Source organism: Lepisma saccharinum, chromosome 5 (genome assembly GCF_977018435.1).
Source record: "Lepisma saccharinum chromosome 5, izLepSacc3.1, whole genome shotgun sequence".
NCBI classification, from domain to species: domain Eukaryota; kingdom Metazoa; phylum Arthropoda; class Insecta; order Zygentoma; family Lepismatidae; genus Lepisma; species Lepisma saccharinum.
This window is the reverse complement of record NC_139233.1, coordinates 99,983,992-100,056,080: the sequence shown is the minus strand read 5'-3', so window position 1 is coordinate 100,056,080 and position 72,089 is coordinate 99,983,992. Positions and strand designations below refer to the sequence as shown.

At 37.6% G+C, this 72,089-nt stretch overlaps 1 protein-coding gene across 1 annotated transcript; it reads right to left on the bottom strand.

The window, feature by feature from the left end:
* Positions 1-49,202: 49,202 nt before the first annotated feature.
* LOC145988164 (uncharacterized) lies at positions 49,203-50,345 on the bottom strand. The gene has a single exon (XM_083122993.1). The coding sequence runs from the start codon at positions 50,343-50,345 to the stop codon at positions 49,203-49,205; it is 1,143 nt and encodes a 380-aa protein (XP_082979119.1).
* Between the last annotated feature and the right edge of the window lie 21,744 nt (positions 50,346-72,089).

The window sequence follows — 72,089 nt, the reverse complement described above, 5'->3', positions numbered from 1 at the left end:
TCTTGAACGTTTCAACGTTTATATAAGAACGATAAAAAACGTACTGTAATACTCATCTTCACGATTAGTCAAACGTAGTATTCATTCGCTGTACATATTTTCCGTCCTTAAATTCTAATAGTAACAAAAACCTTCCATCTCTCATTTTATATTTAATTCTGTGCAAATCACATGCCTGGAAGCTTGCGTGTATCACCCTCACTGTTTATTCAGATTTTGACCTTAACTATTGATCATGCATTTTTTAATTGCATATTTCCCATGTCAACACAAAATATATATTTTCTCTTGAATTAATTTTAACAATAATGATGAAAATTAGAGAAAAAATAGAGAGAGAGAGAGTCGTCCTCCGTAGCTGAGCGAGTTACGGCGTTCACTCGTCTTGAGATTGTTCGCTGCGAGACGCCATAGGTTCGAATCCGGCTCTGGTCGGAATTGATTCGGCCTACATATAGGGCCGGTGGCAACCCACCATCGTGAGAAAATTGGGGGAGCTATGAGTGACTGGTGTAAGCTGGTTTCAGATATCTTCTATAACAGCTGAGGGTTCGTCGTGCTGACCAAGATCACCTCGTTGCCAGTTAAAGATAACTCTAGGTAGGATTCCCCATCCAAATTTTTGTTTCGTGTTCATGGCGATGGTAGTGCCCAATGCTGCAACTTTTTCTCGCAAAGAAGCATCTTTGCTCATGACCCTCCTGAAAGCGACATGCTCCAATTTCTTGTCTGCTTCGTGACGTGCATCCAAATTCGTGTGCGTGTTGTAAGCAATATCGTAATCTTTGCATGCCGCGTCCAACAGATTCACACCCTTGTCTCCTCTCTCCAATCTTTTCTCGAGTTTGCTACCCGGTCCGCAGTATTGGTAGCCAAGTAAATGCATCTCGAAAAATAACTTGTTGATGATGTCGTTCGCGAGTCCCTTTCCTTCGGCAACGTTCCAGAATCTCGGAGGCAGCGTGTTGATAATTTTGATCAGGTAGCCGATACCTTTGTCGTCGTTCACGATGAAGTTGGAAAGTTTGCCAACATTGTAATTGGAGAGTGATGTTACCCCTACAGATTTTACTTCACAATAGAGGTTGTTGACACTCATCGAGACACACGCCCCAGAAGACGACTGGTGGATGGATAGTTGTGTATGCCAGCCACCAGTTGGGCCTGCGATCAGTTTAGTTGTTTTAAATTGTGAGTGTGTGTGTGAATTGAAACACTACAATTTCTTACCAAGTGGTAATATATCGACGTCTTGTAATCAGTGTGTCCTATTCCGAGTTCCAGTCAGGTCGCATAATCAATATTTCAGATTCCATTTTAAACATATCCCGAGTCGTCATTAGCCTATGTGTGCAAAAGTGATGTTAAAACAAACTCTTGACCTCAATAATACAAGTTGTGTATTTTCTTTCAGCTGTGGTTCCCTCTTTTTTTTTTGCGAGAAATAACAAATTAACCTAATCATTAACTCAACAAATAAAAAATGCATCTCTAAATTAATTAATAAAAACTGTTATTACACCCAAACCTCTATTTTATCGTAAATGTAAATAAAATATCATCTCACGTAGTGAAAACAATATGAAAATTGTTCTAGTAAGTGATATATGATTGTCAAACACATACATGAATACATTATGTTACAGATTCCACCAATGTACGGCCGCGTCCGAATCGGCAGCAGATGTCACCTAGAGCACCGTTCCATCCGGGGACTCAGCTAGCCTCCGTTGTCCGAATTCGCGACAGACATGGAGTCGGAGGGGAGAGCAGAGAGGCGCGACAGATGCACGCTTGAACTCGCTGTGACGCTGCGCTTGGCAGCCATATTCTAACTTTCATTTTGTACAGACATTTACTGATTAAAAAATATAAAACTCAGTTATACTTTAACATTTTATCGATAATACTAAATATAGAAAAAATTGTAAATGATAAAATAGCGTGTTACATTTTTAATATGAGTAGTAAATAGGTTGAAATCATTGTCATGTTTGTTTGGCGTCTGCCTTCTGCTTCCGTGCGATGCGCCTGCGCCCCAGAGCGCAGTGGGTGAAGTTTGGGCTGACACCTGGCGAGAAAAATAACAACCGTACTACAAGAGAACATGTAGATTCGGACGATTTGGACGTGACTTCGACGGCACGTAAGAGCAACAGGAGAAAACAGGACGGAGCGCTTGCCAATCCGGACAGTTTCCGGTGAAATAATTATGATGAAATTACTTTCCGGTTCTCGTCGGTGAAACCTTTGATCGCACACCAGACACGTTTCAATGTTATTGTGAGATTGAAGTTCATCGCTGGATAATAGAAGCATTTGGTTTCGATTCGCGTAAGAGGCTGCCAATAGTCTCAACCTCTTCAACTATCTTTTCAAAAAAAAATATTTGATTACGTCTGGTCCTCGGTAAACATACGGTTCATCTATCCTATCCTGTCGCACAACAACAATATCCGAAACTCGAGACTTCGTGCAGTGTTGTGGAAGAAAATTCGGGGATGAAGAATATACATCACTTGATTTATTTCTTCTCTTGTTTTTTCTGAGGGCATATGCGAGTCTTATTCAAGAACTGGAATAATTGTGCCTTTCGAATCAAATTTATGGAGGGGTAGAAAAAAAAGCCAATATGGACAGGTTAGAAACAAGTGATGTTATGATGATAGTCGTCGCCATTTCAGAGTGGCAAATATTTAACAATAATTGTTGAATTTTATTTTAGGCTAGACATATTGACTTCGTCAATTTTATCAAAACAACCATTATTCATCCTCATCGTTGCCATTAGCCAAAATAGCCTCGCTTCTTTTTTTTTCCTAATTTTTCGTAGTGATCTCTGTTCACACTTGGCTTTTGTAGATTAACAAAAATCGTCTGAAGTTTGAACACATCATACTGGTGCAAGCTGTTTTTGTGATTGTTCTCCTCGATTATTCAAAATATCTAATTTTCACATATTCAAATACACACAAGTGGAGGGGGTTCATGCCATATTAGTGATTTTAAATTGTATTCTCAGAGCCATGCACACATTTCCTAACATTGTTGCCTTGTAGTCGATGAGTTGTGCAGGTACAGCTGTGAAGTTGTTAATAAGACCCAACACAGACAAGTCACCCAACATTGCTTTTCGACATAGATTTTTAACTAGAAAATTGTTATGATTACAGTACACCCATATCAGTATACAATAACAGGGTGCTATTTTTTCTGTTTCTGTTGCCAACAAAAGCAAATCTAGAGACCACAAGTTCGAGAAATAAGACATTAACTATATTTTGCATACATGTAGGTGCGCCCCGCGAGGTGTGTTATTGGAAGACTCAATACATGTGAGCAGTAGAGTAAATTTTTTTTATTTTATTTTGATGTCCATGCATTTATCTGAACCCCCTTGCCCAACCAAAACAAAAACTCCGGTCCTATCTGGAAACTGCAAAAACTGATATGTATGTTTATTCAGAAAAACTAACCATGAACAATACCGTTGCATCCTCCATGTGCATTTTCCTTGTTGGCTGAACGCGAAGATGCCCGAGACTGCTTTCGAAATTGCTTTCAGCCTCGCATCACGATACACCCGTTTTCTACAATTCTATTAGCCTACTATTATTATCTAAAACTATTTCATCACACACAATCACAAAAATAAAAAAAAATAACATTTCTCTCCTTCACTCGCTTTTAGCTATCGTCCAGTGTCCTTTTAGATAGCAGGTGAATCGTGACTAGCAAAAATATTGAAATCGAAATATGAATTATCCGTTATAACCCCTCCTCCTTTTTTTCTCTCCTCTTCTTTACATGCACGCTCGATGACATTGAAATAAGCAAAAACACACCGCTATGCTTAAAAAAAAATATCCATTGTACAACTCTATAGGTCGAGGTTCATAAGCTTCGTACATCTCATGCGAGGGACTGCATATCTTGTTTACAGTTTATAGTGGTATCATATTCCTTCACTCGAGAAACTTGCAAGACAGCTCATTACTAGATCTGTTTTGTCCATATGACAATGCTTGCTATCAGTAATAAAATATTTATGCTGTTTAACCTAACAGCTGAGGGGGCAGGGCATTCCACATTTACCTTTGCTAGTGCAATAAATATCAATATTTTTAAGTTATGCAATAATTTTTGACATTATATTCATGTCCATTTCCAAAACTAGATTTATATACACAAACAACTCGCTCTTGCAATATATTATCTATTGTGAAAAATTCTCGCATGTTCGCGAAACAGGAAATACACGTCATAGCTTCCGTGAATCGAGCGTAAAATTACTGGAGCACGCAAAATACCGTATGCCAAAAATTAAATATTCCAAATGCAGGCATCATGCACAAATAGAATAATCAGGTTGAATTTACAGTCTAAAACCACTATGTTCTGGCAGCAAGTATCAAAAACATGTGGTTAGGAGATTTTGATAGGAAGTGAGTGAAATAGTTGTTGCAAATTACCTTTTAAACCCAGTACATGTGTAGGAATATATTGCGTATAAGCTGTCTCACTCTCTCCGTATGTGTGTCAGGTAGTCGTGTCGATCGTTAGTTGTATGTCACAGCTTAACTGTACTAGGTAATATTTTTACATAAAGTAAGTTGGCATACTCTGCAAAAATATATGTTTCAAGCTTCTAGCTGTAGAGCCTATTTGCAAAATGTAAGTTTGGCTCGTCGAAAACAACTCAAACAGTGTTGCCAGCTGTAGGTTAATTTTCCCCGTTATACAATTGCAAGAGGTGAGTTGCTTATACCCTATCTGGAAAATATGTCCATGGCTTATGTCGTAGGTTAATTTAGTTTGCAATAGATCTTGTGTGTTGGCCCTTACAAGTGATATAGCCGCCTTTTTGCTTTTGAGTCACCTGTAAGGCTATATGTGGGTGGGCGAGTGAGGTTAGTTTAGTTTACAATAGATCGACCTGTCATGCTATATACTACTTTCTGCTTTTTGAGTTACCTGTAAGACTATATGTGGGTGGGCAAATAAGATTAGTTTAGTTTACAATAGATCAACCTGTCATGCTATATACTACTTTCTGCTTTTTGAGTTACCTGTAAGACTATATGTGGGTGGGTGAGTGAGGTTAGTTTAGTTCACAATAGATCACACTTTGAATTTGCTCACACTCTCTCTGTCTGTGTGTCAGGTGGTCGTGTCGATCGCTAGTTGTATGTTACAGCTTAACCCGAACTAGGTAATATTAACTGTACTTCAAAAAATAAAATTGTGTGTATCTCATATCGAACTAGAAATAAAAAAAATCAAACATTAAGCATTCATGCAGATTAATTAAGTCGTAAGTTTCAAAATTTTTGACCCCCCACACAAATCGCATTACATACATACATACATGTGGAAAAACAGAAGTATACAAAAAAAAACCCTGTAAATAAGACTAATCAGGGGTAGACCTACAGTTTCAAAAACCACTTGTGCGAGTAACAAATCCTTAAATACCACTGCACCATAGAGGGAGAAGGCCCGGTGAGAGGGGGTAGAAAACTGGAAACATTAACACCGCTATTGCCAGTTAGCGTCTTCTTCATCTTATTGCATACTTATCATCTTATAGAAAATTACACCGTCAACTTGTAACTTGTAGGTTAGCCTCGCCTGTGAAATATCATATGTTTAAAAAACAAAAAATTTGTGAAGTAACTAGTCAGTGTTGCCAACTTCTATTGGACGAATCTTCGACGACAACACCCTCGCACAATTCGAGCACAAAAACTTCCGCGACAGACCTCGGTGCGAAAAATAAATTTCCCCACTAGTCCAAGCACACCCTTCCACGCATACGAAAACATTTCGACAAGCACATGTACGATTTGGATTTCACCTCAACAGTGCTGCAGAATAACAACAATCCAGCCGATAAGACACCTCTGATCAAATTAACGCTGCACACTACGATCAAAATCCAATATAAGTTAGTTCGATGCACAAATTAAAAAAATAATAACTCACAAAACTCTACAGAGGTGCGATAATCTACAACCGCAGCCGTTAGAACCTTTTACTTTTTTGGTTGGGCACCACGCACCCTGGCGAGGTTATAGAGGCCAGGCATCCTAAAAAACAACAATTATTTATTTGTTTGTTTGCCTCACAATACAAAAATAATAAGAAGCACGCGCGTATGCATGTGCAGCACATCGCCTGCGAGAGAGGTTTACAAAAGCCGTGTCCGGATTGGCAAGCACTCCATCCCGTTCTCTCCCCATTGCTCTCGCATGCCGTCAAAGTCACGTCCAAGTCGTCCGAATCTGCATGTCCCCCTTGTAGTACGCCTGTCACTTTTCCCGCCAGGTGTCAGCCCAAACTTCACCCACCGCGTGGGGCGCAAACAAACAAATAATTTCCACCTAACTACTCATATTAAAAATATAACACGCTATTTCATCATTTACAATTTTTCTGCATTCATTATCGATAAAATATTAAAATATAACTGAGTTTTACATCCTCTAATCAGTAAATATTGCCTGTACAAAATAAAAATTAGAATATGGCTGCCAAGCGCAGCGTCACAGCGCCAGCGTGCATCTGTCGCGCCTCTCTGCTCTTCCCTCCGACTCCACGTCTACCGCAAATTCGGACAACAGAGATTGGCTGAGTCCCGGATGGAACAGCGCTCTAGGTGACATCTGCTGCTGATTCGGACGCAACCCTGGCCACTTCTATTAGTCAGTGTTGCCCATTCGTAGGTTAGCTTCGCCTGTAAAATATCACATGATGAAATATTCTTCAGGTAAGTTGGCAACATTGAACCGCAATTGATGTTACCAGTGTTGTCAACTTCTATTTGTAGGTTAGCTTCGCCTGTAAAATATCACATGGTGAAATATTCTTCAGGTGAGTTGGCAACATTGAACCGCAATTGATGTTACCAGTGTTGTCAACTTCTATTTGTAGGTTAGCTTCGCCTGTAAAATATCACATGGTGAAATATTCTTGAGGTGAGTTGGTAACACTGAACCGTAATTGATGTTGTTAGTGTTGTTAATTCCTATTTGTAGGTTAGCTTCGCCTGTAAAATAACATGTGGTAAAATATTCTTGGGGTGAGTTGGCAACACTGAATCGCAAATAATAGCGCAGAACCCGTGCACCTCCACTAGTCAGTATTGCCAACTCCCATTTGTAGGTTAGCTTCGCCTGTGAAATATCACATGGTGAAATATTCTTGGGGTGAGTTGGCAACACTGAATCGCAAATAATAGCGCAGAACCCGCGCACCTCCACTATTCAGTGTTGGCAACTCCCATTTGTAGGTTAGCTTCGCCTGTGAAATATCACATGGTGAAATTTTCTTGGGGTGAGTTGGCCACACTGCGAGAAAAGCCTCAAGCAGTGTTGCCAGCTCCTTGCTTGAGGTTAGGTTAGACCCAAAAACAAAAACCTTGGTGATTTTTTCGAGTAAGGGGTTGGCAACACTGCGAGCGCCACCGAGCGCCATTTTCGGGCGTGGAACTCTCTAATCTGCTCTACTACTATCTTTATGGAACAGATAATGCTGGTGGCATCTAAAATTTAAAATGAACATACTATATTATTAATCAACTGTATAGCTCGAATTGAAAATATTACATCAGATCTACTAAAATATATATAAATTTTACCAGTATGTTACAAATGTTGCGTATCGCTATTACGATATGTACTACTAACCGATCAATAAATACATATTATAGGATAACAAAATTTATATATCAAGCTATTAGGTGACCAAGTAAATGATAATATTAGTTATTGTCACGTATTGTAATATAAATTAATCTAACTGAAAAGAAAAAAATTCAAAAATGGAGAGTGAGAGAGAGAAAAGATGGAGAGAAGAAAGAGACAGTGAGAAAGAGAGAGAGATAGATAGATATATATGTGGATATGAAAAATATGATATATAGATTTAGAAGGAAAAGGTTAAAAATAAATAAAATATAAAAGAAAGGAAATGAAAGATCGAACGATATATAAAATTATATGGAAGAGAGACAAATAAAATCTATAATACTATATAAAATGTATTAAAATAAAAAAATGTTAAATGCACATTATAGTAATATAAATCAATTCAAGTTATATTGTAATACAACAACTTATTTGGTATAATTCATTTATATGTGGTATACTTTATTCGATAAGCATAGCAGCATGTCTCCACAACGTCAGAAATATGTGTTTCAATTTTTGCATTGGTGGGATGTTTGTAAGTGGGTTTTTTTATGAATTCAAATCATTTATTATTTTTTCTATTTTAACGATTAGCCATAAATAATTGAATAGCGAAGTAAAATTAAGAAATCAATGTATGTGTACAAATCTTAATTTATCTTTTAAAAGAGAAGTGTCATTATTTATTTATCGAAGTTGTTGTGGAGAAATTAGGGGATAACAAGAGCGATATAATATGCTACAAGTTAAACCAAATCATATGATAATAATGAACTCGTATAATATAACTAAACCTAAAAAGATTGTTGGGGAGGAGAGGGGTATATCAAGATTTCCGTTTCACTTTTACAATATAAACTACTAACAGATCAACAAAAAAAAATTGAGACAACAAGATTGATGTATCGCGCAATTAAGGTAACCCATGTTAAATGATGATATTGGGTATTGTAGCGTATTGTAATGTAAAAATATGTACCTCAATGGAAGGAATAAGATAAAATAAAGGAAGAGAGAGAGAGAAAGAGAGAGATTAGAGAGGGAGGGTGAAGGGAAACATACAGAAAGAGATAGAGAGAGATGAAGAGAAGGAGGGAGAAGCGAAGCTCAGAGGCACAGAGAAGAGAGAAAGGTAGAAAGTGCAGATTTGGTTTCGAGAGTTATAGAGAAATATATTGCCATAATAGCAAATATATTCAATGTTTAAATAGTCACAGAGACAAAAATGCAAATATGATAAGAAATAATAAAATAAAACACAATATAATCAACAAAAATTAGACTGGCCAACAAGGTTTGGTAACATGGATGAAAGTAGCCGATTCTGATTGTATTTTTTGAGCTGAATTCTGAAAAATAGGATACAATTTTCCACCATGTACCAGTTGTCTGTTATTTTGTCTTAAGAGGTTCCGAACGAGTGATGTTTGTGGCTTATGGAGAATATTTTGCATGCACGTTTGCAATAATCGAAACTTTCCACAATGCTTTGACCACAGTAGTTTTGGCGGTAAACAGTTGGTGCTTTGTTGGGGCTTAACAATGAACAAATCATCGCACTGTTAATTTCCCTTATATATTCTGTTACGTGTGTGGACAGTTTGTTGCTAAGTCTCAGCGCCGTTCAATGACAAAAACATTCAAAACTACATATTATTATTACTGTCAAATGGGAGATCAGGACAAGAAGTGGGCCCCACAAGTAAGCTGTATCACATGCTACGTTAACTTAATTGAATGGCTAAAAGGAAAGAACAAACATTTGTCGTTTGATAGTTCCAGCCATTTTGCGTGAACGTAAAAGTCATTTCGTGGACTGCTATTTTTGTCAAACCAAAATTGAAGGTGTTTCTAACAAGAAAAAATGTAAAATAAAATATCCAAATGTTCCATCAGCTCTGCGACCGGTTCCGCATAGTGAAGATCTACCAGTTCCTACACCGCCACGTGAATGGACAACATTTCCAACCGGAGAGGAGCATTCTGACCACAGTGAAAGTGCTGAATCGGTTTTCTGTGATCCTACTTATGACACTGGAATGAACAGTGTGCCACATCTCATTGACCATCAGGAACTAAATTATATTCGAGACGTCCAAAGCAAAAGCTAAACTTTTAGCGTCACGTTTACAAGAATGGCATCTACTTGCTGCAAACACTAAAGTGTCAGTTTTTAGGAAGAGAAATGAAATGTTGTCGTCGCACTTTAGCATGGAAAAATCTCTATGCTATTAAAATGATATTAATGTTCTTAAGAAAGACTTGGTACTCACTTATTATCCAAATGAATGGCGTCTATTTATCGATTCGTCGTAGTTAATTTTGAAGGCCGTACTATTACACAATGGGAAAAAAAATTCAATTCCAGTAGCACATTCTGTAGGCCTACGTGACTCTTATGAAAGTATGTAAAGAATTTTCACAAGAATAGAAACACAAATGGCAGATATGTGCAGATTTTAAGGTAATAACATTGTTACTTGGTCTCCAAGGGGGATTCACGAAATACTGCTGATTTCTCTGTATGTGGGACAGCAGAGCAAGAGAGAGGCACTTCGAAATGAAAGATTGGCCAAAGGGGACAGAATTCATTCCAGGTGAAGCTAATATCAAATCGAAGCCATTGGTTGACACTCTAAAAATTATGTTGCCCCCACTTCACATTAAACTGGGACTAATGAGAAATGTCGTCAAGGCAATGGACAAGGAAGGAGAAGGATTCAAATATCTGAGGGGAATTTTTCCGAAACTTAGTGATGCTAAGTTAAAAGAAGGATTTTTCGGCCTGAAATCCGAAAACTGTTGAACAATACACATTTTGAAACCAGACTTGGAAGTATTTTGTATCTTTGGTGAAAGGTTTCCTTGGAAAGCATAAGGTTGACAACTGGCAGTTATTAGTGTAGAACCTTCTGCAAAATTACAGACATTTTCTCCCTTCGCATTTGAACTTCTTCCCAGAAAACTTGGGCGACGTTAGTGATGAAGAAGGAGAGAGATTTCACCAGGACATTCGAGAGATGGAAGAACGCTACCAGGAACGATGGGATCCAGGGATGATGGGAGATTACTGTTGGTTTCTGCAGAAGGATGACCTAACACCACACAAAATAAATAATTAAAATCTGAAAAAAGATATCTGGGCTTCTCTTGTTATTTCATGTGTGACTATTCACATTTATGTTAACTTAAAAAATCACAATTATATTTATTATTTCACATTAGTGTATAACTGTGTTTGTGTATTATAGTGAATAGTGTTTGTAACAAGTAAAATCTACACAAAAAGTATATGGCAAAGAGAAAAATACATATTACCATAACAAAAAAGAACCTTAAAGTCCTGGGTGTTTTTCTATTTCATATATGCATACCGAAAATTGTTTAAAATTTTTGGCCAGTGTTATTAGTAAATACAAAAATGACCCGAAAGCATTAGAAAAATTTAGCAAAATTAATTATTGTTGCTGTTATGGAGTAAATAGGTTGCAATAAAGAGGATAGATGTATAGCTGGAGGACAAGCAGGGATAGAGGGGATATGCAATGAAATATTCGAAGTAGTAGGAGAATTCATTGAAAAGATTGGGAATTCTGAGGGAGAATCTAATAAAACTGGTTGAGAATGAAAATAATAGTTGTTGGCGTCGGCTGTGATTTGGAAGAATCAAGATACAGAACCCAACTGAGAGTTTTTGTTACAATTAATTCATGTGTTTCAAAGTGAGCTATTAGAAATAATGTTACCATGCTCTTGTTTAATAGAAGGGGAAATATGTTTATTTATAAAAAGAAAGAACACCTAGTATGGAGGAACAAACCTGCCACCGCAATCAATGCTTTCAAGAACTCTAACCAATACACTACGCCTTTCGTTTCTTTTGGAGCAACAATTCTTAATCATTCTGACGCCTCAATATTGTAAACGTTATCCTGCAGGAATAAAGGTTCAATACTCTCATATAGCTCTCTACTTCTAGAATTACTTTATACACATGCATTTAAAATTTAACTCTGATTGTCTTTCTTAGTATTAGTATATCTAAGCTTGTGGATATTTTGTTTGTAATATTATAAAGGTTACTTCAACATCTACGAGATAGTTCTTTATAACTTGGAATCTAGTAAATAGATACGTTCGTCTACAAATGAATTTTATACCACTAGATTTTGGCATATTACTGTATATGGGATTTTTATTCTGAGAAAAGATTCTTTACTTGCTACATGTATGCGAACCACACTCTGTCGCACTTATCTCTGGAGCAGGTGAATGAAAACAAGTATCTGAGCAGCGATGAACACGTGAGATAAACGGGATTGCGTGGAGGGAGGAAAGCCACTGCAGTTAACCAGCCTTCCCAGCAGCGTGCACTGCTTCGCTCTGTTCTCTCGATTCCCCTTCCCTACTCCCCCTTCTCTTCCGCTATGCGCGGCTTTGCTCAAGATATTCTGGGACAGGGTACAGTTAATTGTTTTCTCAAAACGTATCTCTGTGCCACACACATTAATTCTTACATGAAAGAAAATGTCAATTTGCATTCAGGGGTAGTTTCACAGTTACAAACTATTTTGTCCTTGATGAGAAGTTTAGTGTAAATAGGCATTTTGTTTATAATTTTGAAATATAGGTCTAAGATTGAAATCCTCATATTTAGGGCTTAAACTCGTAATCAAAGAGGTTGAAGATTCGTTCTCTTCTTTGTAGCATGACGTTCTCTATTTTTTTCCTATTCATTATTCATCCTCGTGGTCGTGATTAACCAAAATTAAAATAAGAAAAGTCCTCCTCCTTGACCATGCGGTCTAAGGCGCTGTGCCTTGGACTCCAACTGCGATATGCTATGGGTTTGAGTACGCCTGTGTTAAGTCTCTGGATTCTTGGCCTGGGTAGAGGACTGGTTGCATGGTGGAAAGACTAAGGAGGTGGATGTAAGCCTATCCTGAAAACTCTCCCTTCCGGCGCATGACGTCATCATTGTTGCCGGAGAGGATTACGGGGCGCCCGCTTGCTCTACATTGCAGCGTTCTCGTTCTTCGGGAATCAAATTTCAACTCCAGACTCAATATAACTTGAAAACAAGCGGAATAACCATATAATGGTGTACTGAGCGAAGGGCGTGATGGGGTTGCACCCCTAAAGGCACGAGCCAAAATATTGAGAAAAAAATTAAGGGAATAGTTAAGAATGTTGGTATCTTGCAAATATCAAATACAATGTTGCGAGAAAGCGTCGCTTAGTAATAAATCTCTCTTCAGCCTTACTGGTCAGCATGAGCCTAGTGCATAGCTATCTTCTGTGTTTTCTATTAGTCTTACACACACAGGAACTTTCGTGTCCAACATGTTTAGTGTCAGACTTAGCGAAGGCTTCGACATCCAGTCCAGACTTGGGCACTCATTTCAGAGTGTTCTCTCATGGATTTCATGTCTCATAATTAATTCTCGTCGTCATGATACTATTACCTTTATTTCTTTTCCTTCTTCTTTGTTCTTGGAAAATGCAAATTCAAATTTTAACCATTCTGACTACTCTCTTACATTTGAAAAGTAGTTTTAATTATTTCATATTAGCGTATTGAATACCATTACAGTTGTATTCTGATTTTCTAAGGGCTACAATACACACAGAAAGAGGCAGATAGAGAGAGGATGGGGAACTTTATTCCTACTTGGTAATTTTATAAGCGTTTCCTACAGATAAAATAGTCTCCAGCTTCAGCTTCCCCCAAAATATTCAGTACGCTATTGCAACCACATGAGTAGAATCGAAGGAGAAAGTATTAGAAATTACAATGGAAAAGCAATATGTAAATGGAAAATTAAGCTTTTAAATGTATTTTTCTGAATAATTTGTTACTGTTACATTTGCTGCTTGTTTGAACAAATGTAGTGCAGGAACGTTTGGAAAATTGAGAAACTTTTACAAATCTTAAACAGTACAAAATAACATTAGAGCAATTTAACGTTATTTACATAGCAAGAAAATATGTACAGTATTAAAGAAGTTTTTTTCATATTCTTCATAAATTTGCACCTCCGTGGCGGAGTGATTAGCACAGCGCGCTGTGGCGCCAAAAGTCACGGGTTCGAATTCCGGCCTGGGGATGGGTGTTCTTTATGAGCTATCCTTCATCAACTTCATCCAATTATCACTCATCCATGTCATTGCGATTAGCCAAAAGTAACAGATAAGCGACGCTAAATAACAACTATAAAGAACACATTTGTATCTAAACAGAAATCAAGCACTGAAAATCTATTTTCGTGTAGTGTTACTCTCATTACAGCTGCACAAGCTGGTTGTCGACAGTAAAGTATGTAAAGAAAAGGCGAAAAAATATATTATAGTCTTCACTTCACAGCCAAGAAACAGCCATAATTCGGATGGTCAAGTTGGTAGTTTCCATACGGAAAGTGGATTCGATCCTGTTGTTACATTCTTGAACCTATAATGGTGATCCAGTCGCTGCACCAAGATATGAAATAGTAGAGTCTGAGGATTTCTATGTGCATAATGTGCAGAACCAGTTTTTCATTTGGGGGAATGGAAGTTGTTGCGTATCTTCGTGAACCTTATTTTCTCCATGGGGAACACAGAGTATGCAATATGTTTTAATAGTTGGTATGGAATCTGACTGGTTCGTGGGAGACCCGGGTTCGATTCCCGGAGTGAGTGATCTAAGTTGAAAATATTTCAGGTCTTGTACCCGCATAAAGCTGTTCTGGAGCTCAGCCAGCCTTAAGTAATGGGTACTTGGGGACAACATGGGGGGTAAAGGCAGCCGGATAGTGGTACTGATTACATCACCTCCTAAATGGCCGAGATCGAGAATGTGTGAGTCCCTACACCTAAAACCTCTTTAATGTCCCTTCATGGTACGGTACTATATGCACGGGGAACTTGAGGCACACATAAACATTAACCTTGTCACTCTAAAGGACTTTTCATTTAATGGAAGCATCACACTGTAATTGTTCGCAACAACCATTCATAATGCACAGCTCTTCATGAATGTATCCGATTAAAATCTTGTGCAATGGCATGCGAACTTCTCTCCCTAGACATCACTTTGATCTCGATGCATTACCAACGCGCTAAACAAATTTTAAGGCATTTTTCTAACACCTCCAAAAGGAGAAAATTGGTTCAAGAATTCAGTGATAACTTTTTCGTGGTTAAAGATACATCAAAAACACCTTCACCATTGCATTTCTCGTGAAATTCTAACCTGATTTGACATATCATATAACCCCCCTTCCCATTTAAAATTCTGAAGTTGAATTCAAGATGGCGGACATCAAGATGGCCGCTGACCGTGCGGATGGCGTCAATGTGGTTCCCCCTTGGCCTGGCAACGATTGGTCATCACCATTTCCTTGTTGCGCGCTGCAATGGCCTTGTACCCGGGGGTGTTAAGTGACTCTTTGAGCCACCCTGTATAAAGAGAGAGATAAAATTGTTTATTTTGTCCTTCCGCCTGGAAACCAATACCAATTTGTAACAAAATTCTTCTTCTTTAACAGGAAATCCAAAATACTTGATATTCATTCCTTTCGTCTTTTTGTAATAATTGCTACAGCCGTACATAGCACAGTTAGGCAGGCATATTTTCTTTCGTAATGCATTTAGATTCTTCTCACTAGAAGTGAAACGAAGACAACAAAAAAAGAAGCACTCAGTTCAATTGTCTACAGAAAAGAACAAAACCGGAAACTCCACCTGTCACCCTCTGAAAAGCACCCCCTCTCCTGGCTGTGTCCACTATGTTGTCGTCAGAGCTCTGACGTATGGCTGAGAGCCATGCGCGTGCATCCACCTGTTTGTCATTCCACCATGGAACGGTAGCAACCCACCATCATGCAGAAGTTGGGAAGCTACGAGTGAGTAGCCTAATCCGCTCTGGGAAATCCCCTATAACAACTGCAGGTTCTACGTGCTGACCCCGCGTCACCCCATTACCTGTTGAAGAACTCCACACCTCTAGGTAGGATTGTGGCAGGCAGACTGTAAGTCGGAAGATAGGCCAAGGCCCTTCCGGAGCTGTCGAGCTACGGATTATTATTATTATTATTATTATTATTATTATTATATTATTAGTTATGAAGTGCACATTTTTTTCTCATTAATAAACCCATAGATCATTTTTACATAAACGTATTTTAAGTAGGTTCTAATTTAAGTATGGCCATTTATCATTCTTTATAATTATCATTCCAATTAATCATTAACACGTATAGGCCAGTTGATTTCTAATTTCACGAAATCGAAAAAAGTAGGCACTTCCACACATGCTAGGAAGGAAGTTTGAGTATTCGGCAGTTTGAAATAAAGCTTATATTATTTATAAACAATCAAGTACTTCGAAGCCTCCCCGATGGTGTAGCTGTCGGTGACTGGCAGTCGGAAGATAGGTCAAGGCCCTTGGAAGAATGTCGAGCAGTGGGTTAATATTATTATTATTATTATTATAAAAAATAGAAAAAAACAAGGGAATGAAGAAACATATATTTTTAAATATATTGATCTATAATAAGTCTTCCGCCGTAGCCGAGCGGGTTAAGGCGTTCACTCGTCTTGAGATCGGGCCTCCCCCATGGCGCAGTGGTAGCGTCTTTGCCTTGTAATCAAGGGGTCCCGGGTTCGATACCCGGTGGAGGCATAAGTGGTTCGGATCCCAGTCCCGATTAGCCATACTGTGCATAAAGTGGACTTAAAACACCAACTCAAACTCAAACTCGTCTTGAGATCGTTCGCTGCGGGACGGCGTAGGTTCGAATCCGGCTCTGGTCGGAATTTATTCGGCTTACGTATAGGGCCAGTGGCAACCCACCATCGTGAGGAAATTGGGGAGCTCATAGTGAGTGAGCGTAATCCGGTCGCGAAGTCCTACAACGGCTGGGGGTCGGTCGGGCTGACCACCCGTCCCCCTAGTCTGGCTGCAAATCTCCACGCCCCCTTGGTGGCTCGCGTGGGAGAGAGGCCAGCAGTCGGTAGGTAAGCCTTGGCCCGATATTGGGCTGTTGCGCTATTGGATTATATCTATAATAAAGCAACCATTCAGTTTTATTTTGTTTTTCATGGATCTGTTGCCACTACTACCCTATAATCCCAAGAAGTATGTTACATGTTAAAGGATAAAGCACGTATTACTATTCGAATACTAATTCAAAAACTTTTTGTTTGTCAAGAATTATCATTTAAACTATTGCATGTTGAGTTGAGCTAGTGTCCACCTAGACACCTCTGTTGAAATCTATCATTCTTCAGAACCTCTTTAAACTTCCACTCTGTTGTAGCTTGCTGGGTGCAGACGCTGTGCAACGACGCACTGTGTCTTGCGATAAGAAGCGGCCTTGAATGTTGGGTGAGTCACTTTGAACGCGAGCAAGCTACGCTACCAAGCTTGTCTTCCTTTGAAAACCAAGTCATTTTTTTCACCGTTTCTGAACGTGTTTGCTATTGTAGAAATATATATTATCTCAAAAGAGCAAGAAAGTAATTTCGACCAATGTTCTCCCGTCGTTTAAAACCAAATATTTTCTATTAAACGAAAAGTTCAGGATTGTCAATAAACGGTTAAACCTATCTGAACATAAGGTGCTCGTAAATAATAAAATTCAATAGAAAGATTCTCCATTTTTTTTCATCCACTGTCTGTGTTAGGCCCGAATTATGAAATATTTAAATGTAAACCTGTAAGAGACTACGAAAATAACATCGTCGATTTCTGAAATGTGTACAAATTTCAATTTTGCTTTTGCATAAATGAATCTAATTCTTGCGCAAAAGTCTCCAGGCTGCAATATTGGATGGATTTAGTTTCATAGTCATTGATGCAGGGCTACTAGACTTCCGATTCAACCGATTTAATCAGGACAGTGCGTTACTTTTAATCCCTGTTTCGACTTTTTCGAACTGCAGTAGTGATGCGAAAATGTCTCTCTTTATGTTAACTAAAAATGAAACAACTTCGCTATTGTAATAATAATTCCTAGCACGCAACAATTAATATATAAATATATTATTTGCTATGCTAAACAAATATTTATCATCGCATTTCAATGGTCCTTGCACAATTTGAACTGTTTTGTAAAATACATATATAATTTTGGGTCTGACAATGAAATCCTGGGTACAGGCCTGGCCTACGTCAATGAAAGAAATGCAAGCAATACTTACTTACTTCTACTTACTTCTTCTTCCCCTTGGTGCTGTTAGGCGTCGGGGTCCTTCAGCCATCTGCTAAAACTCTTCCTATCTTGTGCCATTCTCATAACTTCTATTAGTGCCTTTCCTCTTTTAGTAACCATCTCCGACAGGTATTGCTCCCATTCTATCCGAGGTCTTCCTCTTCCTCTCCTTCCATCTGGTCTCGCTTCCATGACTTGTTTCGGTTTTCTTTCTTCTCCCATTCTCATGACATGGCCATACTAACGCAGTGTTCTTCTCTCTATTATCTCGTCAATTGATTCGACTTGTAGCTGTTCCCTGATTTTAGTGTTCCTGATTCTATCTCGTCTGGTTTTTCCTACGACTCTTCTGAGGTATTTCATCTCTGTTGCTCTTAATCTACCTTTATGCTTATTTTGAAGCGTTAAGCTTTTTATGCTATAGAGCATTGTTGGTATAATTATGGTTTTGTTATAACGGCTGGGGATACGTCGTATATCTGTTCACTTGTTCTGGCTGTTCTCCTTGCCATTTTATTTCCAATCTCTCTTCATTTCCATGCTTTGATATATGAATTACTTTACTCTTCTTTGGGTTCACTATCATTTCTCTATCTTGTATTGAGCTGGCCCATTCTATTACTGTATTATGTAGTTCCTGTTTTGTGGATGTTATTAATGCTATGTCATCATCATACAGAAGTGATTGTACATAAACTGGTTTCAGTTTCCTATTTCCAACCTTATATTTTCGTGTTCTTCTTCTACTTGGTTTATTTATTTGATCCATTAGTATTATAAATAGTAAGGGGCTGCGGCTATCTCCTTGTTTAACTCCTTTGTTCATGTTAAATTCTTCTGATTTCTCCCCTCCTATTCTCACTATTCCTTTAACTGTCTTGTAGACAATTTGTATTCTTCTTACTAATTTTTCTGAGGCTCCTATTTTCTGTAACGCTGACCATAGTTTATGTGTGGTATTGTATCAAATGCTGCCTTTAAATTTAGAAAGGCTACAAACAGTTATTTTTCTCTGCTAAGAAATTTATCTATGGCTTGTCGTAGCGTAAAAATGTGATCTTGCGTTTGTCTTTCTCTTCTGAAAGCTGCTTGTTCTTCTTCTAACTCCTCTTCTACTTCATCTCTTAGCCTTCTTTCTAAGATTCTTGTGTATATTTTTAGAGCTACTGAAGAGCTACTATAGTTTTCACATTTTACAGTGCTACCCTTTTTGTGGATTTGTATGATCATGTTTCTTTCCCAATCTTTGGGTATTTTAATTCTCTTCCATGCTTCAATACAAATCTTCCACAACCGTATACTCCGTTTGCTCCTGCAGCTTTTCCTAATTTCACTCTCTTTATTGCATCCTCCACTTCTTGCATTTTTATTTCATCTCTTCCATCGTCTTCTACATTTGCACTCTCTGTTTTTCTCCTTCATTCATCTTCTCATTTTCATCTCTAAATGTGTTTTCGTAATACTTACTCCATGTCTTCAATATATCTTCAGTTTCTGTTTGTATCTTTCCTGATTCATCTTCTATGTTTCTTATTCTCTTCCCATATTTTCCTTTCATTGCTTTTACTGTCTGCCAGAACTTTCGACTATTCCCTTGATAGTTTTTCTCTATTTCTAACCAAAACTCTTCCTATGATTCTTTCTTTGCTTGTCGGACTGCTTCTTTTGCTTCATTTCTTCTCTGAACATATTCATTCCATTTCTCCTCTGTTTTATTTTCCATGCATCTCTTCAATGCTTGTTTTTTCCTTTTAACGATTTCTTTAACCAAGTTATTCCACCATCTTTATATTTTGTTTTGATCTCCTACAGTTGTTAAGCCACAAATTTCTGTAGCTGTTTTAACCAATACCCTTTTTAGAATATTTCATCTTTCTTCTTTATCTTGGTTCTGGATACTTAGCTCTCTCTCTCTCTCTCTCTCTCTTTTGTTCAACTCTTCCTTCACTTGCCTTTTAAATTATTTTTGCTTGCATTCTGTCCTAAGTTCTCCTATTTTAATTTTTGTATACTTTACTTTTTGTATTTGTTTAGGTTCCTGAAATCTTGTCTTCAATATTAGTAATTTATGCTCAGTGCTTAGTTCTGCACTTCTATACACTCTAATATCTTGTATTGCATACCTTGTATTTTCTGTGTAAGTAAAATAATCTATTGCACTTCTTGCTCCTCTCCTTTCTGCTACAAATTTTATTTTATGTATTGTTTATGTGGAAAAAATGTATTTCCTATAAGTTAATTATTGTCTATACAATATTCAATCATTCTCTCTCCATCTAGCAAAGTCCTTAGCCTTATTTATAGCATCCTGTAGGTTGACATAGAAAAGATCTTTTTCACATTCATTTGCATCCTCTGTAGATGCATAGATCTGAATACATGATATTTTCTCCTCCATTTCCATACCTACTCTTATTATTTTTGATGTAATTGGTTCCCAATTTACTATTTTCTTTGTACATTCTTCTTCAAATATTATTATTCTTTTGCTCTTGCTTTCCTATCTACTCCTGAGAATATTAAGGTATATACCTTATTCATCAGCATCTCTCCTGATCCTTTCCTTTTGGTCTCGCTTATGCCTAAAATTTTAATCTTGTATTTTTCCCTTTCTTCTATTATCTCACATTCCTTTCCTGTCAGAGAGGTTATATTCCATGTTCCAATAATCATTTTCCTTTTCTTGCCTTGTCGTTTCCATTTCATCTGTCCGGCATATACCTTATGTTTTCTCTGCATATTCAGAGAAAATGCAAGCAATATTTTTATTTATTTTAAACCCAATTAAAGGAATGTAAGAATTTGAAAGAAATAAGAAAGAGCGGAAGTACTGTTTGTACGCTTTTTCTCACATACTTATTTACGTACTTCTACAATCATCTAGTTCATTCACTGTCTACTAGATGGATCTGCATACGCTATCTCCTTTTCGATAACTTCCGCCTCTGACGGCAACTCCCCCAACTAAATCCTCGACCTCAGTTCGCTATAAATTCAGACTTCCACTTCTTCGCAGGCCGATGTATGAAAGAGAGCACAATTGATCAAGCTCTGGCGCACGCAGCTTACGTCACCTGCACAGACGTCACCAGCTTGTTTCCCGATGTTAACGAGGAAGGAGTAGACATTTGTAAAATTGCTTGACCGCATATAATACGCTTGCAAATGGTAGGATTGCAGATTAAGTGTTCATATTAAAATTGCAACGGGCGAACAGGTGTGTTGGAAATTTTACGTATTTGGTGCTTAGTGAAACAGGAATTTGTGATAACCTCTTAATACTGTTATTCGCAGACATGCTGACCCTCTACGAACTTATTCGGCGTGGAAAGATAAAATTCATTTGTCGTGACTTGTCAAAAAAAACAAAAAAACACGATTCTCTCTCGTCCAATTTAATTATGTATTTTGACAATTTCGGAGCAAGAAAGTCGTAAAATAGACTCCCCATTTTTACCGAACGTAAGTTTATTGTGCAGTGCTTGCTTGCAAAGTACACGCTTACCAAAAACTAGCACAAAAGTCGTGATAACTACAATTTCTGTAAATTAGCGTCAAGAAACGAATCTCTCCTTTTTTGATTGTGGATTAACCATGGATAACGAGCTCGTTAAAATTGAATTCGAACGCTAGGAGCGAAATTCTATTAATTAAAAAGGCAGCAATATAATTTTTGAGAAACAAGGAAAGGCGTTGATACTAACACATCCCCCTACCTTTATGCCAAAGTAATACAGTATGTAACATTGTTATTCGTACACATAGAATTTCTGAGGAAAAAATGTCATATATACTAGTAAATATAATCATTTTCATATGTACCTGGAAATTAATATTAAGGAAGGTTTCACTAACAAATGTTAATACAAATGTATGTTCAAAGTGTATAAACAGAGCATATAATTTGTGTGAAAAGAGAAAAACACGCTTTTTCCTCGCATACAGCGCCACCGCTATTCGGGCGATTTCGTGCAATTTGCAACTTCGTAACAAGTTTGAACATGCAGGCGCGCTCCCCATTAAGCAGAATGCTGCCCTAGGTATTGTAGTAGGCCTATCGTCTATCTATCAGCGTGTTCGAAATGGGCAAGGTGAAGGAACTTAGTTCCGATCTGAAGGATGTTATTATAAATCACACTCCACAGTTCAATACATACGTAGTAAACAAATTTAGAGAGGAAGGTTCAACACAGAATGTGCCGAGAAAACCAAAAGAGAGACGGTTGAATAAACGTGATGAAAGCTTTATTTTAAAGAGAGTGCGAGAAAAACCCCGACTAAGTGTTCCTCAGTTACGACCGTTGGTAGAAAATGTTGCTGAAAAGATGATGTCCAATCAAACTGTCCGCCGTGCCAAGTGGAAGCATTGAAATCATGGAAGAATACCACGAAAGAGGTCGTACGTAAATAAGGTAAATCGCTGGAATAGACTTTCATTCGCAAAACAGCACATCCACTAGGACAAGGAATTTTGGGATAGTGTCATATGGTCAGACGAGTCCAAGATTAATATATACGGGTCAGATGGGATAAATAGGTCTGGAGAAAATCAAATCAAGACAATGATCACATTAACACATTTCCAACAGTTAAACACGGTGGTGGATCATTATTGATTTGGGGCTGAATGTCGTCCAAAGGTGTTGGTACCATCCAGTTTATTGATGGTATCATGGATGCATATGTCTATTTGGACATATTAAAGAACAATGTAAAGCAGAGTGCCCAAAAAATGGACATGCCGCCTATCTACAGATTCCAACAAGACAAGGACAGTAAGCATAAGGGGCGAGTTAACATGAATTGGCTCATATGAAATGTGCCCAAACTACTACAAACACCAGCTCAAAGTCCAGACTTAAATCCCATTGAGCATTTATGGGCAATTTTGAAGAGGCGAGTCCATAAGGCAGGCGTCAAGTCCAAACAAGAGTTGAAAACTGTTGTGAAAGCCGAGTGGAATAAAATAAGCTCTGAAACATGTCGGTAACTGGTTAATTCTATGAAGAACAGGTGTCAAGCAGTAATTAAAGCCAAAGGATACGCATCAAAGTATTAGAACTGTCAGTCAATTTGCTCTGAATATACTTTTTTCTTTTATATTATTAAGTGTACGAATAGAAAAGTTGTACAAAAAATGGCTTGTTTCTCTTTCACGTTAATTTAATTTATTATTGTCATTGGTTATACAGAATTTGGGTAAGATTTTATGTTCCTAATGATATTAGTTATTGAACTGTAAAGAAACAATTTCAAAAGAGTGTATTTCCTTTAAGATATTGAAGCATTTTCCTTGAAAATCCGTGTGTACGAATAAGAATGTTACATACTGTAGCATTAAAATGACGTAGTGAAACTTGGGTTTTTGTTGCATGGTGAATAAGAATACTAACTAACTAACTCTCTAGCCTTCTTAAACCCGAAGGTTCATGGCTGCAGCAACACAGGCCTTCCATCTTTCCCTATCTTGAGCAAGATCTATATACTCTTTTCCATCCCTACCGATTTCCCTTAGGTCCATCTCAACGTTGTCCCTCCATCTTCGTCTTGGCCTTCCTACGGGTCTCTTACCATCAGGTTTCCCAACAAGGATCCTGTAAACTCCTCTTTCTTCTCCCATTCGTGCCACATGGCCTGCCCACCTAAGTCTTCTTGATTTAATTATTCTAATAATATCTGGACATGAATACAAATTATGTAGTTCTAAATTATGTAACCTTCTCCACTCACATGTCTCCTCATCCCTTTTAGGTCCAAATATTTTCCTAAGGATATTATTTTCAAATACTCTCAATTTATGTTCCTCTTTCATTGTAAGGGACCAAGTTTTACATCCATATAATACTACAGACAAAATTACTGTTTTGTATATTTTAACTTTTAGTTTCTTAGATATTAAACGAGAAGACAAACGTTTATGAAGAGAGAAGTAACATGCATTTCCTGAATTAAGCCTACTTTTTATTTCCTCTTTAATATAATTTTCATTTGTTAATATTACTCCTAAGTATTTGAATTTGGAAACTGGTTCAAACGAGTTGTTATCAATAATTAGATTTTGATTATTACCTAACACTTGGTTTCGGCCTGTAAGCATATATTTAGTTTTATCTTTGTTAACTTCCAAACCTATCTCTTTAGCAGTTTTGAAAAATATTTTAGCATTAATCTTAATTGTATTCACATCATCCCCCAGTAAGTCTACATTATCTGCATATGCTAACAACTAAGTCACACCATTTAATTTTAGTCCTTCTTTAGTTTCTTTTACCTTCCTAACAGCAGATTCTAAGGCAAAATTAAAGAGCAATGGAGATAATGCATCTCCTTGTTTTAACCCATCATTAATTCTAAATTTGTCAGACATATTAATACCCACACGAATTTTACTTTCTGTTTCACTGGTGCATATTTTTATCATACTAAGAAGCTTCTTAGGTATTCCAAACTCTACTAATATATTATATAATTTATCTCTTTTGACCGAATCATATGCTTTTTTGAAATCAATGAATAGCTGATGGACATTTTGATTATATTCCCACTTTTTTTCAAGTGTCTGTCTGATGTGAAAAATTTGATCTTTAGTTCATCTGTTACGTTTAAATCCACATTGATAATCACCTATAATTTCATTAGCATATGGGGTTAGGATTGTTAAAAGAATGTTAGACAATATTTTGCATGTTGTTGAGAGTAGAGAAATTCCACGGTAATTATTGCAGTTCATTTTATCACCTTTTTTAAACACAGGAACAATTATGGATTTTTTCCACTGTTGAGGGATTTCTTCTTTAATCCATATTAAACAAATTAATTTATGAATTTGACATATTAATGAATTTCCACCATATTTAATTAACTCAGCTGGTATTAAATCAATGCCAGGGGCTTTGTTATTCTTTAGCCTTTTAATAGCATCTTTAACTTCAGTCAAGTTAGGTTCTGGAACTAAAGGTTCTGCTGTGTGTACTTCATTTACTTCTGATTTATCTCCTACATGAACATTTAAAAGGTCATTAAAGTAGTTCTTCAATCTATTTAGAATATCACTTGGGCCAGCTAGAAAATCACCGTCTTTATCTTTTATCAAGTTTACTTTAGGTTGCAACCCCTTTCTAAACTCATTTACACCTTTATATAAATCTCTGATATTTTTGTTTCTGCTGTTTGTTTCAATTTCGTTAATTTTGCTTTTCAAGTAATCTCTTTTTTTACTTTTAAACGTGCGGTTAACTTCTCGCTTTATTCTATTATAATTGCTTAGATTTGTATCATCAGAGTTATTTAACCACCTAAGTCTAGCCTGATTTCTTATTTCTATTAGATTATGACATTCATTATAAAACCATGGTTTACTTTTTCTCGGTTTATGTTATCTTATACTTTCTTTAGCTGCTGATTCTATTGCATTACGTATGTGCTCCCAATTCTTATTTACGTCTGTTTCATTTATATTTTCATCATCATTTAAATCATGCAAAACATAAATCTATTTGACAGTTTAATTTGGTAATCTTTCTTAATTCTTTCATCAGTAAACTTTCCTGTATCAAATTTTAGAACTTTTAGATTTTGTTGCTTGTGATTTATCACTGAGAGTCTTTCTCTTAATTTAGCAATTACTAAATAATGGTCACTGGCACAGTCAGCACCTCTATGTGTACGAACGTCAATTATAATAGTATGCCTTCTCTTATCAATGAGAATATGATCTATCTGATTATGAGTTTTACCATCTGGAGAAGACCAGGTATATTTATGGATATCTTTATGTTTAAAAGTGGTACTTTTCACAATTAAATTCTTTGAGGTTGCAAAAGTAATCAATCTTATACCATTATCATTACTTAATTCATGAAGACTTTCTTTACCAATCGTCGGTTTAAATGTGTCCTCTTTGCCAATCTGTGCATTACAGTCACCTAACAGAATTTTCATATCATACTGAGAAAATTTATCAAAGACCTGTTCTAACTCTGTATAAAAATCATCTTTAGTATTATCATCTTTATCTTCCGTTGGTGCATGTATGTTTATTAAAATAATTTTACACCACCTACCCTGTAAAACTGCATATGATATCCTATCATTAATAAATTCTACTGTTTTAAGAGACGAGATAATTCTATTATTTATGAAAAAGCCTGTTCCAAAATTATGATTTTCAATACTACCATAGAAAAAAGTATAATTTTTAGTTTTACAATTCCCTTCTCCTGGCCACCTAACTTCCTGGACAGCTACTACATCTAATTTATACTTAACTATCGCATTAACTGTACACTGAAATGCCCCAGGCCTCTAAAGTCTCAGAACATTCCAGGTGCCTAATTTAATATCTTCCTAATGTAGATCTTATCCTTAGTCCAGGGACCTCCCAAAGTAGTCCCCACCCGGAGATCCGAACGGGGGACTATTTTACCTCCGGAATATTTTACCTTGGGAACATCCATGGCCTAATATTGCTATTTCTTGACATGTCTTTTTACAGTACAGAGTTGTCAGCTCTACGCCTAACCCCCAATATGAATGGAGGAACTACTACACGAGACAAACACAAACACATTAGGCAGCACAATTACTACACAAGACGAACACAAACACATTAGACAGCACAACTACTACACAAGACACACAAACACATCACAACTATAACACAATATAAACACAAACACACCACAACTACTACACAATATAAACACAAACACACCACAACTACTACACAAGACAAACACAAACAAATTAGACAGCACAACTACTACGCAAGACAAAACAAACATACTAGACAGCACAACTACTACACAAACATACTAGACAGCACAACTACAACACAAGACACATACATACACACCACCGATACTACACAAGACAAACAAGAATAAGAATATAGCAGGGAAAAATTTTCGTATCCACAAAACATATTTCTTCAATTTTACGGGAGAAAGTATTTACCGAAATGAGTTTCTGTATACTTTACGAAGGCCCCTGAAGTGTTTTTTCCCCTCGCTTAAAATATTTTGCCGGTAAATCATGTATTTTTCAACATTAATGTCTCTCCGATGCACGAAAGTTGTTGCTTCTATGTCCTTCCACTACATGAACCAAATGTTCCGTGCGTCCGATAGATGTAACCCCCGGTCGGTGTTTCCAACCACACCGTTGATTTCCAAGAACATGACAATTTTGAAGATGACAATTTTAACTATATTTGCCTAACCTAACCTTGCCGTGCATGGTTCATGGGGCTATTTATGAATGGTTCTCGAGGCTATCCGTGAATGGATCGTGGAGCTATCCGTGCATGGCTCGTGGAGCTATTTATGAATGGTTCGTGGGGCTATCCGTGAATGGTTCGTGGGGCTATCCGTGAATGGTTTGTGGGTCTATCTGTGCATGGTTCGTGGGTTTTCGAACCTGGAAAAAAATACAAAATCAGTAACATGATAGTAGGTATTTTTCGATGAAGAAGGTTGCAACATTTCATTACCACTGATCATGGACAACGCTAGTCAAGATTTCTCTGCCATATTTGTAACGCAAGCGAAAACGAACAAACAAGAATTACTCGGTATGTCGAAAGTTGAGATTATTTGCGTGAAATAAACGAAATGGCACCTTGAAGAATTTTTAGGAGTGCAGAATACGTAATTACCAATGTGAAAAAGAAGAAAATAAAGGAATTTCAGACGTTTGGTGGATACTGAAATCTTTCCAATTTGTCCATTGGTTAAATGTTGTATAAACCAAGATACGTGTTAATTGTTGATGTGGCAAGTAATGCCGTTGTTAACAAGATTGATTAAAAATTAATAGCTAATCGTTATTGGATCAGTTGACGCAGAATGTGGATTGAACATGATCGATTGTACATATTATTGAATACTCATGAATAAATTCGGCGTCATGTTGTTAACATTTCTTGATCATTGAAGACAAGTTAGGTTAAAACAATTCCTAGCTACGAGGTGATGGTAGTAGTAGAAATGTGCATGAATTTAATTAATGTTTCTAAAATAATTTGGTACGTTGCCATTGCAAGGAACGCACGCCCCCCTCATTGCAAATTGCGCTCCAACTATTGTTTAACATGGTGCCTGCGTCAATTAACAAATGTTTGCGTATGTAATACGTTTTTTGAACGAAGTGAGTGCTCTCTATCTTTTCGGTGTGGCGCCGTGTACATGCGCACCCATTCTTCCTGCATTGAATTAATACTAAAATGAGTTATACCAAATGGTAAATTTTAGATTTGTCAAGATCGGCAAACAAATCCTTCATAGTCGAATCGTGTCTCAGAACATTTATGCACAACTTAACATCTTATGTCCCGTTAACACGCTTCCTCACAAATTCCTTTGCGTACTATCGTGTCTTAACCTCACCGGACGTCACATGTTGCTCTACCTTAAAAATTGTTGTTCTTCGAGGAAAAAAAACAAGAAGCATTTAGTCCAGCACCTTAACACAGTGTCCCACGAGTATCTCATGACAAACACTGTCAAATGCGATCTGATTTCATGAATAATATTTTCCGCCTGTTTACGTATAACGTTTCGCACATACCGAACATACCGAACAACATTTACAATATTGGAGGGACAGAATAATTAAAAATTGTTGTTTCAACGGAAGGTAAGGACGTGGTGTAATGGTTAGTGTTCTTGATTGGGCTGGTAGCTGTCCCAGGTTCGATTATCCTTATGAGATATTTTTTTCAATCTTCATTTTATTAAACAAGAGCATGGTGGCATTAATTTTAATAGCAGAGTATAGTGACTACATTGTTCTGCATTTAAATAAAAAAATAAACCAATAAATGAATTGACACACGTTCAAACGGATATTTTCATGTATAAGATCGTGAGTTATGATACTCTAACGATAATTTTGTACAGCTTCAAAGACATTGACAAATATTAATGATATATTTGTGGCAATTCAGGACATACTGATTTGACCCATTTTCCCATTCGAGTTCAATACAAGGATACCTCCGCAAATATGGAATGAAAAAGTTTTCAACATGTGCAATTCGCCGATTCGTATTACCTTTGTTTTCTTTTTTCACAAACAAGTATTCTTTGCAGATTACATGTAGGAGGAGAGTTGCATCTAACTGATTGTTAGCCTGATGGCCGTAGGTTCAAACCCCTCCGGTGACAGAAAATTTTCGTAAGTTTTAGAGCTATCCCATTGTGTTCATTGTCCACGCCGTGTGAAACGGAATGGTTCAGTTTGAAATTATCGATGTGGGGAAGTGAAATATTAAATTACAAAATCCCCCATTTCAAACGAACCGAGAAAATTTGGATAATCCTTATAAATATTAAAATTATATTCATGTTTTAGTGGTATAATCGCACGTAAAATCAAATATCTTAGGTGAAAGATTTTATTTTGCTCTGAACTAAGCCAAAAGGCATTTGGCACCGATCTAATACATTCTCCAATAAATTTCAAATGTTATTGAGTGTTTCATGTCGATAATTTGATCAATTCATCAATTCTTGACGCCGAGACGATATTTTCTCCAACAGCCTCTTCTCTCCTTTCGTCTCCATTCTCTTCTATTTTTCTCTTCTTCTTCTTCTCTCCCCTCCTTCTCATCTGATTTTATCTCATATAACCTTCCCTACTTATCTCGCATCTTGTCTTCATCGCAATCCTCTTATCTCCTCTCCTGTCTTACTTTTCCGACTCCACTGCACTCTTCTACTTTTCTTTAAGTTCTTTCCTTTTTCCTCTCTTTTACTCTACTCCCCACTCCCCTCTTCTCGTCTCTGCTACTCCTCTCCTCTCCTCAACTCCGCTCCTCTCCTCTCGTTTTCCTCCTCTCTTCTCTTTTTTGCTCCATTTTTCTCATCTCTCCTCGAATCTTTTTTCATTTTTTCTCACTACTTTTCGTCTCCTCGCCTATCCTATCCTTCTTATCACCTCCACTTTTCCATTTCCCCTTCCGTTTCTCTCTCTCCTCTCTTTTTACATCTTTCTTTTCCTCTAACCTATTTTCCTTTCTGTAGGTTCATCAGCAATGAAATATAACGAAGCCCAGTTTTTTTATTCAGAAAGAATTTTGTCATTTGCGATATAATAGTGATATTTTCAATAATTTTATACAATAATACTAGTAGTGGGTCTTGTGCTATGGAGAGCGCAAGAAAGGAAGAGCTCCTCTCAAGCAGATTTACCTACACTTAAACCTAGCTCAACATGCCCATATGAGCTTTTTGCTCAAGTGTGGAACCCCCTCTAATCCAAGAATTTTGTAAAAATGCCCTCGGGAATTTCTCAGAAAGGAAGAGCTCTCCCCAAGCAGATTTGTTTACACTTAAACCTAGCTCAACATGAGCATTGCTCTAGTGTGGAACCCCCTCTAATCCAAGAATTTTGCTCAGAAAGAAAGAGCCTCTTGCCCATACTTACAAAAGTTGCATTAGCCAGATTTTTGTCTATAAACTTGTCAACACCAGAAATTAAACCAATACATACACACATACATACCTATATACACACATATTTACTTCCAATTTAAGTTTAATTGGACCCCAGCCTCAACTTGCATATCCAATATTAAAACAATGTAATATGCAGAGATCCTCTAGAATTGCTCCGTGACTCTCTCATTTCTTACATCATAAACATATGATTTTTCACCTATGAGAATAACACTACATATGGTGTCATCAGGTAATGCCTCATGGAATTCACAGATAATTTTAATATTTGTTCTGTCATTCACCACAACCTGTTTTCTTTTTGAAGCATTGATTACAAACATGGGTCTCTGTGCTTTGAATTCATCTGGTGTGTAATACATATCAGTATTGCCTGTAGTGACACGTTTGAAGGCCGAAAATGCCTCATATAATTTAAGAAAATCATCCTTGGACATGTCTAAATTGTAATTCTCTCTAGGAAATACCTCATTTCTGCCATTTTTAAGATATATGTTTTTGATGTTGCAGCTATCAAATTTACTTGAATTTTTTTCCTGATTGTTGTGTCTTCCAGTTTGAAACAGTACCACTACAAAATCCGGCATGTCATATTGTATGCTGGAGAATGAATTTGTAGCATCAAACTCATAATAGGTACCAGATGCGGGCTTCTGTACGCATTGATATTTATAAAATTGCAGAGGAACCTGTGGATTTTTTAGAATATCTGCTTTGTATCTAAGACCATAACTGGCTTCATATTCAACAACAGGGATTCTTAACTCCATAGTCTGAATAATGCATTTGCCCTCATCAGGTAGGGTATCAGGCAGAGCTTCTCCTGTGGGGTTTATTGCACTGTACCTCATCAAAGCATTATTATCATTTGCAGCTCTTCTAAATGTGATTCTTAAACCACCCTTCCACATAATTTCTTTGTAATCTGAGAAGAATCCTGGCAATAGGCGCATAGGGAACAGTACAGTGTGGTTTTTAGATAATATCTTATCACCAGCCTCGAATCCTCCTATTTTGTAGTATGAAGCCTCGGTTTTGGATAATTTTAATGTAGCCAAAGCTGTGGAGGTAATGCCGGGATAATCCACTCTGTTTATAACAACGCCATGCTTTCTGATCTCAATTTCAGAGAAGAGATGTGGCACAAAATTATCTACCAATCTTATATTTGAATTTGCCGGATAATCGGTACCATCGAGCTTTACAACATCAAATTTGATGTATAGATCTGCTCTGTGAGGGTGTATAAACCCATCCCCTACATCAAGATCAACCTCAATCTCTGTGTTGGGTTGATTTAAATTTGCAAATGTCCTCCTGTTTGGGGGGAATGATTGTAGCTCATAACTCTCAATATTTTCCATTTTTTTCTTGTATGTATTTTTATTTAAATGTTAATCTCTATGATAGCAGTTGTTGTGGCTCCGGCAAAATCAACTAATTCTTCTTTTTCATTAGTGACCATCAATTCAATATAATCTATTCTATTATGACACACAGGAAAATATAATGTTGGGGATGGATTGTAGATGATGGGCTCCATGAATTCAGAATTAGGTTTGAATGTTGCAATGATGCCTGTTTGTTTGTGAGTGCCTATGCCATTTGATTTGGTGATCATACCCTCAGCCACATTACAGTGAATATTCAGAGTCTCTATGGCTAAGAATTTAGGTATATTCATAGCTGTGTGTTTGATGCCTGGTTCAAGTTTTGTGTTGTTCTCAAAGCCTAACAGCTCTCCTATAGTACCCAGATCCACTGTTTCTGTAGCAGATACAATCTCTACTCTGTGAGTGACAGAATTTTGACTTAACACTATACCTCTGGGTAATTGAGCATTTAGAGTGGATAGATTATATTGCCCTGGAGTGATGACAATTTTTTCATCCCCAACTGCAATTTTGTTGTTGTGGTGTGTAATATTAGGGATCAGGTACATGCCATAAAATGCTCTGAGAGCTATTGTTTTGGGATATACTATATCATCATGTAATTTGAGTTTCAATATTGAATTTTGGCTGGTGAGATGGAATACCCCCATGATGTTTCAGATACCACAAGGCCTTTTGAAAATCTTCAATTGATGGTTTATTTATTTGAGACATATATCTAAGAACAGATAAACACAAATGTCCGCAATTAACATCTTTGAAGTTTTGAACACGGGTATTATTGTAATAAAAATTAGATGAATTTAGATATTTTATTAAATTTTCAGGTGGAACACCTCCAAATGAATCAAACACAAAAGCCTCATCTTTTAAATATTTAAGATAGCAGATCCAGTGAGTGCCCTGATTTTTGTACTCATCCAAATTAACAATGCCACACTCTTTGTTGAGTGGTTGTTCTGGTAAAGAATCAGACATGTACACACCTCTAAAATGTTTGATGCCCAGTGGCGTGATTAAAGCTTCAATATCTTGGTTTGTAAGTGCTTCTTGTTTTTTTTAAACTTATTCATGGCTCTCTTAACACCCTTGCCTTTTTTCTCCATGGCCAGGTTATGGCGCCTCTGCTCATCTAATTCTGCCCTATTTTTCTTGGCATCTATTACTGTTTTTGCTATTGCAGCAGATCCCCCAGCCAAGCTCCCAACAGCCCCGAGAGCAGCTAAGATGGCAGGGATGGTAAATATAAATCCCCCCACATGTGATTTTTTTCTTGATTGCTGTAATTTTTTTAATTCGGGGGTGCTAAGCAACAATTTCATACCATGACCCTTGGCAATACAAGAATTCTTCTTCTTGCGCTGTTTTTTGGTCAAAAGACTGTCAATAGTTTTAAGAGATTTGAGACCTGCATAAGGTATTTGATACATAACACCCTTGGCCTTCATTGTAGGTTTATTATATACATATTCACAACCCCCACCCCAATTTTTGTTTGGTGCTCATAGCTATGGTGGTTCCCAATGCTGCTATTTTTTCACTCAAAGATGCATCTTTGCTTACAAATCTACCAAATGCAGCCTCTTCTAATTTCTTATCTGCAACATGTCTCTTGTCAAGATCAGAATGTGTGTTGTATGCAATATCATGGTCTCTACAAGCAGCATCTAGGGGATTAACACCAGGATCCCCTCTGTTTAATCTATGATCCAGTTTTGTGCCTGGACCACAATACTGATAGCCTGGAATGTGTAGTTCAAATGGCAGCTTGTTTATAATGTCATTAACAAGGCCCCGACCCTCAGAAATATTCCAAAATTTGGGGGGTAAAGTATTAATAATTTTTATAAGATATCCAATCCCCTTAGTGTCATTCACTATAAAATTAGACAATTTGGTGCTTATCATGTCCATAATTCCAACCTTTTCATTGTAAAAATTGTGGTTGCCAGCATTTTCCTCCCCAGCTATCACCAATAACCTATCTACAAGTTTCCTGACATCATCAACCCACACAAATTCTTTGGGCAGGGTGTTGTATTGTTTGATTCCACTGCCAGTCTTGATCTGAGACCATATGGGCTTGATTAAATTATTGTATTTTGCCCCACTACTCGACTTGACTCTTTTTTGTGTGGGATCATTGTTCTGGTATAGAGCATCTGATTTTATTAATATTTCTTTGTAATCCTCATAATCTTGATCTGTATAGCTGCCAGGCCTTTTCCTAGTCATCAGTTCCCACAATCCAGGTGTTCCGGTGTACTTAACAAAAGCACCTTTTTCTCCAAGTCGAGATTCTGAATATACAATTATATCATCTCCCATAAATGTTACTCTGAAATTGCCAATTCTATGTATGATGCTGCCATCAAGCTCTGTGTCAGCATATAAGCCAAAAACCTCATCTTTATTGTCTTTAGGTGTGGTTAAATATTTTTGAGCAAGAAGACCCAATTCAATAGGATCCTGACTAGCCTCAATTCTTCTAGGAGCAATAGGACTAGGTGTATGAATACTTGAAAGTGGGGTGAATGGATAATCTAATATGTTCCTAGCAGCTACAGGTACAAGCTCTGTGAGCAAATTTTGATTTTGCTCTGTAACAGTTTTGATATTCTTACCTAAATTATTAATAGCATCAATTACAGGCTGTTCTGTTTGTTTGTGTTTTTCATAAATTCCACGGTTCTCTGATTTCCATCCCTTAAATCTTTTTACAAGATAATCTCTTAACTTAAGATCATCAATAATTGGCCTTTTCATGGTTATTTATTTATGTTTCAATGTCTAGAAAATTGTTGATTTTATTTCTGTATTTGCCACTGTTGGGTGTTCTTGTCATATCAATTGTGACAAACCCATAACTGTCCTGGTTCCAGCACCTGCTGCAAATCTTGGAAAAATTATTGTAGCTCAGGTCCCCACCTACATATTCATCATGTATGTGTTTGAGGTTGGTATGATCCTGATGAAACACACAAATAAAATTGCTGTTGTCTCGGATCAGTTGCTTGGGTATTTTTGAAAAAGTCTGTGCCAGGTAGAAGCAATCAATGTTTTTGTGCCGGCCCTGTGTAAAAAAATTTCTAACCTTGTTTTGATTATCCAATATAATGTCATCAAACACAACAACAGAATTATCGAGACATTCATGAAGTGGCTTAACATCTGGTTCAAAAGTTGCAATATCCAATCCATCATAAAGCTTCATCAGCTGCTGATATTTTAATTGTTCCAAGCTCTTAGAAAAAATATACAAGTGCCTGTTTTTCCAGTCTAACCAGTTGGGTGCCAATAAAAAATTATCAACCATTAGTGTAGTTTTACCACAAGCAGATGGCCCAACAATAAGACACCTAATATTATCAGGTAACAAGTTCCCATTTCTCTTATTCTGCTGTTCAGGTTCTGGCAGCCTCTTTATAACATCCCAGGTGCTCATATTATTATTTTGTTTGCATCGATCCAGCTGTTTTCCGGATGACCCAGCCATTTGACAAGTAACTTGTTGCCTTTTCTGCGGATAATTTTTTCTATGAGATATGTGTCAGGCTGTTTAGTTTTGCTGAGCTCTTGTTCATAGAACCTGCCTTTGAGAATTTCTCCTCTGTGATCCTTTATTATATATGTGTTAAGGGTCCCGGGTTTAACTTGAACCACTGTAAATAATTCTGTGCTCCAGTTTCTTGTAAAGCCTCTCTTGAATAAGTGCTTATATTTGCTGATTCTTACTTGATCACCCACCTTGTATTTGGCCTTTCTTGTTGTTGGCTGATATTTAGGATAATAAACAGTGCTGATCAATTTTTGCTCATCAGATGAAGTTACTTCAGAGGGTTTCATGTTGATTGTGGAATGGACAGAATTGTTATATTTATGTAGAACTTCTGGAAGAATATTAATCCATTTATAATTACCTTGGAGGGTAAATTGTTTATACATAAGATTTTTTAAGGTTCTGTTGAATCTCTCTACAATTGAGGCCTTGAGGTCACTGTAACTCGAATAATGTTTTATTGCCTGGCTTTTAATAAATTGTTGAAACACTGAATTATAAAATTCTTTGCCATTATCTGTTTGCAAATAGCGCGGGGATCTTCCACTCTGATTGATGATTGTCCTGATAGCTTCTGTAACACATGTTCCAGTCTTGGATTTGAGTGGCACAGCCCAGGCAAATTTTGAAAATGTGTCTATTACAGTGAGTAGATACTTGTATCCCTTGTTAATTTTGTCTAAATTTTTCAGGTGTCCACTTGCTATTTCCACCAAGTCACCCTGCCATAAATCATCTATGCCTTTTGTAACTACTGGCAGTCTCTTAAAATTATGTCTGGCCTGTCTGTGTAATTCATCAACAATAATTTTTCTAGACATAATATGTAAACAAGAATATTGCAACTATAGGGTGTTCAGCAGCTGAGACTGCAGGATTTTCTAAATATAATTTATCCCCTATTTGTATTTTAAATTCCAGAGTGCCATCATCTTCAGTATAGGCTGTTTCTAATGTATTGGGATCTGTAAAATCCTCCAATTCTACACTGGTGATTTTCACTTTGTTATCAGCATTTGTTATTGATAAGGTAGGGTAGTGGTGTGCCTGTGGCTGTAGCCAATATTTGATCTTGATTGGTCTCAATGTGCCCCCAACAAAAAACTGGTAATAAAATTGTGCAGGGGACAGCATATATATTTTGCCACCTGGTGTAAATGGAGAATCATATTCTTTGTTGGGGATGCTGTACAATTCAAGAATTACTGTATGTTTAGGATTTTCGATTATGCCTGTTATTTCTTTTTCTGCTGTGAGCAATCTGCTTGTTACAGATTCAAGGTGCTCATTGATGGTCCTAACAACATCATCATGGCCTGGCTTTATTTTTATGTCCACAGCAAGTCTCTTGTATTGTTGCACAATTTCTTGTAGCTGGGTGGCAAAAACAGACAGAGCATTTGCTTGATTGGATTCCATGGTCCCTAGCTGCTGCTTGATATTAGCTACAATTTGTTGCAAATTTTCAACAACTGCCAATTTTGAATTTTGAGCTGTAAGATCATGGACCTGTCTTCTGATATCCTCAAACAGGGCATGCAATTCATTAATATGTTGATTGGTTGGTAGAGTGGCTACTGTCTGAGTGAGATGTTTGATCTCTGCCTGGATATTCTTGATATCTTCTGATTTCAATATCCTATTCACTGCTCTCTTAATATTTTTAAGTTCCTGTGATGTGGGCAGATTTGATACTGTATTTTGCAAAGATTCAAGTGCCAATTTCACATTGTGTAATTCAGAAGCATCAGCCACATTTTGCATAGCATTTTGGAGCAGGGCTATATCTGCCTGAGAGGGTGTGGATTGTTGTAAAATTTCAAGTTTTGTTTGGATATCATCTATCAATTGATGAAAATGAGACAGTTCAGATTCAGTGTTGAGGTTTTCAAGCTTTGTGATTTGTTGCTGGACACTGACAAGGGTATCTACAATCCCAGGCAATCGGGATTCAAGTACATTTGCCAAATCACTTTGCACTGCTGCTATTGTACCTTCAAGATGGGTTATGGAACTTTGAATTTTTCCAAAATCTTCATATGTTTCAAGTTGCAGCTTAATATTTGCAACACTCCGAGTTATTGCACTTAAAGCATCAGAAGATGGCAAATTGTTCATAAAATTTTCAAGTGTCTCAATTTTTTCTTTAACCTCGGCTATGGCATTGTTCAGAGGATCCAGATTAGGTATTTGGAGTGACTGAATCTGTTCCTTTAGAGTGGAAATCACTAGATCAAAATCTTCTTGTGATTTTATGCTTTTGACAATTGTTTGGAGCTGTGCCTGGACATTATTTATCTGCTCTTCCAATTGCTGTTTCAATTGCTCAGAGTTGTTAGCCTGGGTCTTAAATTTGGCTTGAAGAGCTGCTACAGCTTCTTCTAAACTTTGAAAATTATTTAATGTGGCCAAATCAGTATATTTCTGAAGCAATAATTTAAGTTCAGAATCAATTTTAAGAAGAGGGTCCATGCATTGTGATTGCAAATTTGTAATTTCTAATTGAAGACTGGCATTGAGTGTAGTTTGTAAAGCTTGTAAATCACTTCTTAATTTCTTGACTCTGACATCAAGCATCAGAATCTCATCACTGTGATCTTCATGTCTTGTATGGCCAAATATATCATTAGGCATTTTGTTTAGTAGTTATTTATTATAGAGTATCTGATTCTTAATTCTATAAAAAAGGGTATAAGCTTATCATAGGATCCAGGGACCTCAATATATAAGCAGTCACCAGCAGAAACAGTATAAACAGTGCCAGAAACCATGTTTGAGTGCTTAATTCTGTAAATATTTCTCCCTACTGAAATCTTGACATCACCCTCAGGGGTTGTAATAAATTGCAAATGCCCACCTACAGGTAATTGGTAATGATTTAAATTATTGTTAAATATGTACAATATTTTGCCTGTTTCTTCATCAATATCTGTAAATATGCTGTTCAGATGAATAATTAACAAGCCACTCAGTTTAGACAGCATATCAGGAGAGGGTTGTGGTGCTGGCAGGTCCATAATACCTTGTTTTTTGAACCCAAATAAGTTCATAGGCATGTTTATTTATTTCAAATCATGCTCTGTGCTTGTGCATTGATTCCCATTTTTCAAATCACAATGCCCCCATGGTAAAGTATGTATTCCACATGATAAAATACATCTCTTATCATCATGTGGGTCCAGAGCCACTTTTCTTACAATATTGCTAGTCAATAAGTGATCCACACTCTGGATTCTGGATTCTGATGTTTTGATTAAATTCTGGGATTTGAGGCAATTTTTATAATCTTCAAATTCAAGCTCTTTTTCCACAGCTACTTTGCCAATACCTTTGGCCTTTTTAGCAGCAACACCACTACATGTTTTAAAACTGTACATCTTGGCACTTAACCCAGCAAATTCCACAATAACATCACCAAGTGTCTCATCTTTTAACTTGCCGGGCACTTTTTTGTTGTGGGGTTGAATATTCAAATGGTCTGGCAATTCACTGGTATCAAAGTATTTGAACAATTCAGGCTGTGACATATCTTGATAAACATCTTCTGTTTGAATATCAAGAATAAAACTATCCGTGTCCATGTACATCAATTTTACATTATCACCATAAAAAGGTTTCAGCACATCATAATACAATGTTAACATATGTAATTTGGACAATTCCAATATTGCAGCCCCTACATAAATAGGTTTATCAAACTTAATCCTTGTTTTTTTCATGTTGAAAAGTGCCATATTTTCATCATAAATTCTTCTGTAATTGAAATTAGGCTTTGCAACCAATTTTTTGCTCAGGCTGGGGTCAGTAATTATTTTAACATCGGTATGTTTTCTGACATTTTCAATTGTTTTGCCATACACAGAATTAACCATCAATTTAAACAAGCCCTTATCAAATTCGCTCTTTGCAGATGTTCGAAGCTCCGTGTTTGTATCAATGTATGGTTTCAACCATTCTGAGTGCCTGAACCTCAAAACTTTTCCAAGTTTGGTCACTTGGACACCATGTTTCATCAGGAACTGGAGGTTCTTGTAATATGTGACATAACCTTGTTTTGCCTCCAGTGTCATCATGAGCTTCTTCTGTTTAGAGCCAGGTGAGCACTGAACCTCGGGAATTGGGGGCAGCTCAGAAAATTTGTTATGTAAATGATGAGGAAATATCAGATCAACCTCTAAGATTAGGCCATGTTCTCTGTCATCATAGTTCTGAAGATCTTCAATATTGAAATCGATCCATTCAAGCCCTGCATATGGCAATTTATCCATCATAGCGTGACCATAGAGGCTATTTGCATCCACATACAATATATAATTTGATGGCCGTGCTGGATCATAATCATCACGCATATATATATTATTTGCTCTGGCATATCTCTGAGAACATTGCACCATGCCTCCTCTTATACATTGCTCCATAAACAGATACATATCTTGATCTTGGATCAGATCCAATTGCTTTTTGGTGTTTAAAAACATTGCATCCCATGCTAGGCCCGGGGCACTGAAAAAATACACTGGGTCCAGTCTATAATTTTGCATGGAAGATTTTCTGAATGCCTGCAATATATCAGCTAAGATGGTCACATCAAGTTTCAAATATGCCATGTGATAATCACCAAATGTCCGGCATTTTAAATTGTTCCACATCAACTGGGCATGGTGATAATCCTCATCAGTGATTCCAGATCCTCTGATTTTGCTGTAAAACTCTTCTTGTGGAGGCAGGGAACACTCATCAAATTTAGAAAAATCTGTAACATAATCATATGGATATACACCCTTTCGCCTAATTAATTTCAGATCCTGATTTGGAAACAATGCACGTGTGATTTTGAATTGATCATCAGATAATTGAGTGGCCAGTGTAGCCAGGCTAGCAGATAAAATTCTGTAAGAATCAAGAAATCTCATGTGAATAGGAACACCATTAACTTTAATTGTTTTGCTAATAGATATATATTTTTCATCATTTTCAGCTAAAATATTTAAATTCTGCTTCTCAAACCCCTCATATCTGATCAGATGATGGAAATCATAATTGGATGCTCCATGGCAAAATATGGGGACAAATCTTGGTCTCTTGATCTTAATATTACAGCTATTACACAGGGCCTGTTTATATCGACCATCTGTATGAGAATGGTGTTTCACCTTGATATTTGTATCTGAAAATTCAGAATCACATACCGGGCATTTTTCTGCATTGTTGAAATCTTCAATCTGTTTCTCTGTTAAAGGCAACATGGGTTTTGATTTTAATAAAATATTAGATGCTATGTCATGGCACTCATTTTCTATTCTATGTGCAAATATTTTGATGGCATCTGGCCCCATGTATGAATATTCTTTACTAACAACACCATCCTGTACAACCACATAACAAAAGCTGGAAGGTTCATGTAGCTGGTATGGTGTAATTGAAGATTCTTCAGGATCTGGATTGCAGGATGCAAGAGATTTGAGGATTGATTCAAAATCATAGACAATATATGCTGGGTGTTCCAACAAGGCTTCAAACTTTTTGAATTTGCAATTCTCACTTGGCATTGGCATCACCATATGAACAGGTTTATGATTGCCACAATATTTTAAATGTTCAATTAATTTGTTTTTGGCAATTTCTGCACTCACTTTACAAACCCCATTCACTGTTTTTCTACCATCAAATACACTTAAACATCTTCTGCACAACTTGAATATTCTATTAGATTTGTCTAGTTGTGTTCTCACTAAAGCTTCAAGATTATGTATCAGAGTATAATGATATTTGCCATCCCCTTCAATTAAGAGCAAATCAATTGGAATACCAGATTCATCATCACTGATTCTGAGAGGTTCTATCGGGTAATTGCCAGTGGAGCAAATGAATACATTAATAGATAATTGTTTGCCATTGATATGCCTGGCCTTTTTTTCAAATTTATCAATATTCTGTACAGACATTGGATATTCTAAACCCTCCATTGCATCGTCAAAATCATGTTCATGTTGTTTGTAATAACTTATTCTCTGAGGATCCCTTGAAACTGGATACAAAACAGCTAAAATACACCACAAAAAGCATTTCTGGTCGGTATTTTGAATATTAACCACGGCTCTTTTGTTTTTAATATTGGCAGGTAATGGCAAATATGTAGAACCTTGTAATGGGCTGAATTCAGAAATATTAACATATAACTTATGTGGAGAGCCGCATAGGCTCCATCCAGACTCTTTTGCCTCAAATTCAGAGTGCTTAATATTCAATTGATCTATTAAACTGCTTATTATTGTGTCTGAATTTGCATTTGAATATACCGGTACAGTTTCTGTTATGTGGGGCTGTGTAAATTTTGTGCCATTTGGTTTCTTATATTGTGTAAACAATTTGAGGGACAGCTTATAAGAGCCATTTTGTGCATTTAGAATTGCCTGCAGATCAGGTTTTACACTGTTCAAGAAATTCTCAATACCACATCTTGGCTCTGATACAAACCGATAATCCCTAAGTTGGGCATTAAAACTGCTATGGATGGGTTCATAGCGTGGCTGCTTTGCAGGTCCGGCATTAAGAGGTGCTTCATGTTTTCTTTTCAGACCAGATGTAGATGCTTGTGGGGGCAATGTTGATGACTGTGCAGAACAGGTATCTTTATGTGTATATGTGAAGTATTGCATGTTATATTTTCTATGGCATTTGGGGCAAATTTTTGTGGGAGCTCTGCATTTGTCTGGGTTACAAATCTTTTGGTGTCTAGCCCAATTAGAGCTAAATATATTTTTATTGCATTGATTACAATATTTTTGATTCGGCATTTTTGTTGTTGGTTTATTATATATATTTCCCGGGCTTCAATTCAAAACTCTATGCTGGATCAGTTGGGTTCAGCACTGTACTTTGTTTGTGTGTGTGTGTGTGTGTGGGGGGGTGTGTGTGTATGTGTATTTGGTATTTATATAAAATTTCCTGGGTTTTAAATCTAATCTCTATGCTTATCTTATGACAGGTTGTAAGGCCAATAGCCCACAAGTGGAAAAATATTCATTCACACTGACCTTCCGCAAATACCTGCACGAACATGCATATCTCGAATGGCAATGACCTTGTTATGTATTGATTTTTGTATAACAAGCTGGGGCAAATATAAGCCTGACCCTAAATAAGAGTGGATTAGAACAAATATCAGATTTTATATTGTTCAATATGAATATTTAAACCAAACAGGTCTGTAAGTATGAGGAGCACTGTTAACAACACATCTGTTCTCCCCTGCCACTCTCACAACACTGACTGATGCAATGCTCGGGAATTTCTGTAAGTACTGGCACTAGTATTGATTTTTGTTTTACATGTTCTCCCCAGCGCCGCTAGTTACAAAAATTCCCGAGTATTGCATCAGTCAGTGTTGTGAGAGTGGCTGGGGTCCAATTAAACTTAAATTGGAAGTAAATATGTGTGTATATAGGTATGTATGTGTGTATGTATTGGTTTAATTTCTGGTGTTGACAAGTTTATAGACAAAAATCTGGCTAATGCAACTTTTGTAAGTATGGGCAAGAGGCTCTTTCTTTCTGAGCAAAATTCTTGGATTAGAGGGGGTTCCACACTAGAGCAATGCTCATGTTGAGCTAGGTTTAAGTGTAAACAAATCTGCTTGGGGAGAGCTCTTCCTTTCTGAGAAATTCCCGAGGGCATTTTTACAAAATTCTTGGATTAGAGGGGGTTCCACACTTGAGCAAAAAGCTCATATGGGCATGTTGAGCTAGGTTTAAGTGTAGGTAAATCTGCTTGAGAGGAGCTCTTCCTTTCTTGCGCTCTCCATAGCACAAGACCCACTACTAATACTTGTTTTCATTTATTTTGTGTATTTCAAAAATATATAATGTGCATGTGACAACCCTGAAATTGAGCCTAACTCAAAATGCAACCCACCAACGCCCTGTGTAATTTGGGTTGCCTAGTTTAAAATGTCGTTGTCCTAAAACTTTCGAGAGACATTGTACAACGACTCGAGGCAAAAGACCCCACACCACACGTTGCTCTCTGTTTTGTTATTTTTCCTCCTTCCCTGGTCATTGCCCTCAAAAACCAGGTGATCAGACCAGGAAGGATTTGTAAATTACTGATGTGACATTCTTTGAATGCCTGAGAGAGCAATGGCTGGCGACAGAGGTAATGAATCCAGGGTAGCTATAAATCTCAATTTAGAGGAGATGGATACGCTTGAGTTTATCCAGAATGTTGCATATGTGGGGTGTGAGTTCATATTTTGGGGGTCTTATGGTAAATTTATATCTAAAAATGACCATAAATTGAGGCATACAAGTTTGTGTGTCTTGATACCAGGGCATCCCCTACAAGATCAATGGCGGACTCCTCTCAACACCGTGGATGCAACCCCACCAAAATCGGCCATCCTATAAGCCCCAAAATAGTTTTGATAAATACGTAGCAACATTTTTTATTGCAATAGCCTGTTCAACTATGATAGTTTCATTTTTTCATTTTTTTCCAATATGGAAAGATAACACGTGGATGGGATAAATACTTAAGTTAATGCAAATTGCAAGATACTAATTATATATATATATATATATATATATATATATATATATATATATATATATATGTTTAAACAGTATTTTCGGGCGGAGAATAAGATTTTAAAAAATCACAAATTGTTCCACGCAATAGAAAATCCAAACAAAGCACTGAATATTCGTGCTGCAGTTATCTGTTAACCTAAACTGGCTTTTCGTGTGGCTGATTCTATTATTGTTTCAACGTGTCCACCGGCATACGCAGAACGGGGGGGGGGATACTGAAGAGGATACAGCACTCTCAGAAATTTTGAGAATATCGAAATTTTAAAAAAATAAGCAGTGAAGAAATAGGGAAAATCCAGAGTGATAAATGTAAATTCGGCTTAAAGTTACCATCTTTGCCATTGTTGAGAGTGGAAGGTTTATAATATAGGCCTACCAAATTTCTTATTGTGTATGCCGCTAACCTGGAAAGCAGCTATGCACTATACACTTTTACAATTATAGCCCCTCCCGAAAAGAGAAATCCTGCGCACACCACTGCACGTGTCTTATATAAAGACGGGGCAAGAATAGGTAAGTTTAATGTTCCGTCAGGATGTCAATTTTATTTGTCGTTTGCAAGGTAATATCCACCACGTAGCATTCGTTACATCTCCATGCACGAATGTTTGTATTAGTATAGGCGTGCGCACGGCGGGGACAAAGGGTGGGGAAGTTCTCCCGCGTAATCATGGACGTCCACCGATATTTTAAACGGAGGGACAAAGAACGTGTTTTTTAATGGGGTATATTACCCCGATAATAGTGTTGCCTCTCAAAAAGAAATATATACTTTTAGCTAGACATTCGATTTCTAAGGGGGGGGGGGGTGGCCATCCTTGCTCCCCCTTCCAGACGTTCATGTCCCTACATTATTATACTGTCACCTAGAAATTTAGTGTAGGGGAATCTTATCGCTGTTCTTAAACGATATTATACTCTTAAAGAAATTAAAGTATTTCAAGCCGATTAAAGTTTAAAGCAACTACGGGGAAGAGGGTAAAGTGGCGTAGCTACAGGGGGTAATGAGCATTGCCCCTCCTCAACCTTGGACGGAAATCGCTTCTAGTGAGGGGCAAACATTGAGGTGAAAGAAAGCAAAACTGGTAGAATCTAAGAGTAGCAGGACAAAAAGATACTCAAGATGAAATTAGTTTTCTTATATTTCTTGCATTATTTCTTCCAGACGGCCAAGAGCACCTGCAGGGTACCACAAAGTGCAATTACCACCTCAATATCAAATTTTATACAAATAAAATTACATTTCGTAGAATTTTCTTGCTCGCTTCGCTCCCAGTCTCTGCTTTTCTTACAATTTTGTCAAGTTCAGAACTGCAGCTACAGGGCGGCAGGAGTTTTTCCTGGGTGGCGAACGATCAATATGAAGAAAAATGTAAAAGAGAATGCCATGGCACCCCATCCATTATTTTCTGCCATATTAAAATCAATATTGTTCTTAGTGTGCAAAAAATTTGGATCTAAAAATGTTCTTGCTCGCTTCGCTCACAATTTTCTTGTTTTCTGTAATGCATTGTAAATTACCAGAGAGAGACGTTATAACTACTAAATACTTTAGACTATTGCTGCTAAACAGTTTTGTCTTAATTGCATGAATATAAAGTTTGGTGGAATAGAAGCGCGGCACATTTCAGAGACAATTTATTCGTTATGGTGCGTCTATGTTGCTGCATTATGCTATATATACACACGCACGCACACCCATCAATGCAATGAAACTAAAACAGTGAGATTAAGTTATGTTTTTTTTAAATCCCAAACTGAACTTTCTTCAAGCTTTTGCCCCCCCCTCCCTAATCAGAGGGTTTGCCCACAGGTCCGTGTACTTAGCTCGCCACTTCTCTAGAAAAATAACGAAATTTTGTCCATCGTTAGTGCTACGTTAGTGCTCGTTTCTGCCGTAAACAGTTTCGTTAGTGCTCCTATAATTCCAAAATTAGGGCAATCCCAAAATGGGGCGGGCTAACTTCACGTAGCCCGCCACTTGTCTAGAAATCTCATGAAACTTTGTCCATTGTTAGTGCTACGTTAGTGCTGTTTTCTGCCGTAAAGAGTTTCGTTAGTGCTGCTATAGTTTTGGAACAAGGGCCGTTCCAAAATGGGGCGGGATAACTTCACGGTTTTCATATTTTCAACAAAACCACCAAAATTTTGCCCATCTTTAGTGCTACGTTAGTGCTGTTTTTCGCCTCAAAAGGTTCTTTAGTGGTGCTATATTTTTGGAACAAAGACCGTTCCAAAATGGGACGAGCTAAATTCACGGTTTTCAAATTTGGCTTAAAACCACCGAAATTCTGCCAATCGTTAGTGCTACGTTAGTGCTGTTTTCTGCCGTAAAGAGTTTCGTTAGTGCTGCTATATTCTTGGAACAAGGGCCGTTCCAAAATGGGGCGGGCTAACTTCACGGTTTTCGAATTTTCCACAAAACCACCGAAATTCCGCCCATCGTTAGTGCTACGTTAGTGCTGTTTTCTGCCGTAAAGAGTTTCGTTAGTGCTGCTATAGTTTTGGAACAATGGCCGTTCCAAAATGGGGCGGGCTAACTTCACGGTTTTCGAATTTTCCACAAAACCACCGAAATTCCGCCCATCGTTAGTGCTACGTTAGTGCTGTTTTCTGCCGTAAAGAGTTTCGTTAGTCCTGCTATAGTTTTGGAACAAGGGCCGTTCCAAAATGGGGCGGGCTAACTTCACGGTTTTCGAATTTTCCACAAAACCACCGAAATTCCGCCCATCGTTAGTGCTACGTTAGTGCTGTTTTCTGCCGTAAAGAGTTTCGTTAGTGCTGCTATAGTTTTGGAACAAGGGCCGTTCCAAAATGCGGCGGGCTAACTTCACGGTTTTCGAATTTTCCACGAAACCACCCAAATTCTGCCCATCGTTAGTGCTACGTTAGTGCTGTTTTCTGCCGTAAAGAGTTTCGTTAGTGCTGCTATAGTTTTGGAACAAGGGCCGTTCCAAAATAGGGCGGGCTAACTTCACGGTTTTCGAATTTTCCACAAAACCACCGAAATTCCGCCCATCGTTAGTGCTACGTTAGTGCTGTTTTCTGCCGTAAAGAGTTTCGTTAGTGCTGCTATAGTTTTGGAACAAGGGCCGTTCCAAAATGGGCGGGCTAACTTCACGGTTTTCGAATTTTCCACAAAACCACCGAAATTCCGCCCATCGTTAGTGCTACGTTAGTGCTGTTTTCTGCCGTAAAGAGTTTCGTTAGTGCTGCTACATTTTTGGAACAAGGGGCGTTCCAAAATGGGGCGGGCTAACTTCACGGTTTTCGAATTTTCCACAAAACCACCGAAATTTTGCCCATCGTTAGTGCTACGTTAGTGCTGTTTTCTGCCGTAAAGAGTTTCGTTAGTGCTGCTATATTTTTGGAACAAGGGCTGTTCCAAAATGGGGCGGGCTAACTTCACGGTTTTCGAATTTTCCACGAAACCACCTAAATTCTGCCCATCGTTAGTGCTATGTTAGTGCTGTTTTCTGCCGTAAAGAGTTTCGTTAGTGCAGCTATATTTTTGGAAGAAGGGCAGTTCCAAAATGGAGCGAGCTAACTTCACGGTTTTCGAATTTTCCACAAAACCACCGAAATTCCGCCCATCGTTAGTGCTACGTTAGTGCTGTTTTCTGCCGTAAAGAGTTTCGTTAGTGCTGCTATAGTTTTGGAACAAGGGCCGTTCCAAAATGGGGCGGGCTAACTTCACGGGTTTCGAATTTTCCACAAAACCACCGAAATTCCGCCCATCGTTAGTGCTACGTCAGTGCTGTTTTCTGCCGTAAAGATATTCGTTAGTGCTGCTATATTTTTGGAACAAGGGGCGTTCCAAAATGGGGCGAACTAACTTCACGGTTTTCGAATTTTCCACAAAACAACCGAAATTCCGCCCATCGTTAGTGCTACGTTAGTGCTGTTTTCTGCCGTAAAGAGTTTCGTTAGTGCTGCTATAGTTTTGGAGCAAGGGCCGTTCCAAAATGGGGCGGGCTAACTTCACGGTTTTCGAATTTTCCACAAAACCACCGAAATTTTGCCCATCGTTAGTGCTACGTTAGTGCTGTTTTCTGCCGTGAAGAGTTTCGTTAGTGCTGCTATATTTTTGGAACAAGGGCCGTTCCAAAATGGGGCGGGATAACTTCACGGTTTTCGAATTTTCCACAAAACCACCAAAATTCTGCCTACCGTTAGTCCTATGTTAGTGCTGTTTTCTGCCGTAAAGAGTTTCGTTAGTGCTGCTATTGTTTTGGAACAAGGGCCGTTCCAAAATGGGGCGGGCTAAGTTCACGGTTTTCGAATTTTCCACAAGACCACCGAAATTTTAACCATTGTTAGTGCTACGTTAGTGCTGGTTTCTGCCGTAAAGAGTTTCGTTAGTGCTGCTATATTTTTGGAACAAGGGGCGTTCCAAAATGGGGAGGGCTAACTTCACGGTTTTCGAATTTTCCACAAAACCACCGAAATTCCGCCCATCGTTATTGCTACGTTAGTGCTGTTTTCTGCCGTAAAAAGTTTCGTTAGTGCTGCTATATTTTTGGAACAAGGGCCGTTCCAAAATGGGGCGGGCTAACTTCACGGTTTTCGAATTTTCCACGGAACCACCCTGATTGAGTCCGGTCACTGGACCAAAATGAATGTTTTGTGTGTGGCCACTGATGAACCAAAATGTGCTTGGCTGTTGGGCCGAGATGGGTCTGTCTAATTTGTACGATGCACGCCAAAGAAAATGATAGTACTTACTGCGTGTCGCTGTCACAAACCCATACCTCTGGAGTGGAGGACCATATTATATTCCATAAGGTGATTCTACTCGGATGCTTGCAAATGACACTCACTGATAATAACGAAGATATATTGACTAAAACAAAAGATTACATGTATATACAAACTTGCTGCAATGCAACGCGATGCACGGAATGAAACTACCACGCACACTCGGCCATATTGTCTCGCGAACTGACTGAGCGTCACTCTCTCTCTTTGTTCGAGATTAAACATAAAACAAAACTGAATTCCCCTGACATCTATTGTTAAAAATATCAATTATGACTTGAGACATATTCCCTCCCTCTTGGTCAAACAACGTTTGACCAACTAAATTCACTCATCTCCGTCCTTATTGCACTGAGGGAGTGGAACTAGTCTGTGAATCGATCTCTTGAAGATCCCTGAAGCTGTATGCACTGCGGCCACTCGCACTAAGCCGTCTCTTCCTGGCTGGACGCTGGTAACTCTTCCCAATTTCCATGATAGGGGAGGCAAGTGGTCGTCTTTGATAAGAACTTTCAAACCTGGTTTGAAGTTTTCTTGTACGCTAGTCCACTTGGTACGTTGCTAAAGACTGTTTAAATACTCCTTGGACCATCGCTGCCAAATGTTTTGATGAAAGCTTTGGAGTCTCTTCCATCTGGACAGTCTATTTCCTGTGAGGTCAGTGAGGTCTGGCTCGGGAAAGGAAGTAAGGGCTGAACCAATGAGAAAATGTCCAGGAGTGAGAGCACTTAAATCTTCAGGATCGTCGGATAAAACAGTCAGAGGCCTTGAATTTAGGCATGCTTCTATTTGTGTGAGCAAAGTTGCAAATTCCTCAAAATTCAATGTTGACTTTCCTACTACTCTGACTAAATGATACTTCATGCAGCGTATTCCACTCTCCCATATTCCTCCGAAATGTGGTGAGTTAGGTGGAATGAAATGCCCCTGGAAGGATTCAGAACTCGCGTACTCATGAATATTTTGTGTGAATTCCTGCGACGAAAATAAGCTATGTAGCTCTTCAAGTTCGTTTCTTGCCCCGACGAAATTCTTGCCATTGTCACTGTAGAGATTGGCACATTTACCTCTACGAGATGTAAATCTTCGCAAGGCTGCGATAAATGCGTCTGTGGTGAGATCGGAGACGAGCTCTAAATGTATAGCCTTGGTGGCTAGACAAATGAATAAAGCCACGTATGATTTACGATGAACTTTGCTGCGTGGCGAATGCGATTTAAATAGAAAAGGTCCGCAATAGTCTACACCAGAGTTGAGAAATGGCCTTGACGGTGTGACTCTAGGTGAAGGAAGTTGACCCATGACTTGCTTGGCCGTGGTTGCCTTCAACTTGTAACAAGCGAGGCAATTGTGAATTACTTGCTTGATTGTACGCCTTGCTCGTACAATCCAGTATTGTTGCCTCAGGGATGACAACAATAACTGTGATCCTGCATGAAGCTGTCTCAAATGTTCCGCTTCTATTATGAGCTGTGTCAGGTGACCTTTCGAAGGTAGAATAATTTGATGTTTTGTTTCATACGTCAAATTGCTATTCTTGAGTCTTCCTCCAACGCGAAGAAGGTTGTTGCTGTCCAAAAATGGGTGCATGGTCTTCAATGTGCTGTTGGCTGAAACTTGTTGGTGCCGTTGAAGATCTTGAATTTCAGACTTGTAGCTTGATAGCTGAACAGTCTTGATGCATGTATGCAATGCTGATTGCATTTCCTTTGTTGAAAGACTTGGGGCCGGCTAACTTTACGGTTTTCGAATTTTCCACAAAACCACCGAAATTTTAACCATCGTTAGTGCTACGTTAGTGCTGGTTTCTGCCGTAAAGAGTTTCGTTAGTGCTGCTATATTTTTGGAACAAGGGCCGTTCCAAAATGGGGCGGGCTAACTTCACGGTTTTCGAATTTTCCACAAAACCACCGAAATTCCGCCCATCGTTAGTACTGTTTTCTGCCGTAAAGAGTTTCGTTAGTGCTGCTATATTCTTGGAACAAGGGCCGTTCCAAAATGGGGCGGGATAACTTCACGGTTTTCATATTTTCAACAAAACCACCAAAATTTTGCCCATCTTTAGTGCTACGTTAGTGCTGTTTTTCGCCTCAAAAGGTTCTTTAGTGGTGCTATATTTTTGGAACAAAGACCGTTCCAAAATGGGACGAGCTAAATTCACGGTTTTCAAATTTTGCTTAAAACCACCGAAATTCTGCCAATCGTTAGTGCTACGTTAGTGCTGTTTTCTGCCGTAAAGAGTTTCGTTAGTACTGCTATAGTTTTGGAACAAGGGCCGTTCCAAAATGGGGCGGGCTAACTTCACGGTTTTCGAATTTTCCACAAAACCACCGAAATTCCGCCCATCGTTAGTGCTACGTTAGTGCTGTTTTCTGCCGTAAAGAGTTTCGTTAGTGCTGCTATATTCTTGGAACAAGGGCCGTTCCAAAATGGGGCGGGATAACTTCACGGTTTTCGAATTTTCCACAAAACCACCGAAATTCCGCCCATCGTTAGTGCTACGTTAGTGCTGTTTTCTGCCGTAAAGAGTTTCGTTAGTGCTTCTATATTCTTGGAACAAGGGCCGTTCCAAAATGGGGCGGGATAACTTCACGGTTTTCATATTTTCAACAAAACCACCAAAATTTTGCCCATCGTTAGTGCTACGTTAGTGCTGTTTTTCGCCTCAAAAGGTTCTTTAGTGGTGCTATATTTTTGGAACAAAGACCGTTCCAAAATGGGACGAGCTAAATTCACGGTTTTCAAATTTTGCTTAAAACCACCGAAATTCCGCCCATCGTTAGTGCTACGTTAGTGCTGTTTTCTGCCGTAAAGAGTTTCGTTAGTGCTGCTATATTTTTGAAACAAGAGCCGTTCCAAGATGGGGCGGGTTAACTTCACGGTTTTCGAATTTTCCACAAAACTACCCATTTTGCCCATCGTTAGTGCTGTTTTCTATCGTAAAGTGTTTCGTTATTGAAGTTTCTGATATATATTTTAAAATACATTATTGTATGTGGTGAAATAGCAGTTATGGCCAATGTACATAGTCTGTGCATAGCAACGATTATGCATCTTGTTTATGTGTCTTAGGGATGTTTAAGTTTCAATCATGTAATCCACCTTGTTACAAGTTTTAATATATTAATTATGAAGTTCCAATTATGAGATAATTATTTCTGTTTATGTCATAAATATTAGGACATAACAAAATGGCGACGAGGATTAAAGAAGATAAATAATTACTACTGTAAGTAGAATTATAATAATTAAGTCCAAGTGAGCCAGTATGGAAAAACACATAAGTTTTATACCTGCATTTGAGGCTTATTACCCAAGCCAGGATATAAATTCGTATATTAAAAGATTCAAGGCTTTTATTGAGGCTAACGATATACAAGAAAGGAAACGAGTGTTTACTCTTATTTCTGTAATCGGTAGTTTACCATATCAAGAGCTGGAACACAGATTAAGTCCAAAGGATCCACAAGATTGCACCTTGGAGGAACTTTTTGCTACATTGAGAAAAATATATGCACCACAAGTTAATAAATGGATTCAACGATTCGCTTTTATGCAAATAAAGCAAGAGCAAGGTGAGACAGCTACATCGTACATAAATCGTTTAAAAGTTGCTGCAATAACTTGTGAGTTTACAACAGATGAATTAGACACTCGTCTTAGAGAAAAACTAGTGTTCGGACTACCCGATAGTATACTAAAAGATAGATTACTGTCAGACATGCCCAACACATTCGAAAAGGTTTGTGATGTAGTACTCCAACATGAGATAATACGCACAAATAAAAATAAAGTCAATCAAAATGCATTTTTGGTAGGTGAAAATAAACAAATACAAGGCTCACGTAGATTCGGTACAAACAATTCGTTTGCTAAAGCTCATTTTTCAAAGAATCAACAAGATACAACAGAATCAAGATTTGGAACAAATAATGCATACAAAGGCATGCCACAATCTAAACCCCATACTACATTGAGCCAAAAATTTGTATCACGGCAAAATCAGGCAAAGGATATTAAATGTAAACGCTGTGCAAGGTTAGGTTGTACATTCAAAGAGAACTGTCCTGCATTCAATGCTATTTGCAGTTTCTGTAAGAAGAAAGGACATTTTTTGGCTTCATGTTTCGAAAAAAATAAACAATGGAAGGAACCTGCAGTCAATTTATCTAGTATGTATAAAGGAAATTGTGAAATGAGGAACAGTAATTTGGATATCAAAGGTAATGTTTATGGAGAAAGCAATTCTCAACATAGATTATTCTCTGTGCAAGAAGATAGTGCATATACTTTTTTAACTACAAACACGCAACAAATGTACAATAAAAAAGCAAACGAATCTATTTCTAATTTGCAACACACAGCTGATTAAATTTCATTGCGAAATGAACGTTTACCTTTGTACATTGATATTATAATACAAGACCAATCGTTAGAAGCTATTGTCGATTCTGGTAGTTTTGCTAATTTCATTTCCAAAGATTTGTTAACTAATCTTATTGGCAACTTCACACTGAGTCCGCTATTAAATTCATATACGTCGATATCAGGTGAAAGATTGTGTTTATTAGGCCAATTAAACTTAAAACTTTACTATCATGGCAAAGGCGAAAAATGGTTGTGGTCTAATCAATGTGTATCGGAATTTAAGGCTGTTAAAGATAAGATTGTTCAGACACCTGCTATAATTCCTTTCGATCCTTCAAAAGAAATAATTCTAGAAACAGATAGTTCTTGCTACGGTGTTGGAGGTCGATTAGGGCACAAGATAGATGGCGAACATCGAACAGTGGCGTGTTTTTCAGCCACACTTTCACCTGCTCAGAGGAATTACTGTCAGGGAGAAAGAGAGGCATTAGCCATTGTTTCGTCTGTGAAACATTTTTATTTATATCTGGCAGGTCAAAAATTTACAATATACACTGATTCAACGACTGCGAAATCATTGCTTGATTCGAATACACCAGTGCCAATGCAACACAATGCACGTTGGCAGAGATGGAAAATATTCATGGCATCTCTGAATTACGAAATAGTGTATTCTAAGAAGGTTCCAATAGCAGACGCTTTGTCAAGATTACCATTACCTGAAGAATTGCAATCAGATTTTGTTTTAACAGCGTATGCAGATCTAGAACAAAAGTTACAACCGTTACGCATATCTGAGATCAAGGAGCATACAAAAAGCGATGAATTGTTGTCTAAAATAACAATTTACGTTAAGAATGGTTGGCCAAGAGGAATTGATCCACATATGAATGAGGAAGCAATAGCTTTATGGAAGAAACGTCTGGAACTGTCAACAGAAGATGGATTGTTGATGTGGGGAAATAGAATTGTATTGCCAGAGACACTGCGATGCAAGTTTCTCACTCAAATTCATGGCCTTCACAGTGGCGTAGTGAGATTAAAACAGATTTGCAGAGATTTAGTTTGGTGGCCTAAAATGACTTCTGACATTGAAAGTTTTGTTGCAAAATGTGATGCTTGTCAGACGAATGCAAGAGCTCCAGCAAAACGACAATTTACATCATGGACACAGACATCACAACCCATGGAACGTGTACATGTCGATCATTTCTATTTCAATGGTTATTTATTCCTGTTGTGTGTTGATGCTCACACGAAATTTTTGAATGTTTGGCAATGTTCTAATTTAACGGCTCAGGAAGCAATTAGACATTTAAAAAGCCAATTTTACATACTTGGTTCTCCAAAAGAGTTAGTCTCAGATAATGGACAACCCTTTGCAAGTGAACAATTTAAGATGTTCTGCCAAAGGTTGGGCATTGAACTAAAGCATTCCTGCCCATATAAACCTTCGGGAAACGGGTTGGCTGAGAGAACAGTCAATACCGTGAAAAGGTATCTAACCATCATAGGAGATTTTCCAAAAGGGGATGTTAGAAAATTGAATACTGAAGTAGAATCACTACTACGTACAGTAATACACTGGCATAACAATACTCCATTGCCATCAACTGGAACATCTCCAAGTTCATTAATGTTTTCTTACAACACTGCAAGTAATATAATCATTAAAGATGACACTAAAAATGTTCATTATGAATGTGAGAAATTTTCAATTGGAAGTAACGTATATTATTACTGCCCTGAAAGAAAGATATATCGGAAAGGAGAGATTATTGGAAGATGCAGTTTTGCTGTGTATAAAGTAAGAGATGTAGAAAGTGGCAGATACAGAAATGTACACTATTCATTTTTAAAGATTCTTCATGAAACAGGAGGAGATTCAAATCAGTCAGAAATACCCAAGGAATATGACGATAGTGCATATCATGCATATTTATATCCTCCGATTAAAAATGAAATGCATCGGCAGGAACTAAGCGACAGTGAAGAACACAATGCTCACAGTTCGTCTCCGAAGCAAGAAAGTAGATCATATTCGAAGGAAGCGAGCAGACTTGGTCCAGGAACAAGTTTGTCTTCGAAGGGAGGAAGTGATTTTGTAAGAAGGAAATCTGAAAGAGTAAAAAGGCCAAGAGTGTTTTACCCATCATAAGTTTGTTTTCTCTAGAAGGGGAGAAGATTGATATATATTATAAAATACATTATTGTATGTGGTGAAATAGCAGTTATGGCCAATGTACATAGTCTGTGCATAGCAACGATTATGCATCTTGTTTATGTGTCTTAGGGATGTTTAAGTTTCAATCATGTAATCCACCTTGTTACAAGTTTTAATATATTAATTATGAAGTTCCAATTATGAGATAATTATTTCTGTTTATGTCATAAATATTAGGACATAACAGTTTCTTAAAGAAACTCAAATATTCAGCTTGTTGCCAACAAGAGACATCGGGCGCTGATATGTTGGCTGCCACTGGTAGAAAGAAATCAATGGTATTTTCTTTCAGATTTGGAATAATGTAGTATACAATAACAGCGATACCACTTCAGTTCCTAATATTCGGTGCTGAATATGTCGACATTACATAAAATGTTTCTGTAAGAATTATTGATGGGGTTGGTGTTTTTAAAATTTGTGTACAGTAAGGTTAATCGGGACTGGAGCTACAGTTTAAAGTAGGAACCACTGTACCTCCACCGGGTATCGAACAGATAATTTAAGAGATAGTGCTTTTGTTTGGACATAGTTTTTTAAAATTTGGTACCGAATGGAATGCACACCCTTCGTACAACCCTCTGGCGGCTCCCCTGTAGCAAAGGATTAAAACATTAACGGTTATATCACAGACACAGCAGTATACACAAGGGCGGCAAGCGTCAATTTGACAGAAGAGCTGGGATGTTAATGACATTGGTTTGAAGACGGGTCTGTACAGTGGGCACGGGCTACAAATCCTTTTGGGGTCATTGTTTCTGTTCCGTAGGCGTCAGGCCACTCAGTCGTACTTTATTGTTTGCAAGTCCAAGGGAAAACAGAAAAGAAAAGATTCATTCACCACTGCTATATCTATGACCGAAGAAAAGGCACCGAATGTGTTTTCCAGAGGGCGTACCGGAATTTCGTCCGGTGTCCTGGTGCGCCAGTCAGACCCTGCTGCCTACCACTTGTTTTCCAACCTCTCGCTTGCATCTTTACCATTCGCACCCACACCCACCCAAAACTCTCCACCCCTTCCTGGCGATCCTATTGTGAGACTGGCCTTCCAAGAGAAATGTTTTATGACAGGGCATTGAGATGTTTGCGACAAAAATTGAACCAGTGTCGCTTTCGTTTGTCGGTCTTTTTGCGCCAGATTTTGTTTTCGGTTAAACTTTGTGCTGGTGTTTTGATTAGACTGCCTTGTTATTTGAGAAGACTTTCTCTCCCAAGGAAACTCTGACGACAATGATAGAGTTTGATATATTTATTACTTCACGTGGTAGCCGGCGGTTGAATAGGCACCACACGTGGCGCCAAGTTGTATGGCCCCGTTGGCTGGTGATTTTCGGATTGCTTAGTGAAATCCCCTCTCCCACCGTTAGTCAGGTGGCTTGTTTTCGAGAAGGCAGACTGACGGCTCAGATAATCTGGGCCTCGAAGCAGTGACGGAGTGAAGAGAGGGCATGGCTGGTCAACCGCTACCCAGTTTCCAACTTTACAAATTCAAGAGATATTAATAAATATTTAGAAAAATGCTAATGCTTCAATAAAAATATATTATTGTCTTGTCTCGGTGTATATTTTCCTTAGGAATATTGTCGATACTAGAAAGTCTCAGAAATCATCATCCTATAAGGATTTACATTTACCGAGTAAGACAGCGAAAATCGTAGCAACGTATGGTGACCAAATAATAACTAATCATACATGATATGAAAAAAATATTTACTTCAGAAAGCGATAGCTTCTATAATGACATCTTCTTTTCGATATTCATTTTGCACAAGTTCCTTTATTTTTACAATTTTTATAGTTATATCGGGTGAAGTTTTAATTTCATCTTGTGTATAATTCACGTTTTTATGCGAGGAAAGATTAATGCATAACGAACGAAAGTGCTTTAAAACTTTCCTCATACAAAAATTTTTAGATACAAAGATTCAGATACACGTATCAATTTGGAACACCCCTTTCAGCCAAGTAATTGGAAATTCACCAACCCTCAACGAAGAAGCAGAACCCTTTTCAGTTAAGAACTCATAACACTATTAAATCAAGATCATTCATTACAATTATGAAGAAAACTAAACAGTGTTTCTTCACTAGTGTTTGTGTTTACGATACTTCCTGTCGACTAATTCCATATCAAAACACCCAGAAGAATTTCAAAATGCAACCCACAGATTCATATTTTTATTAAACTTGGTGTATTTGTTAATTCTAACAAGGTATGAAAACGTGCAAATTTTTTCTCCTCTACACCTCATAGTTACTGAGATACAGGAGGCTAAAGTTTCAGAATTTTGCAAGCATCGGTCATGCCGAAGCCATGGTAGTGGCCTGCAGTGCTTAACATAAGAAGTAATATCTCAGACTCAATTCTATATATCACTTTGATTTTTTTTTCTAAATTTCATACATATTGGTATATTAACAGGTATATTCCATTTTAAAAGTTGTCACCAACATTCCTTAGCACTCAGAGTCAGAAAAATTATTGTATTGTAAATAATGTTGAGTTTTTTGTGTCAACGTCTGACTTTACTAAGATTGCATTATCACTAAAAGGCACTGCAGTTATCATGACATTTTTTTTTCAAATTGATGCTTGAAGTATATTTTAAAATGCTATAAAATAAAATTAGTGGCTTTCTGACTGTTTCTATTAATAAATCTTCATTCAAACAAATTCGATGTATATTCCATGCCAAATCCTAAAAAAATGAACTTTTCAACCCGACCATTTCAGATTTTCATGACATTTGGTAGGGTGTTAGGAGGCATGGAGTAACTTACATATGTAAAATTTTAGCCTTCAGTGATACACGGTATTCATTGCCAACCTTATAACTAGGGAGCGGAAGTTGATGACCTAAAAAATATAGGTATATGACCTATAGAATGTCCTAAAAATGGGGAAAATGACGTAAAAATGCAAAAATGCAAAAAATGACCATTAAATTAGTTAGTTTCGGGTTAAAAATTTCAATGAAAAGGAAATTAAACAAAATGCAATCTCCTTATCTGATCTTAAATTTGAGTTTGCCCCAGACGGACACCTGGTGGTTTCCCCGGACACAACAAAGACTGTCACCAGTTCAGCATTTCTTTTGCTCGTAAATTGCAATCCTGTGAGATATATATTTCACCTTTTTGAATAAACTCAAGAATATCACCAAAACGAAAGAAGCTACAAAATATGATGTAACAATACACCGAATATTGCGAAAAATCACGGGAAAATGCCGAAAATTGGGGAAAATTACCTAAAACCTAAAAATAGGCAAAAAAATGAAAAAATCACTTTGAAATTACCTTTTTTGGGTTCTAGACGAAGTTTAATTTTGTGTATATTAATGGGCATAGTGTACGAGATGTCAGAAAAAAGATGACATTTCATCAACTTCCGCTTCCTACTTATAACCAAGGACGTATTTAGGGGAAGGGGTCCAGGGGCCCGGACCCCCCCGAAATATTTATCAAGTACTAAAATTAAATAATGGAAAATATATTTGTTTAGACTTTGTTGCATAATTTCCTGTGAACTTATTGGAAGACGAGGATTATATTGGGATCATACGGCTTTGAAGGACAGGAAGGACGTATCTAGGTGGTCTGGAACCTCTACCCCTCGAAAGACGCATTAAGTACGAAAATTAAATAATGAAAATATACTCCTTTAGCATTTGTTGTATAATTTCCTCCTTAACTTATTGGAAGACAAGGATTATATTGGGCTCATACGGCTTTGAGGGACAGGAAGGACGTATTTAGGTGGGGTCCGGACCCCACGAAAGGCTTACCAAGTACTAAAATTAAGTAATGAAAATATTAGCATTTGTTGCATAATCGATGGTTATTCATTTCTTGTGAACTTTTTTTAGTCAGGAATTTACTTTTCTCCAATTACATGAATCATCATTTTTGTTATTCGATAAATATTCAATTATTCATCTCTATGACATTAATTGCATTGCCAGAGCACTTGTTTTATGTAAATTATTCCGATCTAAGCTACGTAATGAATATTCGCTGTTATATCTACATTTTTTAGCTATAGTCTTCATAAAAATATCTTTATATGAATATATTGAAATTTTGTGAAATTTTGTCGCATGATGTGACCTTTGACCTTGCATATATAAACATATGTATGTTCAATTTTGTGGGGAATAAAGTATGTTACACAGTTAAATGCAATCTCTGTTTGGTGTAAGTTTCATTTTGGGATGACTTTGGAAATTAAAATAATAATCTGACAGTAGTCTGCCTCATTCAATGAAACACCTTACATACCAGTCAATGAAGGGGAAAAAAACATCGAATGATCGGAATACTCCCGTAACAGCTTAATTTTGGATAAATTACGGCAAAACCATTAATATTTGAAATAATTAAACATAACTTTTTTATAGTCCATCGAATGGGAATCACGACCAAAAATGTATGTTTATGATCATGAGTTACAGGGTTATACGAGGAAACCTCATTTCGTAGATCAGGAACTGAGGTTTCAGAAGGGAAGAAGCATCTGGGAGAGGGAAGGGGATTTGTAAGATATTGCACTTCTCGTAGTCTTCTAACAACACACCAAATTTCAGCTTTCACTGAATTAATCCTGACATTTGATATTTTCCCCCTTCATTGACAGGTATATAAGGTGTGAAATATTGTGATTTTCTTACACACATGTTCATATACGCCAATTGCCCTAATGATTTGGTCTTGAAACTTTGGTTCTTGCTCTGGAAAACCTGGAAAAGTCCGGGAATTTTGTTTTTACAAAAGTTTCGACACCATCATTTTACTGATAAGAAGAAGTGGAGATACGTTGATCTGACTCGGGGTGGAGCTGAAGGGGTTCCTCTGGTTCTCCCACAATGCTTACTATAGGTGATGTGTGCAAGCAGTCTCAGTTAATTACTGAAGGTGGTACCGATGCAAATAGTAGCTATAATGAATATATCAAGTCAGAATAAGAACTACTTGATTCAATTTTTGGAATTATTATACCCATATTAAATGTCAATGTAATGAACAATTAAAACAACATACACAAAAGTAACATACTTCTCATAATTTACAGTATACTGTTTGTTATCCTCAACCCGGGTGGATAAAAATAATGATTTTTATTTTTAAAAAAGTAATTTTTTGATGTTTTTTTACATAAATCGATTTTTTAAAAGGAAAAAACACACTAATAAATTGGTTGTATGGTTTTTTTGTACCGTGCATACAAAGAATTTTTCTGGTAAACGGCCATGTTTCAACCATTTGAGTATAGAATAATATTTAAAAGATATATGTAAATATAAGTTTTTCTGTTTCTGATAGTGTGTATATGAACCTACTATGGAAGTGTTTGTTGAGAGTGTTAATGAAAATATAATAATTTCAGTAACTTTTTTTCCAGTGAAAATAAAACATCCTGGATGAGCTATGTAATTGTAATTGAAAGTATTGTCTTTGTAGCTGAAATTTGGCAATTTCTTAAATATAGTTTGCAAAATATAAGCTGCCATGATTATTTACAGCTTAACGATAATTACATTATTTACGGTTTTACATGATTAGTATTTTATATAGTCTGCACAGAGTTTTTTCCTACATTTGCCTAGTATTGAAACTAGATGAAGACAAATTTTAGTGTCTTTACAGTTTGCTTACAACATTTCCTTTCATATGATCTTCACCCCATCAGTACACATATTTGGATACTTTATTTTCCTTTCTTAGAGTTTAATAAACACAATTCAATGATATCGAGTTTAGAGTACTTTTATTAAAAGGGATTCTCATATCTACAATTCCTTATGTAGATTATTCACTAAATTATTTCCTTAGAGTGCTTTAAATCAGTGATTTAAATAAAAAAAACTCAACCTGTTTTAAATCAAACCACCTTGCACTCAACACATTCTCAGGAGCCAAGGAACTCAGTTGGCCAAAATCATCCTCCCGAATTCCATTTTCTATACGATGCTCTTTAATTGCACACCACCCTGAAGACCCAGGTTCGAGTCCAGACAATATCCTGTTTCTGCGCTGCTCTGAGGCCCATCAGAGTACAAATGGGTAAATGGAGGTAAAGGCGGCCGGACGTGTTGCTGATCCCATCAACCCAGCTATGGCCGATATCACGAATATGCGGAGCTCTATACCTCTACGTTTACACCACCGCATATGCCTTTATGGCATATGTGCAAAAGCACAGGGGTACCTTTACCTGTACCTGTGTGCCAGATTAACTTAATATGGCGCACACACGTAATTGACCTTTATTTAGTACTGTTAAACCTTTGAAAATCTTTTGCCACCTCACAGGCGAACGAGAACAAGTCCCTGCGCAAGGAGTGACGCGAGACGGCTCCACAAACGAACATTGAGAGAAACGAGATTGTGTAATACTGCTCCTTACTGTAAGCGTTGCAAACTTTTGAAAACGATAATACCGAACGCACATTGCAAACGGATTGTATTTTTGTCTCCAGGTTTGTACGAGTGATTTAAGAATTTCTTATGGAGATAGTAGGGATAAAAGAGAAATTTTAACAGGCCGTGCATTTAGCGTACGGACTAAGGTCTGGACCGTACGTCCGTAAATCTACAGTCAGGACCGTACGGTTAGCAACGCTGAGCTTTCACAACTCCATTTTCCTCCTCCTCTTCTGCCGGTATGCGCGGCCCTGTTTTACAGTTAACTGGGACAGGGTATAGAACTTGTGAATAGAATGACCCTCGCGGAGATGGTCACCCTTGTGTTGAGTTGTGTTCCATTCCATATCAAAAATATGCATATCTACCATATAGGTAAAAAAGATAGTTCGTACGAGGTATACATTAATAGAAAACGAAGTTTACGGGGAACTATTAGCAGACATTTATTAGCTTTCTAGCTGATTGCCCGGCGTTACCTGGGTATTTATTTATCCCAATTTTTATCGTGATTCATTGCTATTCGAGCTGTACAGCGAGAATGGCTCAATCGAGGTCTCCTGTTCAGTGTCTTTTGGCTTTGCCCAAGTGTTATTTTGAACATCATCCGAAGGAAAAAGCTCTTCAAAGTTAAACAAGTTGTTTTAAATACATATTCCTCTTTACGGCAACAAGACGAAAATAAAACAGGTCGTGAGGTGATTTGCCGTCGATGAGCGCACGTACTATCTCGGATTTTGAATGATTTGCGGTTGAGTTTAGGAGTAGGAAACGACTGTTTGTTGTTTGACGACAAAAGAATCTCCGCGGTATTAAAAGATATCGCGTGAAAAAAAAAAAAAAACGTTAATTATTTGGACGAGGCATGCGTCAACGCGGGTCGTACATTGATTCAACCGTGGGAGCGTGCAAAACCACCGCCAGGGCTGAAGTAACCGACGACGGGGGAGGGGGAGGCTTATTTGAATACACATGTTTACTGTTCCGTGCAATGAAAGGCAAGGGTGATTATCACCAAGAAATGGACAGATCAACATTTGGCTCCTGGTTTAGTGAAGTGATTCATAAATTGAAACAAAACAGAGAAATAGTAGCAGACAATTCACTACATAGTATATAACAAATCATGCTTTTTTGGTAGTATAAACTTGAATGGCGTGTATCTTATAGTAACGTATGTATTGCGAACGAAGCAACCAAGATTTTCATAAATTTATTTCTTTCTAAACGAGAAACAATAATGTTACTCATTAAATTCAAGAGGGGCCTGTCGTTTACTTTTACCTTTGCTATTTTTCTTTAGCGCGTGCTCGACACATACACACATGCCCTCATGTTTCGAACATATTTCGAGATTTATGTTAAGTAGGGACACATTTATTACATAATCTATGCGCAGAAAGTACTTTAAAAATTATATGGTTCAGGAGACAAAAGAAGCAAAAATGCATTCCGCTTGATATGCATGTACGGGTTTTGATATGTTAAGGGGTTGGTAATACTGCCGATTCTCTCATTGTCTGCGATACGAAAAGAGCTCGGTGGTTCAAGCAAGACTGGCACGGATGATTCTGAGCTCCGTTCTCGCGCGGATTAATACATAAAACCTGCTGCAAACTTAACCTGACGTGGAGCTTAGTGCGTAATATTCCATTGTGGAAAGTATTGTACTATAGATCGCATACCCATTAACTAAAAAATACTGGACACTTACAGTGACAATAAACATGAAGTACATAATACAATAATGGAACATGATTTGTATTGCCATAACGATATTCATATAAAGCTAAACATGCAGAATTATATGGACTTCTGTCGCAAATACTATGAAGTGACATACTCACAAACTGTCAGAACAATCATATTTTGACCCTTAGATACAAATAGTCAAATCAAAGAAACTATTGCAAGCAAGATTCTCTTTTTTTCAATACGGCAAGGATTTTAAAAAAACTCACATAATCCGCTACTCTGGCTACAGGTAAGGGACAAAGGGACATCAAATCATCATATTTGTCCTTTGAAATCTTAGGAGGTTCTGAGTACAATATACATGGTAGTTGTAATTGAGTTTAGCTTGCAGTCGTTCCCACCAGATGACTGGTTTTGAAGAAGACTTTTTCCTTTTCAGTCTTTTGCACCATCACCTCTCGCATTGTAGTCCAGTCAACAGAATCTCCCTGATCATCTTTTCTGATGGATAGTATGTGAAGATCACGTGCCATGGTATTGTAATCCAGGAAGTCAGAAGTCTGGAGTGTGTGCACGATACATGGTTTCTTTCTCCTCGCGAGGCGGTGTTCAAGTTCAGAATATTCAACAAATGCCTGTCTGCTGCATTAAACGGTCATTTGATTAGTTAGCACTCACCACGTGATCATACGCCACATGTACACCGACTCAGAACGTAGTGCAAACGGTGCAGACACCAAATACACTACTTGACACCAGATGACTCGGTGTTGCACCGTGCAACCAACTAGAGGCTTCGGTGCAAAGAGAGTAAAAAAGTGCAGCCAACTAGACGGGGCTAATGTACGATGGATAAAGAGTGCATGGAAGCCAGACAAACTACAGGGCACATTCCGTAAGACACCTAAATATCGTTAAAACAAAAACAACAAGCATTTTAAAGACTAATTTCCTTTTGAATAACGAACCGTATTTATTCTCGCGCTATACAGTGAGCAAAATGTAATAAATAACATTTTGTGATAAAAGGTAAAAAGTGTTCCCCTGTGCATAGCACCACGCCATGAAGGCGTATAGGGGGTGTGGGGGTAACGCCCCACACTTTCTTGATCCGGTCGTGAGTGGGGGTGATGTGATCAGCATCACGCCCCTGACCGCCTTTACCCCCAGGGTTTCCCCCAGGTACCCATGTTATTCGACGCTGGGTGGGCGCCGGGGCCGCTTCCACCGTTAGAAAAGTTCCCGGATTTGAACCGGCCGGGGATCGAACCCGGGACCTTTAGCATGGTAGTCAGACGCGTTACCGACTGAGCCACCGCGGCCAATAACACTACAAAATAACATTTTGTGATGTCTCCCACATTTACATTTTGTGTTTGATATCCTGCTTTTACAGGACTGGGCGAGACATCTCGTCTCGTTTTCGAGACAAGACGAGAACAGACACGAGAAGGGGGAAACGAAAATTTTCTAGACTAGACACCATAAGGGGCAAACTAATAGTTTCGATACGAGTTGTCATTTTCACGAAACGAGACGAAACACACAAAAGTCTAGTCTCGTAGGCAACACTAATGTTGGTTTTGATTTGAAGGAACGCAATTTTAGTTTTTATATATATTTTTATCAATTTACTTAAAGTACTTAAAGTACAGTACTGAAAGACCAATTGATACTTTAACTGTAGCAACAAGAAAAAATGAAAATAACAACACCAAAACAAGACAATTCAAGATGGCAGACGAAAAAATATAAATTGGTAAATGTACATTCTTAGCGATTGTCGGAAACTGTGTTTTGGCAAGAAAATATCAACATTTACAGGCAGGTTATTATATAAGTGGGGGAGCCTATAGTAAGGAGACCACTGTAAGAGAGAGAGACTTGTAGCGTGAATGTGAAAGAGCATTACGTTGCGGGTTGGCCGTGTGGGTACTCATAGATGAAATTGGTTGACTAGAAATTCCGTTTTAATTTAGTCATTAATTATTTTTAGCAAAAATGTCATGTCTGCTAGTTAGTGGCGAGTGTGTGGTGACTGTATCTTCAAAATAGACATAATATCTGTTTTATGGAGGTGTCTGACAGAAGGTATTCTATGGCGAGCAGTGGTGAGGAAAAAGCAGAGGACAGAATCAACCCTGCAAAGATTAGTTTTTGTTATTTTTTCACCAAGAATAAATCTCAACGTAACCTTCTTTTCAACACTTTGTTAAATTTTAACACGTAATTACCAAGTACACAAGCACGATTGGATATAATGAATTGATATCTGTTTGTTTATTACATTAGATGCTTTCACTACAAAATTTCATTGTTCAAAGTAGCTAATGTGCGCGGTAAACGTTTTGGTGAAAGTGTTTTCTAACAAGAAGGGTTTGTGGTTCTGGTAACCAAATCTGCAATTCTAGAACACTAATTTATTCCAATCATATTTATTTATTATTTATTGAGATAATTTCAGATACAGCACAGGTGGCCATTTTACACTGAAATTGTCAACAATGAGAAAGCAATAATTATAATAAGCATAAAAATAAAAAATAAATAAATAAAAAATAAAAAAAATAATTAAGAGTAACAAACAACATAAAAGTGAATAGCAAATGAACAAAAAAATAAGGAAAAGATGGCACTATGTGATTTTAATTACAAGCATTTCTTCTGATGGAAGACCAAATGGCAAACTCGGAGGAAAATATATCAATATTTGAGGGGAGATCATTGTATTGTGCTGCAAGTCTGTAAAAGAGAGATCTTTTTTGAATTTCTAGTCTAGGTTTTTTTTTGTATCGGCCTGGGGCATTTCAGTGTACAGTTAATGAGATAGTTAAGTATAAATTAGATGTAGTAGCTGCCCAGGAAGTTAGGTGGCCAGGAGAAGGGAATTGTAAAACTAAAAATTATACTTTTTCTATGGTGGTTCTGAAAATCATAATTTTGGAACAGGCTTTAGAATTATCTCGGCTCTTAAAACGGTAGAATTTTTTAATGATAGGATATCATATGCAGTTTTACAGGGTAGGTGGTGTAAAATTATTTTAATAAACATACATGCACCAACGGAAGATAAAGATGATGATACTAAAGATGATTTTTATACAGAGTTAGAACAGATCTTTGATAAATTTTCTCAGTATGATATGAAAATTCTGTTAGGTGACTGTAATGCACAGGTTGGCAAAGAAGAGACATTTAAACCCACGATTGGTAAATAAAGTCTTCATGAATTAAGTAATGATAATGGTATAAGATTGATTACTTTTGCAACCTCAAAGAATTTAATTGTGAAAAGTACCCCTTTTAAACATAAAGATATTCATAAATATACCTGGTCTTCTCCAGATGGTAAAACTCGTAATCAGATAGATCATATTCTCATTGATAAGAGAAGGCATACTAGTATAATTGACCAGGGGCGGCGCCAGAAATTTTCGACCAGGTGGGCAGAAGCTGTGTATTGATAGATTAGGGTGGGCAGGTATAAATGAAAGGCCATTATCAGTGCCGGATCTACAACCCGCAAAACCCCGCAGTGCGGGGGGCGGAGACAAATAAGCCTGTAGGGGGGGGGGCTCAGCCATTGACATAGTAGAGGGTTCGTATATGCGCATATAAAAAATAAACGTAGTTACTCTGATGTACAGAAACGAATACAATATACACAGGTAAAGCCGCATTTACACCCCCTCCCTCAATGGGTACCATTTGATTTTATACTGGGTGGACCCTGGATCAGCTTCTTACGGGGACAATGCTGGAAACATTCCGACCTTAGATCAAATCAGGCTACAATTTCACGAGAAATGCTATGGTGAAGGTTTCTTCAACTTATCCTTAATCAGGAAAGTCTTTTGACTGCATAATTGTAACAAATGTATCATTCTACAGGTGTGAGAAAATAGTGTCATATATGTATATATCACTTCACCACAGGAGGGAGGACCAGAGGAACCCGGGCCCATCCAGTTCTCGTTTGACCCCCATATAAGGGGCCCAATGCATATCTTCCAAGATACTACTTAACTTTTGCACACAGAAACTTCGCACACAACAGGTGGGAAATTCCGCAGGATTCTGCTCTGAAATGGGCAGATTCGATAATGTGGGACTATCACTCAGTTTGAGGGTGTTTCTTGTGCTTGTGCGTTTACTATTTCAGTATTTCCATTTTCAAACTGACAATGAATTGACGAAAGCGCATGGCATATTATGAATGAATATGTGCGAGAATAGAGGAAGAAGCATGGGTATACTATAGTCTTCATGCTCTTGAATGAGCCAGTCCATTGCAATAGGCTCCTTTGTTTCCCTTCGGAAATGTCAAAAAACACTCGCCCCGATGAAAATTTTATCTTGGGGCTTCCTTTTTTATGTAAATATGTGTGAAGATATTAAACTCCTATAAATGATTGTAAGAATAAGTATTATAAACAGAATATGATAAAAAATTCTCAGTCAAAAGTTACATGTAAAGTATTATGTTGTATAATTACACAATCACAGTAGTGCAGTGAATTTTTTGCCCAGGTAATAAAGTTCGATGTACCCTGATATACATATATGTTTTGTTGTCAAAGACAGTTATTGCAATTACTATTTTTCAAAAGTTAATTCAAGTGTATTACGTTCCACCTTAAACAAAAGAAAATTTACCCTCTTCCAGCTTTATCCCCCCAGAAATCTCCTAAGAAATCGGCGACTATGCACATCACCCCCTTCCCATTTAAAAAAAATTAGTTGAATTTAATATGGCGGCCACTAATATGGCGGGCGTCCGCTTGGAACACACCAATGTGATGAACACAACATGACATGAAGAATTACAGGCAGACATTATATATATATATATATATATATATATATATAAAATAATGTGTGTGTGTGTGTATGTGTATGAAGGTAGGTAGAGGGGGCCTTTGGTAATATTTTGCGGGGGTCCAAGATTTGTAGATCCGGCACTGGCCATTATATATATATATATATATATATATATATATATATATATATATATATATATATATATATGCATGTGACACACATATATGTACAACATACATGCATATGTATCCCCTTCTCTCTTACACTCCCGATTTTCCTTCACTTGTTTTCCCTTCCTTTTCATCTTCTCCTTTTTATTCCCTAATGCCTTCTTATATCTTTCTTTCTCAGCTTGTTACCTCTTTCTCCCATTCACTTTCTCTCGTTCCATTCTTAACTGCCATGCACAAACACATCACATGTATGTGTGTGTGTGTGTGTGTGTGTGTTTGGTTTCTGTCCTCTTTCGTTTCTAATCTATTCTCGCATCTTGTTCCACTTCTTTGTCTCCGATGGACACAATTATTTCAAGGTGAATGTTTATGTGTGCGCAGCCATACATTCTAATCACATTCTTTCCTTCATGTCAATATAGTGAAATAAATGTGAGTTGGTTGCATCACATTTTGTCCTTCAAGTGCAAACATACAAGGCACGTACCTACTCCACTTTATACGAGGCGACAGTGATAAATTGTGATGGTAGACAATGGTGAAGGATTAAGTTACTTTTGTTAATTTAAATGCATGTTCCTGATCATGTTATTATCATCAAATGAGTTTTTGACTGAAACTTGGAGGTTAATGATCACTTTTATTGGCTTGCAAGGTTATTACAACTGACAAATGTATCTGAATGTTTGTAGTAACGGTTATCGAATGCCAAAACTTGGAGGCAAGGACAGTGTACTTTTTTGGTAGAAAAGTCTTAGCATTAAAATGTCATAGTGCGGGTGCAACAAGTGGCAAAATGTGACAAAACCGTAATTTTGCCTGTAGTATTATATGGATGTGAAACTTGGTCCCTTACATTGAAAGAGGAACATAAATTGAGAGTATTTGAAAATAAGATCCTTAGGAAAATCTTTGGACCTAAAAGGGATGAGGAGACAGGTGAGTGGAGAAGGTTACATAATTTAGAACTACATAATTTGTATTCATGTCCAGATATTATTACAATGATTAAATCAAGAAGACTTAGGTGGGCTGGCCATGTGGCACGAATGGGAGAGGAAAGAGGAGTTTACAGGATTCTTGTTGGGAAACCTGATGGTAAGAGACCTGTAGGAAGGCCAAGACGAAGATGGAGGGACAACGTTGAGATGGACCTAAGGGAAATCGGTAGGGATGGAAAAGAGTATATAGAACTTGCTCAAGATAGGGAAAGATGGAAGGCCTGTGTTGCTGCAGCCATGAACCTTCGGGTTTAAGAAGGCTAGGGAGTTAGTTAGTTAGTTAGTTAGGTTTTTTGTATAAAATAATCTGTGTTGTGTGTTGTGCGCATAGGTAATCGAAAGTGGAATTCCTCAAGAAGTGTGTTGCAGCGGATTTTGCCATTCACAATTTTATATAAATAACTGAAATCATTCTGCAAACTTCGCTGATAAGCAGTTTGTAAGTTTAGAAAAGACAAGAGATTTTTTGGTAGTGCTCCAGATACAAGTAGAATGATAAAATAGCTCTGTCTGTGTTAGAGAACTGTCCTCGATAAGTTCTTTGAATGTGCAGTTTAAGAAAACATTGACAACTACGAAGAAAAATGCCGGCTTTACTTTTCCACATTATACGTGCGTGCATGCATACACACACACACACACACACACAAATACATAATATTTTCACCATCTCATGTTTTACTTCTGGTTTACGAGTATGGTAAGCGTTATCCGAAAACAGAGCTTTGTTTGTTTGATGAAGTGTACTGGAAGTTTACAATACAACGATGTCTTACGAGCTAACCCAGCCTCAAATCAGTGGATACCTGCGGACAAACTGTAGAGGTAAAGGCGACTGGGGAGTAGTAATGATCCATTGTGGTCGAGATCGAAATTGTGCAGAGTACTACCTGAGCGTAGTTGCCTTAATAGAAGTTATTACTTTGTTTATTCTGTGTACAATAAACTGACATACAAACTTTTGAAATGTCTTAAGCAAACATGTAGCTTTCCTATATTGACATTATGAAATACCTTGCATTTATCCCATGTTACTAAAGTTCCGATTAGGATGAGAGTCTCGGTCTCGTCAAGACTGTATCGTGCGCTCGCTGTCTCGTTGTCGTTTCTGTTATCTCTTGTTTAGAAGGTCTGAACTCCTTCTCCCCTAGGCTTCCAACCAATAGCCCAGGTCCCGTATCGGAATTCCAGACGTCACGATAATTTGGATATAATCGCCTTGCATGGTGTTTCATCTTGAGATGAAGAAACTTTAAGGTGAGGTAGAATTGTAATATATTTCATCTGCGTCTTGTGTGGATAAAAGAGAAAAGTTTCGCAAGAGAAGAACATAGGTAAGTACAATTCTTTCTTTCGTCACTGTGTTGTGGAATTGAAATGTTGTTTTAAGTCCACTTTATGCACATTAAGGCTTATCTAGACTGGACCTACAGTTTAAAGTGGGAACCGAACCTCTATGTGCCTCCACCGAGTATCGAACCCGGGACCCTTGATTACAAGGCGACGACGGTACCACTGCGCCATCGGAGAGGCATCACTATGTTGTTTTTGTTGCTATGTACTAGGAAAGTGAAATATACGTCATTTAATTTTATGTGATTGTTACTTTCCCTCCATGATCCTAATATTTGTTATTTTATGTTGCTTTTGGACTAACAGCGATAATGATGATCGCTGATGATTTGATGAAACGAACACTCATGCCCCCACGGGGACTCGAATCTCGAAACTTCGGTGGCGAAATGGAAAGTCGGCCAGTTAACGCGCTCAGCCACTGAACAGACTAGCTTAGTACAAATATAGATAGATGTTCACTGGAAAATACTAAGCATAAATTAAACACTTGAATGCAATTGTTTTGCTGTTCCATTGCTACACCTCAAACACCCCCACCTAAAAATCCGCGGCATCCTTGTTGATTCCCCAAGGTCAAGTTTAAGGGACTGAAAGGATTCTTTCTGCAAATAATTGCGATCTCTCCTTCACTGGTCAAGGGAAAGCTACGATATGACAAAATGCAGTTTTATTGTTTTACAGCTTGTTTACTACAGTTCAAAGACTTTGGGTTGAACACCGACGACACGTGTTTTCTCTGCACAATCAAGGCAATAAAAATGGATTCCCGAGGAATAACACATCCAAGCCGAACCTTCAGACTCTGCCCATCAAAGGGTTGCTTTCACATATCCCCCGTTTCGGCATCATCTTTAGTAGGTCAGGGCCTTATTTTCCCGTCGCACTTAAGGGTGGCAAATCAAAAATGATTTCTCTGAGAAGGGGAAAGGGGTCATCCCCTTTGTAGGTTATTCTTGGATGTTTTCGCACGGAGGTTGTCTTCTTATTCAGATAACAAGACCCCCAACCCTTCCACGTGACTCCGAATTCTACAAAAACCCACTTGCATCCGTATTCGCACATTAGTGCAAATTCGTAAAGTGTTCTGGACTGAGCGGAGAAGAGTGTTCGAACTAAGAGAATTCAAGACGACGTTCCTAACTTTCATCCGCAATCTCTTATGTGCCACCAAGCTAACTTTTCCTAAGGTAAGTCACCTTCATAACCATTTCACTCTTTATTTGATATGACATCTTCGCATTCGTATGTGGGAGTGATAAGTGATCGATTTACGATCTCGCCTTCGTATTGCCACATGGTTATGCTTTTGAGTGTCGGACAAGCCATAATGTGTTAGATTCCATTTGTTTGAGCGACAAATCGCCATTCATTCTCTTCGTATTTGTAT

What these genes read in the sequence shown, in the direction of transcription:
- LOC145988164 (XM_083122993.1), bottom strand. Translation starts at nt 50,345, where the DNA reads ATGCAATCAGCATTGCATACATGCATCAAGACTGTTCAGCTATCAAGC.